Below are 72,089 nucleotides of genomic sequence, written 5' to 3'. Positions count from 1 at the left end.
TTATTTCTGTCAAATGCTGTACACAAATGTGTTTACATCCCTGTTCGTGAGCATTTCTCCTTGGCCAAGATAATCCATTCACCTGACAGGTGTGGTATATCAAGAAGCTGATTAAACAGCATGATAATTACACAGGTGCACCTTGTGCTGGGGACCATAACATGCCACTATAAAATTTGCAGTTTTGTCACATAACACAACATACATGTGACAGTGTTGATGCTAATTCTGTGTTATTTTTTTCTCACTTTTTTTCTCCCTCTCAAGTTTTGAGGGAGTGTGCAATTGGCATGCTGACTGCAGGAATGTCCACCAGAGCTGTTGCCAGAGAACTGAATGATAATTTCTCTACCATAAGCCACCTCCAACGTCGTTTCAGAGCATTTGAATGCACAGAAATATAGTGACGAGAGCCTGGGGCCTATTGTGAGGCCAACAGATGCATATCTGTATTCCCAGGCATGTGAAATTCATAGACAAAGGGCCTCAGGATTCAATTGACTGATTTCCTTATATAAACTGTAACTCAGTAAAATCTTTGAAATTGTTGCATGTTGCATTTATATTATTGTTCAGTATAAAATGGTTAATTTCAGCTATTTTATTTTTCATCAAGCCTCACACTTACATGTGGACCACACCGGCTGTGTTGCATGCATGAGTGTTGCAAAATAAGTGTGGCACTTCATTCTTTTTTACACGCGTGAGGTGCTGCAAGTCTTGCCTCTCCTGTCTCCTCATTGGTTTTTAGGAGCATATACCCTGGGTAATTGAAAGATGGAGGTCTCCAGGCCAGTTGGATGCAGTAAGTCATCTAAAAGTTGGTTGCTAACTCCATATAAAATCCACAGAAAAAGAAGACAACTAGGAGAATCCTAGAAACTAACTAGGTTTCTCCTTTTATCTGTTGGATTAATTGTCAGAGTAGAGACCACACGACTTTGTGTGACTCAAAATGGGTTGATATTCTTGTACATTTCAGGTACAATAACACCTGAATGTTTATACTATAGGACAAATTATCTAGAAACAGAAGGATGTTTCATATGTAAATGTTTCATATTTGCCTCTCTCAACTTTTTAAGTGGGAGAAATTGCACAATTGGAGGCTGACTAAATACTTTTTTGCCCCACTGTAATTTGTAATATTGGGATGCAAACTCAAAATTGAATACATTCCAACTCTATTTATGACATGGTACAGGTGTCTTCTATTTTAAGCCCTTAACCATTTGTGTGAGGTGTATACCTTTGTTTCAAAGTAGATTTGTTTAAGAATACCAAGAAACACTATGACCCTGATTTAGCCCACTGCAGTAAAAGGTCACGTTAGATGGAGAGCAACGGTGAACAGCAATCTTCAAGTATTTCCACAGATTTTCAATGGGATTCAAGTCTGGGATTTGGCTGGACCGCTCAAGGACTTCACATTCTTGTTCTGAATTAATTCTAGCGTTGCTTTGGCTGTGGCCTCAGACCCTATGGTGCTAACCTTGGAAAAGTAATTCCAAATTCTACTCCTTCCTCTATTACTAAGGGATAGACCAAATGGTGCAGTTCTTTGCAATCTTATAGCCATGCCAACTATATCAATATCAATCATCAGACAGGGCCTGCAACTGCCTATGGAACGTAGCTTGTTTGAGTTGGACACTCCAATGTGACTAAAAGAATCGTAAAGGTTGATGCATCTGAATATTACGAGCTTACTTCCGAAACCGGATAACATCAAGATCTGGGCTATGCAGATGAATCTGGACATTCTGGTATTGACTGAAACTTGGATCTCTGGGGCCATTCTGGATATTGAGGGTTATATTGTGTTCAGAGCTAACATACAGGTTAGAGGTGGTGGAGGGCCCATTCTTCATTACAAATTGGGGCCAACCAATTGGATTCTGGTCTGCTTAAGTGTACAGGGACCATCATTGTTGGCTGAATAATCCACTTTTTTAACATTGTTATCAGGAAATATTCCAAAAGTATGAAAATCAGCTCTGCTGCCACTTCATAAAGGTGATGATAGTAGTGATCTTAGTAATTATCGCCCCATTTCAAGGCCTCCTTGTCAAGCTAAGATTATTGAATGCTTGGTAAATGTACAACTTTGCTCTTTTTTATCTGAAGAATGTATGCTGAATGAAAATATAAACGTAACATGCAACAATTTCAAAGAGTTTATTGAGTTACAGTTCATATAAGAAAATCAGTCAATTGAAATGAATTCATTATTCCCTAATCTATGGATTTCACATGACTGGAAATATAGGTATGCATCTGTTGTTCACAGATACCTTTAAAAAAGGAAAGGGCATGGATCAGAAAACCAGTCAGTATCTGGTGTGACCACCATATGCCTAATGCAGTTATGTCCATCACAGGTCTCCAAGGGTACAGTAAGGGTATATCATTAACATAACTTGTGATGTTTTAAATGTTCATATTGGGCATGACGGATCAATTAACTAATGATATCAACATTGATATTTCCATTATTCCTTACACTACCTTTTCATGTTGACAGTGTTTAGGAAAAACTTAATAGGCATTGAACTAAGATGTATCTTTAAAAGTATTGACTCAGGCAACACATTTATTGTTCAAACAAATATGATGTAAACAGTACTGGAGGGGCGGAGAAAGCAGGTGGGCTTCCTTCATCTTTGGGGGTACACTGAGGGTGGAATCCCCGGCCTGGCCGGGGTGAAGCCAAAGATGGTGGACAAATGAAGATAGATCACTCAGGCCGTTTACCATTGTCTACTTAAGGAGGTGGCTCTCCCATAGACACCCAATGCGATAGCAGCTGGGTCTGGTCTACCTAGTTCATTGACTTCAATTGAAACCCCAAAATATAGGGGGTGGGATGTCTCGCTTACTCTTCCGTCTCTGTTGAAGCTTCACCTGGCTAGACCAAGATGTTATGTGGTAGGGTCCAGCTGAGGCCAGTACTAAGGAGATGGGAGACGACTTGCACCTAGGGTGGAGAAAGGGAGATGAATGGGATGAAAATGGAGAAGGGGGGACCTATACCTACAAGCGCTGTCAATATAACGTCAAGTCAAAATGTGAGTGAGTGTGTGTGTGTGTCTCTGCCTGCCTGATTGACTCTCAGTCATTTGCGACTCAAAGCATAGTCTACCTCGATCAGTATAGTGTTGCATGGCGAAGATCACGGCTCCTACTTTGGTTGGCGGACTTCTTCCTGGCCTCAGCGATGGTCAGCAGACTGCACAGAGGGGTGAAGGACAGCAGGGGGATCTGATAGGTGCTCACCTCACCTGCAATAGAAGTGTTGAATGCAGAATAAAACATATGTCATGGTGATTGGATGTCAAATAAATCATTGCCAATAGTTGAGAAAATCTGCTGCTGCTAGGCTAGTCCCAGATCTGTATGTCCACTCACCCACATCTACTAATCATAGACCAGGGGCTCAATCTGAAGTTATAGAAAGGGTGAGTAAGAGAGAGAATTCACCATCAGCGTAAGAGCGCGGATCAAGGATCAGGTCCACTCTGTCCATATAATACTTTCAATTGATGTTCAAGATGGCACCGACAGAGATGGTTGCCTCGCATCTAGTCCTTAGGAAACAATGTAGTATTTTTTTTAAAGTATTATTTCTTACATTGTTAGCCCAGAAAATCTTAATTGTTATTACATACAGCCGGGAAGAACTATTGAATATCAGAACAACGTCAACTTACCAACATTACGACCAGGAACGACTTTCCCGAAGCGGATCCTTTGTTCGCACCACCACCCAGGACACCGGATCTGATTCCAGAGGCCGCCTCAAAACAACGTCGCCACAGAAGAGGTAGACGGAGCGGCCTCCTGGTCAGACTTCGAATGCGTTCACACCACCCAACACTTCCGACTATCTTACTCGCCAATTTCCAGTCTCTGGGTAACAAGGTAGATGAAATAATGGCAAGGGATTGCAACATTCTCTGTTTCACAGAAACATGCTCTCTCGGGATATGTTGTCGAAGTCGGTACAGCCACCGAGATTCTTTATGCGTCGCGCCGACAGAAATAAACATCTATTGGGGAAGAAGAGCAGCAGCAGCTCTTCTCAACTATTGGCAATGCTTCATGATTAACGACTCACAGTGTAATCATAACAACATACAGGAAACTCAAGTCATTTTGTTCACCTGAACTAGAATTCCTAACAATCAAATGCCATATTATCTCCCAAGATAATTCTTGTCGATTATTATCACAGCCGTGTATATCCCTCCTCAAGCCGATACCATGACGACCCTCAAGAAACTTCACTGGACAATGCAAACTGGAAACCATATATCCAAAGGCTGCATTTATTGTAGCCGGGGTTTTTAACAAAGCAAATTTGAGAACAAGACTTCCTAAATTCTATCAGCATATTGATTGTAGCACTCGTGAGGTCCATACACTGGACCACTACTACTCTAACTTACGCGATGCATACAAGGCCGTCCCCCCACCCTCCCTTCGTCAAATCCGACCATGACTCCATTTTGCTCTTACCGTCCTGTAGGCAGAAACACAAACTGGAAGTACCCGTGACTAGAACTATTCAACACTGGTCTGACCAATTGAAATTGACGCTTCAAAATTCCGGGCAGCCTCAGAGAATTACATCAATTTATACGTTGACTCGGTGAGTGAGTTTTTATAAGGAAGTGCATTAGAGATGTTATACCCACTGTGACTATTAAAACCTACCCGAACCAGAAACCGTGGATAGATGGCGGCAGTATAGGAAAAAATTGGAGTCGCATTTCAACGGCTCAGAAACAAGACGTATGTGGTAGGTTCTACAGGCAATTAAGGACTACAAAACGAAAACCAGCCACATCACGGACACAGACGTCTTGCTTCCAGACAAACTAAACACATTCTTTGCCCACTTTGAGGATAATGCGGTGCCACGAAGTGCCACCAAGGACTGCGGCCCCCACCCCTCCCATTCTCCATGGCCAATGTGAGTAAAACATTTAAAAGTGTTAAATTATTGGTGACAGGGGGCAGTATTTTCACATCCGGATGAAATGCATACCCAAATTAAACTGCCTGCTACTCATCGCCAGAAGATAAGATATGGCTCAGAAGCCAGAAGATGCATAATATTAGTAGATTTGGATACAAAACACTCTGAAGTTTCTAAAACTGTTTGAATCATGTCTGTGAGTATAACAGAACTTATGTAGCAGAGGAAACCCCGAGGACAAACCATTCAGATTTTTTTTTGAGGTCACTCTCTTTTCAATGATATTTCATTGGGAATCCAGATTTCTAAGGGACCTTCTTGCAGTTCCTATCGCTTCCACTGGATGTCACCAGTCTTTAGAAATTGGTTGAGGTTTTTCCTTTGTGTAATGAAGAAGTAGCCCTGTTCAAAACGAGGGTCACATCAAGTGTACTGTTAGATAGAGGCGCGTGACCAGAAAGGTAATGTCAGTTTGTTTTATTCCTGTATTGAACACAGATCATTGAGTCTTCAATTCTATCGATTATTTACTTTACAAAATACCTAAAGTCGTATTACAAAAGTGGTTTGAAATGTTTTGGCAAAGTTTACAGGTAACTTTTGAGGTATTTTGTAGTCACGTTGCGCAAGATGGAACCAGTGTTTTTCTGGATCAAATGCGCCAAATAAATAGACATTTTGAATATATATCGACGGAATTAATCAAACAAAAGGACCATTTGTGATGTTTATGGGACATATTGGAGTGCCAACAGAAGAAGCTCATCAAAGGTAAGACATGATTTATATTTTTATTTCTGTGTTTTGTGTCGCGCCTGCAGTGTTGAAATATGTTTTCTCTCTTTGTTTACGGAGGTGCTACCCTCAGATAATAGCATCATTTGCTTTCGCCGAAAAGCCTTTTTTGAAATCTGACATGTTGGCTGGATTCACAACACGTGTAGCTTTAATCTGGTATTGTACATGTGTGGTTTCATGAAGGTTTGATTTTTATAGTAATTTATTTTAATGAGGTGCTCTGCATTTTCACTGGCTTTTGGCCACGCTAGCGTCCCACATATCCAAGAGAGGTTATTAAAGGCATCCCTAGCCACGTCCTCTGAGCATGCGCAGACCGGCTGGCTGGGGTGTTTACGGACATAGTCAATCTCTCCCTATCCCAGTCTGCTGTCCCCACATGCTTCAAGATGGTGGGTGATGTGGAGGTGAACCCAGGTAAACCCAGGCCCTGCATGTCCCCAGGCACCCTCATTTGTTGACTGCTGTGATTGAAAAAGCCTTGGTTTCATGCATGTCAACATTAGAAGCCTACTCCCTAAGTTTGTTTTACTCACTGCTTTAGCGCACTCTGCTAACCCTGATGTCCTTGCCGTGTCTGAATCCTGGCTCAGGAAGGCCACCAAAAATTCAGAGATTTCCATACCCAACTATAACATTTTCCGTCAAGATAGAACTGCCAAAGGGGGGGGGGGAGTTGCAGTCTACTGCAGAGATAGCCTGCAAAGTAATGTCATACTTTCCAGGTCCATACCCAAACAGTTCGAACTACTAATTTAAAAAATTTCTCTCTAAGGAAATAAGTCTCTCACTGTTGCCGCCTGCTTACCAACCCCCCTCAGCTCCCAGCTGTGCCCTGGACACCATTTGTGAATTGATTGCCCCCCATCTAGCGTCAGAGTTGGTTCTGTTAGGTGACCTAAACTGGGATATGCTTAACACCCCAGTAGTCCTACAATCTAAGCTAGATGCCCTCAATCTCACACAAATCATCAAGGAACCCACCAGGTACAACCCTAAATCTGTAAACAAGGGCACCCTCATAGACGTCATCCTGACCAACTGGCCCTCCAAATACACCTCCGCTGTCTTCAACCAGGATCTCAGCGATCACTGCCTCATTGCCTGTATCCGCTACAGACCCGCAGTCAAACGACCACCCCTCATCACTGTCAAACGCTCCCTAAAACACTTCTGTGAGCAGGCCTTTCTAATCGACCTGGCCCGGGTATCCTGGAAGGACATTGACCTCATCCCGTCAGTTGAGGATGCCTGGTCATTCTTTAAAAGTAACTTCCTCACCATTTTAGATAAGCATGCTCCGTTCAAAAAATGCAGAACTAAGAACAGATATAGCCCTTGGTTCACTCCAGACCTGACTGCCCTCGACCAGCACAAAAACATCCTGTGGCGGACTGCAATAGCATAGAATAGTCCCCGCGATATGCAACTGTTCAGGGAAGGCAGGAACCAATACACGCAGTCAGTCAGGAAAGCAAAGGCCAGCTTCTTCAGGCAGAAATTTGCATCCTGTAGCTCTAACTCCAAAAAGTTCTGGGACACTGTGAAGTCCATGGAGAACAAGAGCACCTCCTCCCAGCTGCCCGCTGCACTGAGGCTAGGTAACACGGTCACCACTGATAAATCCATGATTATCGAAAACTTCAACAAGCATTTCTCAACGGCTGGCCATGCATTCCTCCTGGCTACTCCAACCTTGGCCAACAGCTCCGCCCCACCCCCCACCCCCACCACCCCCGCAGCTACGAAGCCTCTCCAGGTTCTCCTTTACCCAAATCCAGATAGCAGATGTTCTGAAAGAGCTGCAAAACCTGGACCCGTACAAATCAGCTGGGCTTGACAATCTGGACCCTCTATTTCTGAAACTATCCGCCGCCATTGTCGCAACCCCTATTACCAGCCTGTTCAACCTCTCTTTCATATCGTCTGAGATCCCCAAGGATTGGAAAGCTGCCGCAGTCATCCCCCTCTTCAAAGGGGGAGACACCCTGGACCCAAACTGTTACAGACCTATATCCATCCTGCCCTGCCTATCTAAGGTCTTCGAAAGCCAAGTCAACAAACAGGTCACTGACCATCTCGAATCCCACCGTACCTTCTCCGCTGTGCAATCTGGTTTCCGAGCCGGTCACGCTCAAGGTCCTAAATGATATCATAACCACCATCGATAAAAGACAGTACTGTGCAGCCGTCTTAATCGACCTTGCCAAGGCTTTCGACTCTGTCAATCACCATATTCTTATCGGCAGACTCAGTAGCCTCGGTTTTTCTGATGACTGCCTTGCCTGGTTCACCAACTACTTTGCAGACAGAGTTCAGTGTGTCAAATAGGAGGGCATGCTGTCCGGTCCTCTGGCAGTCTCTATGGGGGTGCCACAGGGTTCAATTCTCGGGCCGACTCTTTTCTCTGTATATATCAATGATGTTGCTCTTGCTGTGGGCGATTCCCTGATCCACCTCTACGCAGACGACACCATTCTGTATACTTCCGGCCCGTCCTTGGACACTGTGCTATCTAACCTCCAAACGAGCTTCAATGCCATTCAGCACTCCTTCCGTGGCCTCCAACTGCTCTTAAACGCTAGTAAAACCAAATGCATGCTTTTCAACCGTTCGCTGCCTGCACCCGCACGCCCGACAAGCATCACCACCCTGGATGGTTCCGACCTAGAATATGTGGACATCTATAAGTACCTAGGTGTCTGGCTAGACTGTAAACTCTCTTTCCAGACTCATGTCAAACATCTCTAATCTAAAAACAAATCTAGAGTTTTATTCCGCAACAAAGCCTCCTTCACTCACGCCGCCAAACTTACCCTAGTAAAACTGACTATCCTACCGATCCTCGACTTCGACAATGTCATCTACAAAATAGCTTCCAACAATCTACTCAGCAAACTGGAGGCAGTTTATCACAGTGCCATCCGTTTTGTTACTAAAGCACCTCATACCACCCACCACTGCGACCTGTATGCTCTCGTCAGCTGGCCCTCGCTACATATTCGTCCCAGACCCACTGGCTCCAGGTCATCTACAAGTCCATGCTAGGTAAAGCTCCGCCTTATCTCAGTTCACTGGTCACGATGGCAACACCCACCCGTAGCACGTGCTCCAGCAGGTGTATCTCACTGATCATCCCTGAAGCCAACACCTCATTTGGCCGCCTTTCGTTCCAGTTCTCTGCTGCCTGTGACTGAAACGAATTGCAAAAAGTTGGAGACTTTTATCTCCCTCACCAACTTCAAACATCTGCTATCTGAGCAGCTAACCGATCGCTGCAGCTGTACATAGTCTATCGGTAAATAGCCCACCCAATTTTACCTACCTCATCCCCATACTGTTTATATTTATTTACTTTTCTGCTTTTTTGCACACCAATATCTCTACCTGTACATGACCATCTGATCATTTATCACTCCAGTGTTAATCTGCAAAATTGTAATTATTCGCCTACCTCCTCATGCCTTTTGCACACAATGTATATAGACTCTTTTTTCTACTGTGTTATTGACTTGTTAATTGTTTACTCCATGTGTAACTCTGTGTTGTCTGTTCACACTGCTATGCTTTATCTTGGCCAGGTCGCAGTTGCAAATGAGAACTTGTTCTCAACTAGCCTACCTGGTTAAATAAAGGTGAAATAAAAAAAACAAATAATAATAAAATGGCCACCGTTGTTCCTGCACCCAGGAAGGAGAAGATAACTGAACTAAATGACGATTGCCCCGTAGCACTTACTTCTGTCATCATGAAGTGCTTTGAGAGACTAGTCAAGGATCATATCACCTCCACCTTACCTGCCACCCTAGACCCACTTCAATTTGCATACCGCACCAATAGATCCACAGACGATGCAATCGTCATCACACTGCACACATTGCCCTATCTGGGCAAGATGAATACCTTTGTAAGAATGCAGTTCATTACCTTCAGCTCAGCATTCAACACCATAATACACTCAAATCTCATCATTAAGCTTGAGGCCCTGAGTCTCAACCCCGCCCTGTGCAATTGGGTCCTGGACTTTCTGACGTGCCGCCCCCAGGTGGTGAGGGTCTCCACTTCGCTGATTCTCAACACTGGGGCCCCACAAGGGTGCGTGCTCAGCCCCTTCCTGTACTCCCTGTTCACCCATGACTGCATGGCTATGCACGCCTCCAACTCAATCAACAAGTTAGCATATGACACAACAGTAGTGGGCTGAATTACCACCAATGACAAGACAGCCTACAGGGAGGAGGTGAGGGCTCAAACTGAAATGGTCCACCCACACAGACAGTGTGGTGAAGAAACTGTCTCTCTGTGCCAGTTCGTCTTGTTTACCAAGTCAAAAATAGTTTTTCCTTGCTCCTATATTTCCCGGTCTCTGTTTGTTTCTAGTCCTCCTGTCCTGACTCCGAACCCGCCTGCCTGACCACTCTGACTGTTCTGACTACCAGCCTGCCTATCCCTTTGTACTGATTTTGGACTCGGTTCTGGTTTCTGACTCCTGCCTGGCCTGACCTCGAGACTGGCTATCGTCTGGTACTGTTTGGACCTGGTTTATGAACTCTCGCCAACCCCGACCTGCCTTTGCCAACTCCCCTTGTTATAATAAATATCGGAGCTCTACCATCTGCCTCCTGTGTCTGCATTTGGGTCTCGCCTTGTGCCCTTATACAGCGCTCATCCATATATGTATATTTATATGTACATATTCTTATTCCATCCCTTTAGATTTGTGTGTATTAGGTAGTTATTATGGAATTGTTATATTACTTGTTAGATATTACAGCACTGTCAGAACTAGAAGCACAAGCATTTCGATACACTTGCATTTGATTTGACACACACACCCACACACACACACACACAGTCAGAGCTGGGCAAAATAGACAAATACAAAACAAATGTTACTATTTATTTTTTATTTTACCTTTATTCAACTAGGCAAGTCAGTTAAGAACAAATTCTTATTTTCAATGACGGCCTAGGAACAGTGGGTTAACTGCCTGTTCAGGGGCAGAATGACAGATTTGTACCTTGTCAGCCAGCAACCTTTCGGTTACTAGTCCAACGCTCTAACCACAAGGCTACCCTGCACCTCCATCACTGGGTCGCGTCATGCGATTGGTGGAGTTTGTTTTGCATGGCCCGGCGCCCCACGTGACTGGAGATTTCACACCAATGAAATGGAATCAAATTCACAAACTTCGCCTACCCGGGACACCTGGCCATGCAATACGAACTCCACCATTGTTATGAACATTCTCAAGCCGCCCTCTGGTGGTGCCCAAAAATCATCATAGATGGAGGCTAACGACTGTTTCGTCTAAATAGCACAGTGGCCTGGAATTATGACATTGCTAAAGTAGGAAAATGTTTTAGCAGAAAACAACTTTGCATCATTATCATGTTGTTAAACGGATGGCAAAGTTGTTATTAGCTAACATAGTTTGTCAAAAATAGCTAGCAATGCTACCGGTAGCTAGATAAAATCTGAGTTGGTCTCCCATCAATCTTAGCTAGCTAAAGTCAATCTGCGAACATTAAAATACTGACCGAAGGTTTTCCTACAAATTATTTGACCCCCTTTGCAATGTAGTTGTATTTCCAAGCCATTGTAATACACTTTTGATGAAATCAGTGCTCATTGAATATGCTCGATCTGTCAGATATATTTCTCAGATAGGGGCTTGCTTGTTTGAGAATAACCATAGCTATCTTAGTGATCCCCTTGAGAATAACTAATTTCAGTCCACAATTCAGATATAGTTTGCTAGCTAACTAGTTGGTTGGGCTAGAAATTATACCATACTTGCAAATAATTTTTATGCATTTTTCAAATGTAAAATTAAAAGACAGGAATAGCTTAGGTAAGTGTCATTTTTATGTCCTCTTGGTTGTGAAGGTAAGGTAGCTAGCTAGCTAATCTCCTTTCCAGAGACTTCTGTCCAAATGTGCAGTCCATGGAGTCTAGAATATGAAGTAAATGCCTGACTATGTTTTGGGTCACCACAGAAATGGTTTGGATGTACAGTATACATGAAGCTTTCCATGTCTGCCCTGTTGATCAAGAAGGAATAACTCTGTCAAGGAGTTCCGATAGTTTTTTCCATCTTCTGTAGAGCCATAGAGAATTCAGGTTTCTCCTCAATGTAGGTCAACTAATGACAACACCATCTATATTGCTCGATGACACCAATATCTCCCAATGCCTCAAACCGAGGAGAAAGAAAGTAGATAACCTCAAGCAAACCTGTCATAATGTCAACCTGTACATGAATTGAAGACAAGCTTGGTAAGAAGCCAATGCTTACATTTCAGCTTAGTAAAGGCTATTTTTCATAATAATGTGCAACTAGATTATTTTGTTATAATGTAATCTTTCTCATTATAGCTAGATATTTTGTGTTGTAACTGTAATGAATACTCAGGGAGAAAAAGGTTTAGATTCACGCGCAGAGGGCAACGGATGTTTATTAATCCTTCGCAGAAGGAAGGAATCGTGGTCACAGGCAGGCAATGGTCAAACACAGGTAGGCAGTCAAAAACAAACAATACAAACAGAAGGAACGGAACTAATAGGGAGCTGATGAGACCAGGTGAGAAATGAACACAGGTGAAATCAATGAACAAAAATGAAAAACAGGGCTATGTTCCAGAAAACAAAGAAAAATAACACAAGGTTGACTAAGAACAGAAAAGCAGAACCTTAACGTTATCTTTCTCATAATAACGAGATAATTGATTATTTCGTTATAACGAGTTATCGAATTATTTCAGAATAACATTATCTTATCTCGTAATAATTATAGAAAAAATAAAAACAATTCTGAGTGACAGCAGTATGCCTCCGTAGTAACACAAGAAAATGTGGAATAAGTCAAGGGGTTTGAATACTTTACACGGAGCTAATGCTGCGTCCAGCACTGCTGACCAGACCACCACTTATCAATTCCAATGTCCTATTGACTCTTTCAGTTTAATTAAGTTGTTCATCTGCAATCAATGCTGACCTTCAAAATGTTTATATCAACAAAGCATTAATGTATACATGTTAGAGTAATACATGCTAACACATGTTTATTAATCGCAAAGGCTTTCATAGATACGAGCAATTTTCTCACAATACAAACAGCCCTGTTTGGAAACACATTTCAGAGTGTGGTTTGCACTCGATACACTGTATTCACTATTAAGTGTAGTACGAAGGCCCTAGCTTGGAAGTCAAAAAAGATACTTTTGTGGTAGGATTTTGTATGCCAAGCCATTATCGCATCTATTTAGATCAGGCCAACAGTGTGTTCAATTATAGCATTGAATTGGACATGAAATTAAATGAAAATAACATTGAATACGCCAAGTCATTTTGTCATTGAGGTACCACTGTGTCAAACAGGAGACTATCGCAGAAAAGTTATTAGGGATCAATTACAGCTGTATCCCAGTGGAATCCCCAAAGTGCCAAACATTGCATGCAGCACTAAGGTATCTAAAACACTTTGAAGGGTTTTGTCTCCTTTGAATCAGGTACACAATTATTTACAATCCTGTCAAACATTTCCTGATCAATCCAAATATGTAAGTGATTAATCAAAGGACTTGGCAATATATCACATTTTCACTATCCCAGAGGGGCCCAATGCCCTCCTTTCGGTCCGTTCTGAAAACTCTCAGCACTAAACTCCTAGCTCTGTGGCTGCTTATCAGTCTTTTAGGTGCCCGCTTCAGAGCCAGCGTTGATGTTGAAGAATGTGCAAAGGGGGTCTGCTAGGTGGTCTTCTCTCACCTACCACACTGATATCAATAGACACAGAGGAAACACTACCTGCTTTGGCGGAACATACACTACAGCAGATGCCAGTGGTGCAAAATTTGGCCAAATTGCTCTGAAGACAAATTTACCACAGATAGCTATGTTGTATGATCGATCGGTTACTATGGTAGCCTGGACAGGTAATATTAACACGTAATAACATTCTAAAAGCCTACATTGTATATATCCTTATAAAGAAGACTTATGACTTGCAAGCTGAAAGATGAAAAAATCATAATGAAAAAATGTACCCCTTAGCTTGTCATTGATTGCCCCCCATCTATCTTCTGAGCTCGTACTACTTGGTGACCTAAACTGGGACATGCTTAACACCCCGGCCATCCTACATTCTAAGCTTGATGCCCTCAATCTCACACAAATTATCAATGAACCTACCAGGTACAACGCCAAATCAGTAAACACGGGTACCCTCATAGATGTCATCATAACTAACTCGCCCTCCAAATACACCTCTGCTGTTTTCAATCAAGATCTCAGTGATCACTGCCTCATTGCCTGCATCCGTAATGGGTCTGCGACCAAACGACCACCCCTCATCACTGTCAAACGCTCCCTGAAACACCTCCCTTTCTAATCGACCTGGCCGGGGTATCCTGGAAAGACATTGACTGTCACACCCTGGCCTTAGTTATTTTTGCTTTCTTTATTATTTAGGTTAGGTCAGGGTGTGACATGGGGGATTTATGTATTTTGCTTGTCTAGGGGTTTTGTATGTTTATGGGGCTGTTTCCTTTCTATGTAGTTTTGTATGTTTATGGGGCTGTGTCCTGTCTAGGTAATTGTATGTCTATGGTTACCTAGATTGGTTCTCAATTAGAGGCAGCTGTCTATCGTTGTCTCTAATTGGGAACCATATTTAGGCAGCCATGTTCTTTGGGTATTTTGTGGGTGATTGTTTCCCGTGTCAGTGTTTGTGCCACACGGGACTGTTTCGGTTAGTTCACGGTTATTGTTTTTTTGTTGTATTTGTGTTCATGTGGAGTTTTTCTTATTAAAAAACCATGGACACCTACCACGCTGCATTTTGGTCCTCCTCTCCTTCGACGGAAGAATCCCGTTACATAATCACCCACCACAATAGGACCAAGCGGCGTGGTGACAGGCAGCGGCAGCAGGAGCAGCGAAATCAGGGCTCCTGGACTTGGGAGGAGATCCTAGACGGAAAAGGACCCTGGGCACAGCCAGGAGAATATCGCCGTCCCAAAGAAGAGCTGGAGGCAGCGAAGGCGGAGAGGCGCTGGTATGAAGAGGCAGCGCGGTGACGCGGATGGAAGCCCGAGAGTCAGCCACTAAAATGTATTGGGGGGGGCACACAGGAAGTGTAGCGAAGCCAGGTAGGAGACCTGTGCCATCTAACTGTGCTTACCGGAGAGCGAGAGAGACCGGGCAGGCACCGTGTTATGCTGTGGAGCGCACGATGTCCCCAGTGCGGGTGCATAGCCCGGTGCGGTACATACCAGCTCCTCGTATCGGCTCCTCGTAAGTGCCATGAAGCCGGCTCTACGCATCTGGTCTCCAGTGCATCTCCTTGGGCCGGCGTACATGGCACCAGCCTTACACATGGTATCCCCAGTTCGCCTGCACAGCCCAGTGCGGGCTATTCCACCTCGCCGCACTGGCAGGGCAACCGGGAGCATTCAACCAGGTAAGGTTGGGCAGGCTCTGTGCTCAAGAGCTTCAGCTCGCCTGCACTGTCCGGTCTATCCAGTGCCACCTCCACACACCAGCCCTCCGGTGGCAGCTCCCCGCACCAGGCTTCCTGTGCGTGTCCAGAGCCCTGTTCCTCCTCCCCGCACTCTCCCTGAGGCGCGTGTCCTCGGCCAAGTACTCCCTGTTCCTCCTCCCCGCACTCTCCCTGAGGTGCGTGTCCTCGGCCCAGGACCACCAGTGCCGGCACCACGCACCAGGCCTACAGTGTGCCTCGCCTGTCCAGCGCTGCTAGAGCCTTCCTTCTCTCCAGCGCCGCTAGAGTCTCCCGCCTGTCCAGAGCCGCTAGAGTCTCCCGCCTATCCAGAGCCGCTAGAGTCTCCCGCCTGTCCAGAGCCGCTAGAGTCTCCCGCCTGTCCAGAGCCGCTAGAGTCTCCCGCCTGTCCAGAGCCGCTAGAGTCTCCCGCCTGTCCAGAGCCGCTAGAGTCTCCCGCCTGTCCAGAGCCGCTAGAGTCTCCCGCCTGTCCAGAGCCGCTAGAGTCTCCCGCCTGTCCAGAGCCGCTAGAGTCTCCCGCCTGTCCAGAGCTGCTGGAGTCTCCCGCCTGTCCAGAGCTTCTAGAGTCTCCCGCCTGTCCAGTCTGCAAGGAGCCGCCAGTCTGCAAGGAGCCGCCAGTCTGCAAGGAGCCGCCAGAGCCGCCAGTCTGCCAGGTTCCGCCAGGTTCCGCCAGAGCCGCCAGTCTGCCAGGTTCCGCCAGAGCCGCCAGTCTGCCAGGATCCGCCAGAGTTGCCAGTCAGCCAGGATCCGCCAGAGACGCCAGTCAGCCAGGAGCCGCCAGAGCCGTCAGTCAGCCTGAGCTACCTCTCAGTCCTGAGCTACCCCTCAGGCCTGAGCTACCTCCAGACGAGCTTCAATGCCATACAACTCTCCTTCCGTGGACTCCAACTGCTCTTAAATGCAAGTAAAACTAAATGCATGCTATTCCATCGATCACTGCCTGCACCTGCTCGCCCGTCCAGCATCACTACTCTGGATGGCTCTGACTTAGAATACGTGGACAACTACAAATACCTGGGTGTCTGGTTAGACTGTAAACTCTCCTTCCAGACTCACATTAAGCATCTCCAATCCAAAATTAAATCTAAATCCTATATCGCAACAAAGCATCCTTCACTCATGCTGCAAACATACCCTCGTAAAACTGACCATCCTACCGATCCTCGACTTCGGTGATGTCATCTATAAAATAACCTCCAACACTACTCAACAAACTGGATGCAGTCTATCACAGTGCCATCCGTTTTGTCACCAAAGCCCCATACACTACCCACCATTGCGACCTGCTTCATACTCGTCGCTAAACCCCCTGGCTACAGGTTATCTACAAGTCTCTGCTAGGTAAAGCCCCGTCTTATCTCAGCTCACTGGTCACCATAGCAGCACCCACTCGTAGCACGCGCTCCAGCCGGTATATCCCACTGGTCACCCCCAAGCCAATTCCTCCTTTGGTCGTCTTTCCTTCCAGTTCTCTGCTGCCCATCACTGGAACAAATTGCAAAAATCTCTGAAGCTGGAGACTCAAATCTCCCTCACTAGCTTTAAGCACCAGCTGTCAGATTAGTTTACAGATTACTGCACCTGTACATAGCCCATCTGTAAACAGCCCATCTATCTACCTACCCATCCCCATACTGGTATTTATTTATTTATTTTTCTCCTTTGCACCACACTATCTCTACTTGCACATTCATCTTCTGCCGATCTACCTTTCCAGTGTTTAATAGCTATATTGTAATTACTTCGCCACCATGGCCTATTTATTTCCTAAACTTACCTAATTTGCACTCACTGTATATAGACATTTTGTTTCTTTTGTTTTACTGTATTATTGACTGTATGTTTTGTTTATTCAAAGTGTAACTCTGTGTTGTATGTGTCACTTTTGCTATGCTTTACCTTGGCCAGGTCGCAGTTGCAAATGAGAACTTGCTCTCAACTAGCCTACCTGGTTAAATAAAGGTGAAATAAATAAAATAATAAAATAAATAATAATTCCCTTCATTCATTTTACAAATATAATAAGAGGCCACAAAAAATTTGATATTTTTACTCACAATGTTAATCAAGTATTCAATATATAATGGTTAAAGCTGCTTAACTAACCAAGGTATGGAAGACTGTTTCTTAGTAAACACTTCTAGAGTGACTCACCAAAGGAAAATGACAACCGTAAAGGTTATTCTATTTCAAGCTACATTTTGCTGATGTAAGAGCTGAGCATTCTCATAATGCTATGGAAAAACTATTGTCTCATCAATTGATGTACTACTCCAAAAGTTACTGTCAAAACAGGCCATCAGCTTAGATGCAGCTCTCTCTCCTTTACTCAAGCAAAATTGGCTTTAAAAAACAAATAAAACATCTCACAATGCCTCTCCCATATCTGACCTAGTTAAGGCATATTTACATGTAATAATATATGTACAGTGGGGAGAACAAGTATTTGATACACTGCCGATTTTGCAGGTTTTCCTACTTACAAAGCATGTAGAGGTCTGTAATTTTTAACATAGGTACACTTCAACTGTGAGAGATGGAATCTAAAAGAAAAATCAGTAAATCACATTGTATGATTTTAAAGTAATTAATTTGCATTTTATTGCATGACATAAGTATTTGATCACCTACCAACCAGTAAGAATTCCTGCTCTCACAGACCTGTTAGTTTTTCTATAAGAATCCCTCCTGTTCTCCACTCATTACCTGTATTAACTGCACCTGTTTGAACTCGTTACCTGTATAAAAGACACCTGTCCACACAGTCAATCAAACAGACTCCAACCTCAAAATTGTAGACCTGCACAAGGCTGGGATGGGCTACAGGACAATGGTCAAGCAGCTTGGTGAGAAGGCAACAACTGTTGGCGCAATTATTAGAAAATGGAAGAAGTTCAAGATGACGGTCAATCACCCTTGGTCTGGGGCTCCATGCAAGATCTCACCTCGTGGGGCATCAATGATCATGAGGAAGGTGAGTGATCAGCCCAGAACTACACGGCAGGACCTGGTCAATGACCTGAAGAGAGCTGGGACCACAGTCTCAAAGAAAACCATTAGTAACACACTACGCCGTCATGGATTAAAATCCTGCAGCGCACGCAAGGTCCCCCTGCTCAAGCCAGCGCATGTCCAGGCCCATCTGAAGTTTGCCAATTACCATTTGGATGATCCAGAGGAGGAATGGGAGAAGGTCATGTGGTATGATGAGACAAAAATAGAGCTTTTTTGTAAAGTATTTTTGTGTTCACTGTCTTTTCATTATGTGTTGGACCCCAGGAAGGCTAGCTGTCATTAAATTTTCTCAACTGTTCTGTGTCGCTCAACCGCAAAAATCGTGTCACCTATGGCCACATTACTCACATCGCCTAAAATTGCTCTGCTTCCATTGAAAATGAATTCCTCCCAGCACTTCATTGCCTTCTATCACTTTTAGGGAAAACGAAGGGGATGATACATGCTCCCGAGTGGCGCAGTCTAAGGCACTGCAATTCAGTGCAAGAGGCGTCACTACAGTACTTGGTTCGAATCCAGGCTGTATCACATCCGGCCAGTGTCTTGTCTCTGACTGATTAAATTATAAGACATGCTATTTTATCAAATCGATTACCTAATGTTTAATTGATTACGTGATTGAATAAAACCATGCATCAATTACACCATTAATAACCTTGTGCACCACGGAAGCATTCATTTATATAGAGCAGTTATCTAAAGATTTTTTTTAAAGTTGGAAAATCCAGAAAATGATGTCATGGCTTTAGAAGCATCTGATAGGCTAATTGACATAATTTGAGTCAATTGGAGGTGTACGTGTGGATGTATTTCAAGGCCTACATTCAAACTCAGTGCCTCTTTGCTTGACATCATGGGAAAATCAAAAGAAATCAGCCAAGACCTCAGAAAACAATTGTCGACTTCCACAAGTCTGGTTCATCCTTGGAAGCAATTTCCAAATGCCTGAAGGTACCATGTTCATCTGTACAAACAATATCACGCAAGTATAAACACCATGGGACCACACAACCGTCATACCGCTCAGGAAGGAGAGGCATTCTGTCTCTTATAGATAAACGTACTTTGGTGCAAAAAGTGCAAATCAATCCCAGAAAAACAGCAAAGGGCCTTGTTAAGATGCTGGAGGAAACAGGTATAAAAGTATCTATATCCACAGTTAAACGAGTCCTATATCGACATAACCTGGAAGGCCGACCAGCAAGAAAGAAGCCACTGCTCCAAAACTGCCATAAAAAAGCCAGACTACGGTTTGAAACTGCACATGGGGACAAAGATCGTACTTTTGGAGAAATATCCTCTGGTCTGATGAAACAAAAATAGAACTTTGGCCATAGTGACCATCGTTATGTTTGGAGGAAAATGGGGGAGACTTGCATATGTGAATCATGGGGGTGGCAGCATTATTTTGTGGGGGTGCTTTGTTGCAGGAGGGACTGGTGCACTTCACAAAATAGATGGCATCCTAAGGTAGGAAAATTATGTGGATATATTGAAGCAACATCTCAAGATATCAATCAGGAAGTTAAAACTTGGTTGCAAATGGGTCTTCCAAATGGACAATGAACCCAAGCATACTTCCAAAGTCCAAATGGCTTAAGGACAACAGTCAAGGTATTGGAGTAGCCATCACAAAGCCCTGACCTCAATACCATAGAAAATGTGTGGACAGAACTGAAAAAGTGTGTGCGAGCAAGGAGGCCTACAAACCTGACTCAGCTACACCAGCTCTGTCAGGAGGAATGGGCCAGAATTCATCCAATTCATTGTGGGAAGCTTGTGGGAGGCTATCTGAAACGTTTGACCCAAGATAAACCATTTACAGGCAACGCTACCAAATACAAATTGAGTGTATGTAAACTTCTGACCCACTGGGAATGTGATGAAAGAAATAAAAGCTGAAATAAATCATTCTCTCTCTAAGACAGGGATTTTTTTTTACTAGGATTACATGTCAGGATTTGTGAAACTGTGTTTAAATGTATTTGGCTAAGGTGTATGTAAACTTGACTTCAACTGTATATACACAGGATAGATCACACATCGATTAATAATCATGTCATGAAAAGCCCCAAGTGGGCTAAGCCAATATGCTGGTTACACAAAGGAAGGGGGATGGGTGGTGTGAAAGAGCGGGAAGACTGAGGGACAAAGGGATGGTCTCTATCATGAAGCTATGCTACCATAAATACAGAATCTTATGCATTCTAATAACTGCCAATTCGGAAAAGGAAAATATATACTGTATATTTACTCAGAGTTGCGCTTCGATAGATGGATCGAAGATGGAAGACTGGTTTACCCAGCAGAGATCGCCATTAACCTGTTGAAACTCCCCATCCCGGATCCGGGATCGTGACTAAAGCCTCAGGCTCATTAGCATAACGCAACGTTAACGATTTCTGAAAATCGCAAATAAAATGAAAATAATGCACCTGCTCTCAAGCTTAGCCTTTTCTTAACAACACTGTCATCTCAGATTTTCAGAATATGCTTTTGAACCATAGAAATTGACTAATTTGTGTAAGAGTATTCTAAGCTAGCTTAGCATTTTGAGTAGCATTTAGCACGCAATATTTTCACAAAAACCAGATAACCAAATAAATAAAATCATTTACCTTTGAAGAGCTTCGGATGTTTTCAATGAGGAGACTCTCGGTTACATACCAAATGCGCAGTTTTTCCTGAAAGCATCTGTGTGTAGGAGAAATCGTTCCGTTTTGTACATCGCATTTGGCTACCGAAACGAACCAAAAATTCAGTCACCTACAACGTCAAACTTTTTCCGAATTAACTCCATAATATCGACTGGCAAACGTTGTTTGGAATCAATCCTCAAGGTGTTTTTTCACATATCTCTTCATTGATATATCGTTCGTGGAAGCCTGCATTCTCCTCTGAATTCTGTGGAAAAATACTTGCAGCTGACTTTTGCGCACCAATTTCGGCGCAGGACACCAGGCGGACACCTGGTAAATGTGGTCTCTTATGGTCAATCTTCCAATGATGTGCCTACAAATACGTCACAATGCTGCAGACTCCTTGGGGAAACGACAGAAAGGGCAGACTTACTCCTCTCGCATTCACAGCCATATAAGGAGACAATGGAAAACAGAGCCTCAAAAATCCTGCTCATTTCCTGGATGCCGTCTCATCTTGGTTTTGCCTGAAGCTCACGTTCTAGGGCACGCACAGAAAATATCTTTGCAGTTCTGGACACGTCAGAGTGTTTTCTTTCAAAAAGCTATCAATTATATGCATAGTCGAGCATCTTTTTGTGACAAAATATCTTGTTTAAAACGGGAACGTTTTTCATCCAAAAATGATATAGCGCCCCTAGAGTTTCAAGAGGTTAATGAATCTTTCTGGTTGTAGAGTGGATACTTTAACGAACCCTGTCATTCTTCGTTCAAAGTTCATACCAAGTTGCCATAATCAGTTAGTGCTGTATTCTGGCTGGTCTATTCGGAATTCACTATTTCAGCGTGGTGATCTTTACCTCCACGTTGAAATTCACCCTTTTAAACGTATGGACAGCAGTCCTCATGTCGTCGTGAACTAAGGTTTACATCCATCAAAGGACTTTGTACTGTGCGAGAGAAGGGCATGTTTCATAATTCTTAACCAATGTCTGTTCGCTTGGGCGTGGCCACTGAGTGAGCATAGTTTACTCGTGAAAACAATTGTCTTTTAGAAGCTAAAATTACATTTAATATTTTCACAAATAGTTTCATATTTAAACATTTAAATTGCACAACAATTCCATGTGTGTCTGATAACTAAAATGTATAAACTTTCCAAGATACAATTTATCTTGTCCTATCATCAGATATAATGTCCCAGACACCAACTGATCTGAAATCATATTCTTTAAGTACCAATGGACACTTTCAACTGGTTGAAAATTGTTCCATTCCCCAACCTTTTGATGTTACCATACTCTTCTATGTTAACAAAGAAGATTCCATTCTGTAATTTATCATAAACCTCACCCAACAGAGCAGCGTCACGACAACGTAATTGGGAGTACCATAGGGCGACTGACAATTGGCCCAGCTTCGTCCGGGTTTGGCCAGGGCAGGCCGTTATTGTATATAATAATTTGTATAAGAACTGACTTGCCTAGTTAAATTAAGGTTAAATTTAAAAATATATTTTAAAAAAAATGCCAGATTAACATGGACAGTGATCCGTTTCAAATGGCACCCTACTGATTTTTATTATCAGCAATTTAAATTTAAATTAAATTTCAAACACAAAAAACGTAATGCAGTATGTTACATCTGTCTCAGCAGCGCATCTCCTTGCCATTACTGATACAGTGACAGAGATTAGGAAAAGGCTAAATGCACAGTAGTTATATCACAACTGCCGACTCTAAGAGCAGACATTGGGAATGCAGATAGTGTTGTCTTTGCAATGTATCAAGGACTGTCCGGTAATATATTACTTGGTTATTTTACTTTTAGTTTGTCAGGGGAAACACATTGACACCAGGATCTCATTTGTAAAGGTGCCTTGAGCACAGCAATACAACAGCACAAAAGTATCACTCTCCTGTCCACTTTAATCACACCCTCTTATTATATTCTTTCCTTACTCACAAATTGCAATGCTGGGGGAGGTGAAGTAAATATGCTAATTAATCTACACACTATCTTCTCTTTCTCTTGAATGGGGTAAGCCTTGTGAAACAGAATGTGAAATGCTAGGGAGGAGTGTATATTCCTGTTGCATGACATTTACATGGAGATGAGCTCCAGGGTTCCTTCTCAGACATCTCCTTCCAGACCGCACCACATCTCACCTTTTCTCCCTGATTTCCCTTAAAGACATGAGTGATTGGTTAAAGATTAAGGCTGAACAAAAGTCTATGTCAGAAATTTTGAAGCCGAATCTGATTACCTCATAATCCTCCCAAAATGAGTTGTTCATGACGGAGGGTGTTACATCGTTAATCTTCCCCTAAATCCATCACCCCAGTGTCTCCTCACTTTAATCCGCGTCAACACTCACTATTCCCCCCAGCCCCAAACATCCCTTATCTTTACCTGGACACTTGTCACCTTTCGTTGTGACTCATATCCCCCACAATGCACCAAATAATGCGGCACTCAGAGGCAAGAGTCTGTTTGTTGGAGAGAGAAGAGAAAAAAACAAAGTGCAATTCCAGCTATTCTTACCGAGCAGCCACCCACGTTATAGAGCCCAGAGGATCAAATCTAATTCAGCAGAGATACACATTAAGCCCTGTCACTCAACGCTGGCTGCCCTTGAAGGAGAAGAATGGGGATGAGAGCAAGGGGTCTCTCAGGACTAAGGATGAAGCCTTTTCTACCAAATCACTCAGGACCACAACCATCCCCCTCTTCTCGCAACAGGATAATTATGCCAACAATGGGAGTACACAATGCAGAAAATGAATGACACAGACAGCCAAGTGTAATGTAAATATACATCCACATACTCATGAAATTTGTTCAAACAGGCGTGTACAGACAAGCATGCATGTGTGACTTCCACATGCAGTCCATTCGGAAAGCATTCAGACCCCTTCACTTTTCCACATTTTGTTACGTAACAAGCATTATTCTAAAATGGATTAAATATATTTTACCCCTCATCAACCTACACACAATACCCCATAATGACAAAGTGAAAACAGGAATTTAGAATTTTTGCAAATGTATTTACAATAAATAAGTATTCAGACCTTTTGCTATGAGCCTCAAAATTGAGTGCGGGTCCATCCTGTTTCCATTGATTATCCTTTAAATGTTTCTACAACTTTATTAGAGTCCACTTGTGATAAATTCAGTTTTTTGGACATGATTTGGAAAGGCACACACCTGTCTATATAAGGTCCCATGGATGATAGAGCATGTCATAGCAAAATCCAAGACATGAGGTTGAAGGAATTGACCAAATAGCTCAGAGACATGATTGTGTCGAGGCACAGATCTGGGGGAGGGTTAAAGACAAAAAAACTGCAGCATTTAATGTTCCCAAAAACACAGTGGCCTCCATCCTTTTAAAAATTGAAGATGTTTGGAACCACCAAGACTCTTCCAAAAGCCGGCCGCCCGGCCAAACTGAGCTGAGATGGGCCTTGGTCAAGGAAGTGACCAAGTACTGTCAGAGCTCCAGAGTTCCTCTGTGGAGATAGAACCTTCCAGAAGGACAACCATTTCTGCAGCACCCCACCAACCAGGCCTTTATCATAGAGTGGCCAGAGGGAAGCCAGTCCTCAGTAAAAGGCACATGACAGCCCACTTGGAGTTTGCCAAAAGGCACCTAAAGGACTCTCAGACCATGAGAAACAAGATTCTCTTGTTTGATGAAGCCAAGATGTAACCCTTTCCCCTGAATGCCAAGTGTCAAGTCTGGAGGAAACCTGGCACCATCCCTACAGTGAAGTGTGGTGGTGGCAGCATCATGCTGTGTGGATGTTTTTCAGTGGCAGGCTGAGGGAAAGATGAACAGAGCAATGTACAGGGAGATCCTTGATGAAAACCTGCTCCATAGCGCTCAGGACCTCAGACTGGGGCGAAGGTTCACCTTCCAACAGGACAACGACCCTAAGCACACAGCCAAGAAAATGCAGGACAGGCTTCGGGACAAGTCTCTGAATGCCCTTGAGAGGCCCAGCCAGAGCCAGGACTTGAACCCAATCAAACATCGCTGGAGAGACCTGAAAAATTGCTGTGCAGCGACGCTCCCCATCCAACCTGACAGAGCTTGAGAGGATCTGCAGAGAAGCATGGGAGAAACTCCCCAAATAAAGGTGTGCCAAGCTTGTAGCTTCATACCCAAGAAAACTTGAAGCTGTAATCACTGCCAAAGGTGCTTCAATAAAGTACTGAGTGAAGGATCTGAATACTTAAGTAAATGTGATATTTCGTTTTCTTTATTTTAAGTACATTTGCAAAGAAAATCTGTTTTTGCTTTGTTATTATAGGGTATTAGTGTGTGTCGATTGATGTATTTAAAAAAAAAAAATCTGTTTTAGAATAAGGCTGTAAATTAGCAAAATACAGAAATAGTGAACGGGTTGGAATACTTACCAAATGCCTACTTTCCAAAAGTGTTTATACCCCTTGACTTATTCCACATGTTGTTGTGTTACAGCCTAAATTCTAACTGGATGAAATGAATAAAAAAAGTCTTACCCATCTACACACAATACCCCACAACGACAAAGTGAAAACATGTTTATTGGAAGTTTAGCAAATGTATTGAAAATGAGATATCTAATTTACATGAGTATTCAAACCCTTTTCCTATGACACTCCAAATTGAGCTCATGCGCATCCAATTTCCTTTGATCAGCCTTGAAACATCACTGCAACTTCCCTGACGTCCACCTGTGGACAAATCAATTGTTTGAACATGATTTAGAAAGAAACACACCTGTCTATATAAGGTCCCACAGTTGACAGTACATGTCAGAGCGGAAACTATACCATGAAGTCAAAGGAACTTTCCCTAGATCTCTGAGATCACTCTGACAAAATGACAGAGTTCCTTGGCTGAGATGGGAAAACCTGCCAGAAGGACAAAAGTCTTTACATCAAATAAAATATTAATTGTCACATGCTTCGTAAACAACAGGTGTGGACTAACACTGAAATGCTTACGGACCCTTCCCAACAATGCAGAATAAAACATTTAAATAATAATAATACAAAATAAAGTAGTAACACCAGGACTAAATACACAATGATAGCTTTTATCAATATATACAGTACCAATCAAAAGTTTGGACACACCTACTCATTCAAGTTTTGTTTTTTTTGTAATATTTTTTACATTGTAGAATAAATGTGAAGACATCAAAACTATGAAATAACAAACAGACTGGCCCAGCACTCTTACCGACTAGGCAACCTGCCGCACTATAAGTTGAGATAAAGTGACTAGGCAACAGGATAAATAATAGACATGAGCTGCATTGTGTGTGTGTGTGTGTGTGTGTGTGTGTGCGTTTGTGTGTGTGTGTGTGTGTGTGTGTGCGTTTGTGTGTGTGTGTGTGTGTGTGTGTTGGAGTGTCAGTGTAAGTACGTGTGAGGGTGTGGGGAGAGTCAAGTGTGTATGCATAGAGTCAAAAATAGTTAATTCAAAAAGGGTCCAAGCAGATAGTCCGGGCAGCTATTTGGTTAACTAGCAGTCTCATGGCTTGTGGGTGGAAGCTGTTCAGGAGCCTTTCGGTCCCAGACTTTGTGCTCCGGTACCATTTGCCGTGTGGTAGCAGAGAGAACAGCCTATGACTTGGTTGGCTGGGTCTTTGATAATTTGTAGCTCCTTCCTCTGACACCACCTGCTATAAATGTCCTGAATGGCAGGGAGTTCGACACCAGTGAAGAACTGGGCTGTACACACTACCCTCTGTAAAGGATGCCGTGCAGTTTCCAAACCAAGTGACCTCCAACCTATAAGCTGTCTCATCGTCGTTGTTGATCAGGCCCATCACCGTCATGTCATCGGCAAACTTGATGATGGTATTGGAGTCGTGCGTGGCCATGCAGTCGTGGGTGAACAGGGAATATGGGAGGGGACTAAATACGCACCCCTGATGGGCCCCCGTGTTGAGGATCAGCCTGTCGGATGTGTTATTGCCTACCCTCACCACCTCGGGATGTGCCATCAGGAAGTCCATGATCCAGTTGCAGAGGGAGATACTCAGTCCCAGGTAATTTAGGGTTAGTGATTAGCTTGGAGTTCATTATGGTGTTGAACCCTGAGATGTATATGAACAGCATTCTCACACAGGTGTTCCCTTTGTTCAGTTGGGAAAAGACAGTGTGGAGAGCAATGGAGATTGCATTATCTGTGAATCAGTTTGGGTGGTATTCAAATTGGAGTGGGTCCAGGGTTTCTGAGATTATGGAGTTGATGTAAGTTATGACCAGCCTTTCAAAGCTTTTTATGGCTCCAGATGTGTGTGCTATGGGGTGGTAGTCATTTAGACAGGTTACCTTGGCGTTCTTGGGCACAGGGATTATTGTGATCTGCTTGAAACATGTAGGTATTACAGATTGGGTGAGGGAAAGTTTGAAAATGTCAGTGAAGATACTTGCCAGCTGTTCAGCACATGCACTTGGTACGCATCCTGGTAATCAGTGAATGTTAACCTGTTTAAAGGTCTTACTGACATCAGCTACAGAGAATGGTGCTCTCACGCATGGTTCAATGTTGTTTGCCTCGAAGCAGGTATAGAAGATATTTAGCTCATCTGGTAGGCTTGCATCACTGGGTAACTCTCGGCTGGGTTTCCCTTTGTAATCCGTGATATTTTGCAAGCCATGTCACATCCAATGAGCGTCAGAGCCAGTGTAGTAGGATTCGATCTTAGTCCTGTATTGATGCTTTGCCTGTTTGATGATTTGTTGGAGGTCTAGTGGGATTTCTTATAAGCATCCGGATTAGTATCCCGCTCCTTGGAAGCGGCAACTCTAGCCTTTAGCTCAGTACGGATGTTGCCTGTAATCCATGGCTTCTGGTTGGGATATGTACGTCTGTCACTGTGGGGATGACGTCGTCAATGCACTTAATAAGGAAGCCAGTGACTGATGTGGTAAACTCTTCAATGCCATTGGAATAGTCTCGGAACATATTCCAGTCTGTGCTAGCGAAACAGTCCTGTAGTTTAGCATCCGCTTCATCAGACCACAGGTACTTCCTGTTTTAAATTTTGCTTCTAAGCAGGAATCAGGAGGATAGAGTTTGCGGGCAGGAAAGGGAGAGCTTTGTACGCATCTCTGTGTGTGGTTTAAAGGCGATCAATAGTTTTCCCCCTCTAGTTGCACAGGTAACATGTTGTTAGAAATTAGGTAAAACAGATTTGAGGTTTCCTGCATTAAAATCCACAGCCACTAGGAGCACCGCCTCTGGATGAGAATTTTCTTGTTTAAATATGGCCCTATACAGCTAGTTGAGTGCGGTCTTAGTGCCAGCATCATTTTGTGTTGGCAAATAGACTGCTACAACAAATGTAGATGAAAACGAAATAGTACAGTCGATAGCTTATCATGAGGTACTCTAACTCAGGCAAGCAAAACCTCTGATGAGACAAAAAAATACATATTTAGCTTGAATGCAATGTGCTATGTCTGGAGAAAACCAGGTACAGCTCATCACCCATCTAACATCATCCCTACCGGGAAGCATGTTGGTGGAAGCATCATGCTGTGGGGATGCTTTTATGCGGCAGGGATTGGGAGACTGGTAAAGAGAGGAACAATTAATGGAGCCAAATACAGGCAAATCCTTGATGAGAACTTCTTTCAGAGTGCAAACAACCTTAGAATGGGTGAAGATTTACGTTCCAACAGGACAATGAACCCAAGCATACAGAAAAAGCAATGCTGGAATGGTTTCAGAACCAAAATGTGAAAGTCCTTTAGTGGCCCAGCTAAAGCCCATACTTGAATCCCATTGAACATTTGTGGAAAGACTTGAAGATTACTGTTGAAGACGATTGTTGTTGGGGAAGAATGGGAGAAAATCCCCAAATCCAGATGGGCAAATCTGATATAGACATACCCAAGACAACTCAAAGCTGCAATCTCCTCCAAAGGTGCTTTTGCAAAGTATCGACTCAGGGGTGTGAATATTTATGTAAATTTGATATTTATGTATTTCATTGTGAATACATTTGCAAAAATGTCAAAAAATATGTTTTCACTTTGTCATTATAGGACAATGGGTGAGTGAAAAAATATTTACTCCATTTTGATTTCATGCTGTAACACAACAATAAAAAAAAAATGGAATAAGTCGAAAAGTATGAATACTTTCTGAATGCACTGTAAATGTATTCAAACACATGCACACATGCACACAAACTAGATGGAAGTCTACCCTCTGTTGGCATTTAGACTTCTCTATGTGTTTTCGCATGAGCACAGTTCTGTGCTTTGCTTTTCAGTTGACTAGTTACTCCAGAGGCATCAGAGGCAAAATTGTGTGCAATGAAAATAGTGTTTATTTATGAGACGGACATTGCTAATTATCTTCATTACATAACTAATGGTTTCTTACACACACACACACACACACACACACACACACACACACACACACACACACACACACACACACACACACACACACACACACACACACACACACACACACACACACACACACACACACAATCATAATAAGAAATACAAACATTTTAATCAGGGTTGGGGTCAATTCAAATTTTCCTCATTGTTGAATTAAAATAAATAGATCTAATTCATGCCGTGGTCATGGAAAAAGAACATCAATAACATTGAAGCAGTTGTCAATCAACTCATAGACACATGAATCACACTTAAAAGATAAATATGTGGCGTGGTTATGGCATTGAACTGAGCGGACATGTTTTTAGTGCTTTCCTGCCAACTTCAGCTAAAATTCTTTTAATATATTATTTTAAATCCTCGTAACACGACAGCAATTTTCTTGGACAATTTTGGGCAATTCTACATCCATTATAAAACAAAAATATCATCTCGCATCGACAATGTGGTCCAGGCTAGGCCAGTTAGCTCTACTAATTCAGCTGGCACTACTAACACAATTAGATCTGCCAGCTCAGCTAGCCTCTCGCATCATGAGTCCGACATGGCAACCAACAATGTGGATGACCTAAACCAGTACCAGAGCAAAGTAGTTTTAGAAGCAATCTCTGCCATGAGGGCAGACTTTTCCACCAAACTCGAAGGTGTCTTAACAGCGATCTAGTGAGGTTAAACGTGACCTTCAAGCTTACTACACTTGCTTGAACAAAGCAGAAGAACGCATTAGGAAGATACTGTCGTCACTGTCAAAACAACTACTGAAAAGTTAGAAAAACATTTGGCGGACCTTACTTCAAAACTATGCTTGCTAGAGAACCACTACAGAAGGTATCATTTGAGACTGGTAATCTACCCAAAAATGTTTTAAATGGTGATGAGAGAGATGGCTGTCTGAGGCATTGGGGCCGGAAAACCTTCCGGACCCCCTACGCATTGAAAGAGACCATCGGCTTCCAGCTTATACAGGCCCGAGAAGGCCACCTCTCTTACAACGTGAATCTTCTTCCTAGTCATGTGGCCGCTAGGAAGTTTACCACCACTCTGTTTTATGAAAAATTAAACCACCTCCTTGGATTATATGACTGTTGGCAAGATAATGAACATTAGCCAATTTATTAGCTGCTACTGTAGCTAGCATGACAGTTATGTGAATAATATAGCGAGTTAGTCCACTTAAAGTTTAACTTATATTATTTGTGGCCTTTATGTGCTGTTGGGTACTAACTTCTAAACTTGAAATATTAAATATCCTTATTCATGTTACCATAAAGGAACTGAGGGTATGGAAATCTACTGAGTGAGAAAGGGGAGTGCAGAAAGTTTGCATTCTGTCAGAACATGTTATTGTTAAATCTCACGTACCCTATGGAGAGGAGAAGGGCCACAGTCTGGTTTCAGTCAACAGATAAGGTAGGACAGCCGTGAGTTAGGGAGGAAAGAGGGCCGAGGTCAGGTCAGATGAAGTGAAGAGGAACAGTCCTATGACATACACACATAGGAGGCAGGGCCATGACTACACCAATGAGAGGAACCACTTAACTTCTTTGCGATAGGTGGCAGTTTTTTCACGTTCGGATGAAAAGTATGCCCAGAGTAAACAGCCAGCTACAAAGCCATTAAAGCTAGAATATGCATAATATTAGTATATTTGGATAGAAAACACTCTGAAGTTTCTAAAACTGTTTGAATGGTGTCTGAGTATAACAGAACTCATATGGCAGGCGAAAATCTGAGAAAAAATCCAACCAGGAAGTGGGAAATCTGAGGTTGGTGGGTTTTCAACTCAGCTCCTATTGAAGTAGGATATTGGTAATGTTGCACTTCCCAAGGCTTCCACTAGATGTCCACAGTCTTTAGAACTTTGTCTGATGCCTCTACTGTGAAGTGGGAGCGAAGGAGACGGGAATGAGTCAGAGTTACATTTACATTTACATTTAAGTCATTTAGCAGACGCTCTTATCCAGAGCGACTTACAAATTGGTGAATTCACCTTCTGACATCCAGTGGAACAGCCACTTTACAATAGTGCATCTAAATCATTAAGGGGGGGGGGTGAGAAGGATTACTTATCCTATCCTAGGTATTCCTTGAAGAGGTGGGGTTTCAGGTGTCTCCGGAAGGTGGTGATTGACTCCGCTGTCCTGGCGTCGTGAGGGAGTTTGTTCCACCATTGGGGGGCCAGAGCAGCGAACAGTTTTGACTGGGCTGAGCGGGAACTGTACTTCCTCAATGGTAGGGAGGCGAGCAGGCCAGAGGTGGATGAACGCAGTGCCCTTGCTTGGGTGTAGGGACTGATCAGAGCCTGGAGGTACTGCGGTGCCGTTCCCCTCACAGCTCCGTAGGCAAGCACCATGGTCTTGTAGCGGATGCGAGCTTCAACTGGAAGCCAGTGGAGAGAGCGGAGGAGCGGGGTGACGTGAGAGAACTTGGGAAGGTTGAACACCAGACGGGCTGCGGCATTCTGGATGAGGTAGGGGTTTAATGGCACAGGCAGGGAGCCCAGCCAACAGCGAGTTGCAGTAATCCAGACGGGAGATGACAAGTGCCTGGATTAGGACCTGCGCCGCTTCCTGTGTGAGGCAGGGTCGTACTCTGCGGATGTTGTAGAGCATGAACCTACAGGAACGGGCCACCGCCATGATGTTGGTTGAGAACGACAGGGTGTTGTCCAGGATCACGCCAAGGTTCTTAGCGCTCTGGGAGGAGGACACAATGGAGTTGTCAACCGTGATGGCGAGATCATGGAACGGGCAGTCCTTCCCCGGGAGGAAGAGCAGCTCCGTCTTGCCGAGGTTCAGCTTGAGGTGGTGATCCGTCATCCACACTGATATGTCTGCCAGACATGCAGAGATGCGATTCGCCACCTGGTCATCAGAAGGGGGAAAGGAGAAGATTAATTGTGTGTCGTCTGCATAGCAATGATAGGAGAGACCATGTGAGGTTATGACAGAGCCAAGTGACTTGGTGTATAGCGAGAATAGGAGAGGGCCTAGAACAGAGCCCTGGGGGACACCAGTGGTGAGAGCGCGTGGCGGGAGACAGATTCTCGCCACGCCACCTGGTAGGAGCGACCTGTCAGGTAGGACGCAATCCAAGCGTGGGCCGCGCCGGAGATGCCCAACTCGGAGAGGGTGGAGAGGAGGATCTGATGGTTCACAGTATCGAAGGCAGCCGATAGGTCTAGAAGGATGAGAGCAGAGGAGAGAGAGTTAGCTTTAGCAGTGCGGAGCGCCTCCGTGATACAGAGAAGAGCAGTCTCAGTTGAATGACTAGTCTTGAAACCTGACTGATTTGGATCAAGAAGGTCATTCTGAGAGAGATAGCGGGAGAGCTGGCCAAGGACGGCACGTTCAAGAGTTTTGGAGAGAAAAGAAAGAAGGGATACTGGTCTGTAGTTGTTGACATCGGAGGGATCGAGTGTAGGTTTTTTCAGAAGGGGTGCAACTCTCGCTCTCTTGAAGACGGAAGGGACGTAGCCAGCGGTCAGGGATGAGTTGATGAGCGAGGTGAGGTAAGGGAGAAGGTCTCCGGAAATGGTCTGGAGAAGAGAGGAGGGGATAGGGTCAAGCGGGCAGGTTGTTGGGCGGCCGGCCGTCACAAGAAGCGAGATTTCATCTGGAGAGAGAGGGAGAAAGAGGTCAGAGCACAGGGTAGGGCAGTGTGAGCAGAACCAGCGGTGTCGTTTGACTTAGCAAACGAGGATCGGATGTCGTCGACCTTCTTTTCAAAATGGTTGACGAAGTCATCTGCAGAGAGGGAGGAGGGGGGGGAGGGGGAGGAGGATTCAGGAGGGAGGAGAAGGTGGCAAAGAGCTTCCTAGGGTTAGAGGCAGATGCTTGGAATTTAGAGTGGTAGAAAGTGGCTTTAGCAGCAGAGACAGAGGAGGAAAATGTAGAGAGGAGGGAGTGAAAGGATGCCAGGTCCGCAGGGAGGCGAGTTTTCCTCCATTTCCGCTCGGCTGCCCGGAGCTCTGTTCTGTGAGCTCGCAATGAGTCATCGAGCCACGGAGCGGGAGGGGAGGACCGAGCCGGCCTGGAGGATAGGGGACATAGAGAGTCAAAGGATGCAGAAAGGGAAGAGAGGAGGGTTGAGGAGGCAGAATCAGGAGAAAGGTTGGAGAAGGTATGAGCAGAGGGAAGAGATGATAGGATGGAAGAGGAGAGAGTAGCGGGGGAGAGAGAGCGAAGGTTGGGACGGCGCGATACCATCCGAGTAGGGGCAGTGTGGGAAGTGTTGGATGAGAGCGAGAGGGAAAAGGATACAAGGTAGTGGTCGGAGACTTGGAGGGGAGTTGCAATGAGGTTAGTGGAAGAACAGCATCTAGTAAAGATGAGGTCGAGCGTATTGCCTGCCTTGTGAGTAGAGGGGGAAGGTGAGAGGGTGAGGTCAAAAGAGGAGAGGAGTGGAAAGAAGGAGGCAGAGAGGAATGAGTCAAAGGTAGACGTGGGGAGGTTAAAGTCGCCCAGGACTGTGAGAGGTGAGCCGTCCTCAGGAAAGGAGCTTATCAAGGCATCAAGCTCATTGATGAACTCTCCGAGGGAACCTGGAGGGCGATAAATGATAAGGATGTTAAGCTTGAAAGGGCTGGTAACTGTGACAGCATGGAATTCAAAGGAGGCGATAGATAGATGGGTAAGGGGAGAGAGAGAGAATGACCACTTGGGAGAGATGAGGATCCCGGTGCCACCACCCCGCTGACCAGAAGCTCTCGGGGTGTGCGAGAACACGTGGGCGGACGAAGAGAGAGCAGTAGGAGTAGCAGTGTTATCTGTGGTGATCCATGTTTCCGTCAGTGCCAGGAAGACGAGGGACTGGAGGGAGGCATAGGCTGAGATGAACTCTGCCTTGTTGGCCGCAGATCGGCAGTTCCAGAGGCTACCGGAGACCAGGAACTCCACGTGGGTCGTGCGCGCTGGGACCACCAGATTAGGGTGGCCGCGGCCACGCGGTGTGGAGCGTTTGTATGGTCTGTCATCTTGTATCCGCTCGCTGCCAGCTGTCCAGCCATGTATTCTCCATCTGAGTTGTTGTGGGAGCAGCCCCACGTCCTCATCCAGATCTTCTGCATGCCCGGGATCACGCTCTGTCGTCTGCTGGGTGTTTCTCTTCCTGGCTCTGGGGACGATGCTCTTCCTGGCATACTGCCTCTCATGTGGAGTCGGGTCGTCAGCTGACACCATGTCCTCAATGTCATCGATCGGGGAGTCACAAGCAGAAGGCATAATGACGATCTGTGTTTATGTCCGGTTATTACTTCAGTCGTTAACACGGCACTAATAAATGTTCACTCTCAAATGGAAGACAAACTCAAAGCTGCTAGCTGGAAGGTTGTTATGATCAGCTCTGACACAAAGATTGTCTATTCTGCCAGCAGCCACGAGCTGACCATGCGCGTTCACATGAGAGTTTGCTCCCGTTCCATTTGCTTTTCTGTATCACTGTACCAATTCGGCCACTTGGGTACATTTGGTTACATTTGTGTGGGACACCTGGGTGACTTCACGCTCAATGTCATGTAGCTCACTCATTTTTGAAGTTATCTGTCAAACTTTGCTCAGCTATTGTTTCCATCTTATGTTCTTCATTAAAATCATCCCCAGCATCATTATCTGTATGTTTGTCTGTTCTTGGCCATTTGAAAGATGATGCAGCAACAATAAAAAAACAGGGAACATATGTTTATTTCCAGATCTATTGTGTTATATTCTCCTACATTCAATTCACATTTCCACAAAATTCAGAGTGTTTCCTTTCAAATGATACCAAGAATATGCATATCCTTGCTTCTGGGCCTGAGCTACAGACAGTTAAATTAGGGTATGTCTTTAGGCGGAATTTGTTTATAAGTCATTTCCAAGTATATATGATGTTGAACAGTATGGAGTTACTGTTTAAAAGAGGAGACTATGGGTACTGGACATGAAGTTTAAGTTTATTTTTTGTTATGTTGATCATTCTCTTCCATTGGACTACATGAGACACTGTAAAAATGCCAGCGAATATGTATTGCTCCGGTCTCGAAATGGTTAACATTACCTTATTTAGGCAGTGAGCCAGCCATAACGTAGTGGGATCTTATTCATTCATTCTACACACCCTATCCACATACACCCCTCTATCCACTCCCCTATCAACACTGACAGTAGTAGAGAAGGTGGAAAGTTTTAAGTTCCTTGGCGTACACATCACGGACAAACTGAAATGGTCCACCCAAACAGACAGCGTGGTGAAGAAGGCGCAACAGCACCTCTTCAACCTCAGGAGGCTGAAGAAATTTGGCTTGTCACCGAAAACACTCACAAACTTTTACAGATTATCAATCACGAGCATCCTTTTGGGCTGTATCACAGCATGGTACGACAACAGCTCCGCCCACAACTGTAAGGCTCTCCAGAGGGTAGTGAGGTCTGCACAATGCATCACCGGGGGCAAACAACCTGCCCTCCAGGACACCTACATCACCCGATGTCAAAGGAAGGCCAAAAAGATCATCAAGGACAACAACCACCAGAGCCACTGCCTGTTCATCCCGCTATCATCCAGAAGGCGAGGTCAGTACAGGTGCATCAAATCTGGGACCGAGAGACTGCAAAACAGCTTCAATCTCAAGGCCAATAGACAGTTAAACAGCCATCACTAACATTGAGTAGCTGCTGCCAACATTCAGACTCAAATCTCTAGCCACTTTAATAATTAATAATTGGATGTAATAAATGTATCACTAGTCATTTTAAACAATGCCACTTTATAGAATGTTTACATACCCTACATTACTCATCTCATATGTAAACACTGTACTCTATACCATCTACTGCATCTTGCTTATATCGCACGGCCATCACTCATCCATATATTTACATGTACATATTCTCATTCATCTCTTTACACTTGTGTGTAAAAGGTAGTTGTTGTGAAATTGTTAGATTACTTGTTAGATATTACTGCACTGTTGGAATGAGAAGCACAAGCATTTCGCGAACACTCGCATTAACATCTGCTAACCATGTGTATGTGACCAATACAATTTGATTTGATGTGATTTACAGCACGAGAAGCATCGGGACTACTTTATATAGCTAAAGACTTAAGTTTCGATCATATCCTTGGACTAAAATGATTTACACTCATGTGCAAGCCTGATATTATCGTGTGCAAAGGGCCTTTGGGTAACGCAGCACATATTAAATGGTACCTCATTTTCTCACGCAGCCTGAATATTTTTGATCTTTGATATTTTTTGGGGTTCATAAACGTACGATGTTAACGCCATATGTATGGGCTATTTTGTTACGTGGTACTTACTGGCAACAGACCCTGTGTTGCAGATCACAACTTTTTTGGACTGTCTAAACTGTAATGTTAATGTTAGTCTCAGGCTTCACTAACTAACGTTACGGTTTTAGGTGGAGTTAGTCTTTGCTACATTTCAAACGAAGACTACGTGATAATTCACATAACATGTTGCGAGATGTTGTAACGACGTTCTTCGTTTGTCGCAAGAAAGTCGGACCGAAATGCAGCGTGTTGGTTACTCATGTTTATTAGTGAAACAAACAACGGAACTATACATGAAATAACTAATAAATACAAAACAACAAAACGGAACGTGAAACCTATTACAGTCTATCTGGTGAACACTACACAGAGACAGGAACAATCACCCACGAAATACAAAGTGAAAACCAGGCTACCTAAATACGGTTCCCAATCAGAGACAACGAGAATCACCTGACTCTGATTGAGAACCGCCTCAGGCAGCCAAACCTATACAACACCCCTACTCAGCCGCAATCCCAAATACTACAAACCCCAATACGAAAATACAATACATAAACCCATGTCACACCCTGGCCTAACCAAATATATAACGAAAATACAATGACCAAGGCGTGACAGATATGCCTTGTGTTTTGTTTGTGAGGAGTAATAACCGAGAGAAGGCATGAGACACTTTGTTTTGTTTAGCGGCCTTAGGTTAGACTGCTCCCTTTAATAGATCAGTCATCCACCAGGCTACACTTTACTTTTAGGGGAGGTGGGAGGGGAAGCAATGAGTGTCTTGGTTAGGGAGACAGGGAAATGGGGTTCAGAGTTTTAGTGTGAGAATAGATTTATGTTTGTTTTAACAGATCTTTACATATTTTCCTCACTACAAAATACTAATGAAGTCCTTGTGATTACTAAACATATTTTAGATATGCCTTTATGCTATAGCTTATTCCATGTTTACATCTATGGTTAAAGGACTTCAAATGCAATTTGAAATTTACTGAAATTTACTTTGTGGAATGTCTGTGTGTCACGTTCTGACCTTTATTTCCATCATTTTGTCTTTATTTAGTATGGTCAGGGCGTGAGTTGGGGTGGGCAGTCTATGTTTGTTTTTCTATGTTTCGGCCTAGTATGGTTCTCAATCAGAGGCAGGTGTCATTAGTTGTCTCTGATTGAGAATCATACTTAGGTAGCCTGGGTTTCACTGTGTGTTTGTGGGTGATTGTTCCTGTCTCAGTGTTTGCACCAGATAGGGCTGGTTTGGTTTTTCACATTTATTGTTTTGTTAATCTATTCATGTTTAGTCTCTTTATTAAAGAACAATGAATAAGAACCACACTGCGTTTTGGTCCGCCTCTCCTTTGACTCAAGAAAACCGTTACACCGTGGAGTTGGTTAACCAATCAGACATCATTTTTGGATGGCCTTGATTTTCCCTCAATTTCAGAAGATACAAAATTGGATCTGGAAAAGGAATTGGATGGTGTTGAAATAATGTATGCTATTTTCAATATAAAGAGATGTAAAGCTGCAGGTCCAGATGGGCTCCCAATAGATATTTACAGTATAAGATATTTAAATTGTAAGGATTTCCTCCTCTTCTTCCGAAGAGGAGAGACAAAAAGGATCGGAGGACCAATATGCGGCGTGGTGAGTGTCCATGGTTCTTTTAATATGAAATAGTACACATGAACAACTGAATACAAAAAAACGTGGAATGAACGAAACCCAAAACAGTACTGTGTGGTGAAAAACACAGACACGGAAACAAACACACAGTGAAATCCAGGCTACCTAAGTATGATTCTCAATCAGAGACAACTAATGACACCTGCCTCTGATTAAGAACCATACTAGGCCGAAACATAGAAATCCCCAAATCATAGAAAAACAGACTGCCCACCCCACCTCACGCCCTGACCATACTAAATAATGACAAAACAAAGGAAATAAAGGTCAGAACGTGACAAATACAAACTTCTAGGTCCACTTTTGGATATGTATGCTGAATCCTTTGAACAAGGTTGTTTCTCCTCCTCTCTAAGGAGTGCTTTAATCACTCTTATTCTGAAGCCTGATAAATCTTCACCAAAATGTGAAAGTTACAGACCCTCTTTCTCTTCTGAACTCGGACTAAAAAATCATTGCTAAAGCCTTAGCCAGGAGAATGGATTGAGTGCTCTCATATCTAATACACGAAGACCAAAATGGCTTCATGAAAAAGCGTTAAGGTTTTCACAATGTGAAGAGAGTACTAAAAATAGTGCACATGTGTGGAGGGTCCCCTGATACAGGCATCTCACTTGATGCATAGAAGGCATTCGATAAAGTTGAGTGGTCTTATTTATTTGAAGTGTTTAAAAGAGATTTGGGTTTGGTAACTACTTCTGTAAATGGATTGAGATATTATATACCGACCTCACTGCAGAAGTTGCCATTTAGAACTTGATTTCACAATCTTTAAAGCTTTTTTTCTGGGTATGATACAAGGATGTCTGGCCAGTCCAGGACTCTTTATTTTAGCTACAGAACCCTTTGCCATTGCAGTAAGGGCCTGTCATGATAAATAATGTCCCCCGGCCAAAAAGTGTCCCCTCTGCATCACAATGGGATTTGATTATCTATTAGCATTGCTATGTAAACTGTGTGATGTCCTAATGATTAGAATTTTGGAGATCATTACAGCCTAAATGACATTCTTATCATCATCGCTATGCAAACAAGGCTGATTTCTGTGACAATTTGCTGTTTAAACAAGAAAATCTGCAGCATACCACCCTACATCCTGATGCTGCCTTTCTTCTGAAGCTAAGCAGGGTTGGTCCTGTTTGGTTCCTGGATGGGACACAAGATGCTGCTGGAAGTTTTGTTGGGGGGCCAGTAGGAGGCACGACTTCCTCTGGTCTAAAATAATATCCCAATGCACCAGTGCAATGTTTGGGGACATTGCCATGTGTAGGGTTCCATCTTTTGGATTGGATGTTAAACAGGTGTCCTGACTCTCTGTGGTCACTAAAGATCCTACAGCACGTATTGTAAGAGTAGGGGTGATAACCCTGTGGCCCTGGCCAAATTCCCAATCTGGCCCTCATACCATAATGGCCACCTAATCAACCCCAGTTTCCAATTGGCTCATGAGTTCCCCAGGTCGTTGCTGTAAATGAGAATGTGTTCTCAGTCAACTTACCTGGTAAAATAAGGGTTAAGAAAAAACATTTAATCCATGTATTAAATGTAGCGAAAATGGCAAACCAAAAGTGTAATCTGCTTGACACATTAAAGTTACTTACCTTACAGATCATGAAGTCAGCTAATTTCTGCTCTATTCATAAGCAAATCTGTTTGATTCATACACCGGCTGTCATGTTCTTATTTTAACGTACCCTTTCCTTATCTACACTGAAATAATATAAACTCAGCAAAAAAGAAACGTCCCTTTTTCAGGACCATGTCTTTCAAAGATAATTCGTAAAAATCCAAATAACTTCACAGATCTTCATTGTAAAGGGTTTAAAACACTGTTTCCCATGCCTGTTCAATGAACCGTAAACAATTTTAATGAACATGCACATGTGGAACGGTCATTAAGACAATAACAGCTTACAGATGTTAGGCAATTAAGGTCACAGTTATGAAAACTTAGGACACCAAAGAGGTCTTTCTACTGACTGTGAATAACACCGAAAGAAAGATCCCCAGGGTCCCTGCTCATCTGCGTGAACGTGCCTTAGGCATGCTGCAAGGAGGCATGAGGACTGCAGATGTGGACAGGGCAATAAATTGCAATGTCCGTACTGTGAGACGCCTAAGACAGGACTACAGGGAGACAGGACGGACAGCCTCCAGTCCAGGCTGAGAGGGGCTGGACTGAGGGTTTGTAGGCCTGTTGTAAGGCAGGACCTCACCAGACATCATTGGAACAGGACCAGACAGGACTGGCAGAAAGTGCTCTTCACTGACAAGTCGCGGTTTTGTCTCACCAGGGGTGATGGTTGAATTTGCGTTTATTGTCGAAGGAATGCACAAGACACACAGGCCTGTACTCTGGAGTGGATCAATTTGGAGGTGGAGGGTCGGTCATGGTCTGGGGCTGTGTGTCACAACATCATCGAACTGAGCTTGTTGTCATTGCAGGAAATCTCAATGCTGTGCGTTACAGGGAAGACATCCTCCTCCCTCATGTGGTATCCTTCCTGCAGGCTCATCCCTACATGACCATCCAGCATGACAATGCCACCAGCCATACTGCTTGGTCTGTGCGTGATTTCTTGCAGACAGGAATGTCAGTGTTCTGCCATGGCCTGTGAAGAGCCCGGATCTCATGCCTGGGACCTGTTGGATCGGAGGGTGAGGGCTAGGATCATTCCCTCCAGAAATGTCCAGGAACTTGCAGGTGCCTTGGTAGAAGAGTTGAGTAACTTCTCACAGCAAGAACTAGCAAATCTGGTGCAGTCCATGAGGAGGAGATACACTGAGGTATTTAATGCAGCTGGTGGCCACACCAGCTCCTGACTGTTGCTGTTACATTTTGACACCCCCCCCCCGCCTTTGTTTTGGGACACATTATTACATTCCTGCTAGTCACATGTCTGTGGAACTTGTTCAGTTTATGTCTCAGTTGTTGAATCTTGATATGATTGTACAAATATTTACACATGTTAGGTTTTCTGAATATAAACGCAGTTGACAGTGAGAGGATGTTTCTTATCATATAATTTTCTTCTATCTCGCATACCTCATTAGTGCAACCTCATGGTTGAATATATATGTATCTATTGTAGGTCCTAGGATACAACAATGAATAATGTAGAACAAATAAATACCATCAAAGGATACCTTACAAATTACAATAATGAACACCTTGTGAAACAGCTGTGAAAACCAACCTGGCAATATTTAATATTACATAAACGTTAATATGTTTTGGTGAAGTTGTGTCGTCAATTTATTTTCACAGATTATATTTTTTTACACTCACTAGTTATTTTCTGAGATTATTTATATTCACCTTAATAGATTGTGACCCCAGATAGGAGCAAAAGAGCAGTGAGGTTTCATCCTTCTTCCAAACCAAATAATTTGCCCCGATGTAGTTGCACTAGGTCCCGTTCCTGATTATGATTCTGTTTCTCCTGCCCCTTGTTGATGTTCAGTCTCACCTTGATTGATAACAGGAATAAATGCAATTATATTTCATATTACAAATACATTGCTTACATATCTCTTGGAGGGCCAGAAAATAAATTAACAGCAGACAATTATTTTTACCTGGTCAAAAACCTCACTTTCACCACAATACAGATGCACAATTGAGAGCATCCTGTCAGGCTGTATGGCAACTGCACAGGAGTGATGGTTGCTGATAATAGGCCGCTGTACTCCTATGTAGATATTCCATTAGAAATCTGCCGTTTCCAGCTACAATAGTCATTTACAACATCAACAATGTCTACACTGTATTTCTGATCAAATTGAAAATATTTTAAGTTACCATTTTTTTGGCTTTTCTTCAAAAACAAGGACATTTCTAATTGACCCAAAACTTTTGAACGGTAGTGTATTTCCTGTATTCTATTCTATCTTAGTCTGTGCTGCGCTGACATTGCTCTTAAAAATATTCATACATATTAATTCCTTTCCTCTACTTCGATTTTTGTGTATTGAGTGTATTGTTGTGAAATTGTTAGATATTACTTGTAAGATATTACTGAACTGTTGGAGCTAGAAACACAAGCATTTCGCTAAACTTACAATAACATCTGCTAAACACGTGTACGTGACCAATACAATTTGATCTGATTTGATCAGCTGGGGTTTCAGTGATCTGAAAGTACATTATACAAAAATAGCAATAGACAAACAACAACACTAGGTCAATCACAAATTTGAAAGACTACACTATATGCAAAAACTGTATATACAATTGCATTGTTTACCTCAGTCAACAGCTGCGGCTCCCGTCCAGAATGGTGGAGGCCTGGATGCGGTTGGTGCGTGCAAAGAGAATTACCTCCAGGTTTTTCTCCCACCCTTCCTGGTACCAATCAAGGGACTTGCCCATGGCAGTCCTGAGGGTCTGGTTGGTCCATTCACTAAACTTAGAGGAGGGGGTAGGAAAGTGATATCTATTGACAATGTAAGATATTGAAATATGTCTGATTATGTACCATGGAAAAAACAAAAACAAATTGTAACAAATAAATAAAACACACCAGAAAATAACTTATAACATCCGTACCTTGTTCCGGCGTTCATGACCTCAGTCACTCAAGATAACCTCAGGAGAACCGTGGGTGTTAAAGATGTCCATTATCGCCTTGGAAGTGGCCTCTCCAGTCTCGTCCTTGATTGGTATCATACAAAATGAAAATCTATTTTTGTTCCAATCACCCTGTTTAATGGGTTACAGAAGGGAATTTAGAGTTAAGCACGCACTCTTCATTTACTGACATTAATGCGTATTGTCTCCACCCACTTGGTAAAGTGATCGGTCATAGTCAGACTCCAGCTGTTGCCTTACCTGGAGTCCGATGAGGTTCACCCCTAACATTTAAATCGGTCAGATGAGGTTCACCCCTAACATTTAAACCGGTCAGATGAGGTTCACCCCTAACATTTAAACCTGTCAGATGAGGTTCACTCCTAACATTTAAAGTGTTAGAGAGAACATTTATTTTTTTCTACCCCTTATTTGTTTCATACAGTATGCAGATTTTCATATAAGGTTTTTGCCAGACACACACACATTCTATAATATTGAACCCTGCTGAGGTCAAATCAAACAACCATTACAAAACAATTTATCTGGACAAAATTTGAATTGGGACACTTACCGTTCATGTGCCATGGTGAAACAACTTTGATGGGCTTCATCTCCGGTGCCACAGTCTTTGCCCTCTCAAACTTCTGTCAGGCTAGACAGTGTACTACTTTAAGAAAAAAAGATAAACAAAAGGTTATTTCACTTGCCCAGCTGTCCATCTCCTTGACAATTCCCTGTCGCGTAGGTTGATTTTGGCAATCATGCTCTTCACTCCAAAATGGCCAGCATGCATCTCGGTCAGCACGGCCTCCTCCTTAGTAAAAATCACCCTCCTGTGTGGCTGGCCATCCTTCCCCCGTAGGTACATATGATTGCCTAACAAGTTGAAAGATAAGAGTTGCTGAAATACTCTAGTCTAAGTACATTTGCACTGCTGTCTTTCTCTCTCTGTTTCTTTCTCTCCATCTCTGTCTGTCTTCCACTCTCTTCCCACCTCTCTCTCCCTCTCTCACTTTTATCCTTTCTCTGAATGTTGCGCCTCTTGTCAAGATCAGTGGTGCCTTCATAGTACTCCGCCTCGTTGGAAAGATAAAATAAAATCTCCTCGAGGGATGCCGTTGAAGTGCAAGCTACAACAACAGTTACAGTAGCTAGCTAGCTAACATTAGATAAATAAAACTATCTGGCTAGCTGACTAGGCAGGCTGAGATAAATAAGTACAATAGCTAGCAATGTCAATCTAAAAACAGCTTAAATTATTTCTTCCTATTTAACAATATTTTCTTATATGAAGACAAATATATGATAAATAAAGAGTGTTCTCTTTCCAGTCTTTTCGGGTATTCTGAACAGCAGGTAGTCAGCAGGTTGTCACTGTCAAAAATACCATCCTTGGAGACAAATTCTGAGGTAATTATTTTGCGCAGACTGCGCGAGCGTTTTTGAGGTGAAATAGAACTACAACTGCCGTGTCCTCCCTCCATCCTTCACAACCTCTACGCGGTAAAAAGAGAGCCAAGCAACCAGCACAACAATGGACGCTCATTATGTAATCCAGTCAAAATTTTGCAGGTTTTAGCAACAGCCCTAGCAACAAAAGGTAGAATTCGAATCCAATTGTGACTTTTTGGAATGAAAGGCCCACCTGTCAATTAGTGGAATTAAAACATCATATTTTGAACATCAAGTGGCCCTGTATTTGTATTTGTATTTATTATGGATCCTCATTAGCTGCTGCCAAAGCAGCAGCTACTCTTCCTGCGGTCCAGCAAAATGAAGGCAGTTTATACCATTTTAAAAACATTGCAATACATTCACAGATTTCACAACACACTGTGTGCCCTCAGGCCCCTACTCCACCATTACCACATATCTACAGTACTAAATCCATGTACAGTGGGGAGAACAAGTATTTGATACACTGCCAATTTTGCAGGTTTTCCTACTTACAAAGCATGTAGAGGTCTGTAATTTGTATCATAGGTACACTTCAACTCTGAGAGACGGAATCTAAAGCAAAAATCCAGAAAATCACATTGTATGATTTGTAAGTAATTAATTTGTATTTAATTGCATGACAGTAAGTATTTGATCACCTACCAACCAGTAAGAATTCCGGCTCTCACAGACCTGTTAGTTTTTCTTTAAGAAGCCCTCCTGTTCTCCACTCACTACCTGTATTAACTGCACCTGTTTGAACTCGTTACCTGTATAAAAGACACCTGTCCACACACTCAATCAAACAGACTCCAACCTCTCCACAATGGCCAAGACCAGAGAGCTGTGTAAGGACATCAGGGATAAACAAATTGTAGACCGGCACAAGGCTGGGATGGGCTACAGGACAATAGGCAAGCGGCTTGGTGAGAAGGCAACAACTGTTGGCGCAATTATTAGAAAATGGAAGAAGTTCAATATGACGGTCAATCACCCTCAGCCTGGGGCTCCATGCAAGATCTCACCTCGTGGGGCATCAATGATCATGAGGAAGGTGAGGGATCAGCCCAGAACTACACGGCAGGACCTGAAGAGAGCTGGGACCACAGACTCAAAGAAAACAATTAGTAACACACTACGCCGTCATGGATTAAAATCCTGCAGCGCACGCAAGGTCCCCCTGCTCAAGCCAGCGCATGTCCAGGCCCGTCTGAAGTTTGCCAATGACCATGACTCTATGTAGTACTGTGTGCCTCCCATAGTCTGTTCTGGGGGACTGTGAAGAGGGTACTGTGAAGAGAATTCTTGTGGGGTATGCATGGGTAGTATGTCAGTAGTTTAGACAGACAGCTCGTTGCATTCAACATGTCAATACCTCTCAGCAAAAAAAGTAGCGATGAAGTCTATCTCTGCTCCTCTTTCAGCCAGGAGAGATTGACATGCATATTATTAATATTAGCTCTCTGTGTACATCTAAGGGCCAGCCATCCTGCCCTGTTCTGAGCCAATTGCAATTTTCCTAAGTACTTTTTTGTGGCACCTGAGAACACAACTGAACAGTAGTCAAAGTGCGACAAAATTAGGGCCTGTAGGACCTGCCTTGTTGATAAGAAGGCAGAGCATCGCTTTATTATAGACAGACTTCTCCCCATCTTAGCTACTACTGCATCAACATGTTTTGACCATGACAGTTTACATTCCAGGGTTACTCCAAGCAGTTTAGTCATCTCAACTTGCTCAATTGTCACATAATTTCTTACAATATTTAGTTGAGGTTAAGGGTTTAGTGAGTGTTTTGTTCCAAATACAATGCTTTTAGTTTTAGAAATATTTAGGGCTAACTTTTCCTTTCCACCCACTCTGAAACTAACTGCAGCTCTTTGTTGAGTGTTGCAGTCATTTCAGTCACTGTAGTAGCTGCCTAAACAGCTACCCTGGGGAATTCCTGATTTTAACTGGATTATATTTGAGAGGCTTCCATTAAAGAACACCCTCTGTGTTTTGTTAGACAAGTAACTCTTTATCCACATTATATCAGGGGGTGTAAAGCCATAACATACGTTTTTCCAGCAGTAGACTATGATCGATAATGTCAAAAGCTGCACTGAAGTCTAAGACAGCTCCCACAATCTTTTTATCATCAATTTCTCTCAGCCAATCATCAGTCATTTGTGTAAGTGCTGTGCTTGTTGTGTGTCCTTCCCTATAAGCGTGCTGAGATCTAAATATTTCTATCTCTTCCATCTCCAATTTAATTAATAACTTTGGTCAGTTTTCTGGGTTTAAAGTGAATACAACCAAATATCTTCAACAAGCAAGAGAGACTGAATCATGTTGTACAGCAAACATTTGTGAATACAGAACAAGGTTTCACATGTCTTGCTCTTAAAATCACACCAGAAATGATCTCCTTAAATTCAACAAATGATGAACCCATGGTAATGAGTAACAGAATCCATCAACAGATGGACATCATTGCCTATATCTATTATTGGTAGAATAAATATTATTAGGATGAATATTCTGCCCAAATTACTCTATTTTAATCAATTCCTCTGACTCCACCACCTTTATTTTCCCCAAAGATCAGAAATATACTCTCAGATTTGATATGGGGCAACAGAAAACCAAGGCTTAGACTTTCTCTTCTTTATTTATCCTATGACAAAGGGGGTTGCAACTTCCAAACCTACAGTGATATTGCTGGACTGTTCTCCAAGAAATCATACTTACCTTGGCTGCAGACTGAAATGTTGTCCACAAAAGGCTTAATTGGATGGATATGTGTACTCTGCTCCCTTAAAGAAACAAAAGAAGAATACTACTAATCCCTTTGTTAACACCCTATCTTCACGCACCACATTTCCGTTTTTTAAACAACTTTTTTTTTTTCATTTCAATTCACCAATTTGGAATTACAGGTTGTAAATGCAACAAAATAGGAAAAACGTCAGGAGGGATAAATACTTTTGCAAGGAACTGTACAAGCAAGATGTTGAATGGCTCTCTCTGGATGTCAATTCCCCCTCACTTGGTCATTGTTTAAAATAATTAACCTCTGTCACGTTCTGACCTTAGTTCTTTTGTTATGTCTTTGTTTAAGTATGGTCAGGGCGTGAGTTGGGTGGGTTGTCTATGTTCCTTTTTCCATGTTTTGGGATTTCTGTGTTTGGCCTGGTATGGTTCTCAATCAGAGGCAGCTGTCAATCGTTGTCCCTGATTGAGAACCATACTTAGGTAGCCTGGTTTCACTTTTGAGTTGTGGGTGATTGTTTCCTGTGTCTGTCCTATACAGGACTGTTTCGATTTTCGTTTGTGAATTCACAGTGTTATTTTTGTAGTGGTCAGTTTTATATATTAAAATGGACACTTACCACGCTGCACATTGGTCCGACATCTCTTACTCCTCGTCAGAAGAAGAGGAGAGTTGTTACAACGTCAAGCCTGGCTCTTGAAAAATGTACTTATATAGTGAGAAAGAAAGCTCCATGATATTTGGGATATGTTTTTTTATTTATACAAACAGTTAATATTGTAGAAGCATTGGAACTGTAAATCTGTGTATTCTCAATTTTTGTATGTTAATATTGGTTATAGTTGAATCGTAATCTGTATTATCTGCAATTGCATATTATAATTCTTATTTATTTTTAATATTTGGAATGTGAGGGCTTTTTTGTTGTTGTTGTTAATGTTTGACCACCTTTACTCCACACATACAGACGTGTACAAAGTTCTCCCTTGCCCTCCATTTGGCAAATCTGACCATAATTCTAACTTCCTGATTCCTTATTATAGGCAATAACTCAAGGAGGAAGTACCAGTGACTCGCTCAATGCAGAAGTGTTCTGATGACGTGGATGCTAAGCTACAGGACTGTTTTGCTTGCACAGACTGGAATATGTTCCGTGATTTATCCCTTAGCATTGAGGTGTATACCACATCAGTCAACGGCTTCATCAATAAGTGCATCAACGACTTCGTCCCTACAGTGACTGTCTGACATATCCCAACCAGAAGGCATGGATTACAGGCAAATTCCACACTGAGCTAAAGGCTAGAGCAGCCACTTTCAAGGAGCAGGACACTAATCCTGCTCTGCTTTCCGATGAACCATTAAACAGGCAAAGCGTCAATACATGAATAAGACTGAATCTTACTACACCGGCTCTGACTCTCGTTGGATGTGGCAGGGCTTGCAAACTATTATGGATTACAAAAGGGAAAACCCAGCCGCGAGCTTCCCAGTGATGCGAGCCTACCCGATGAGCTAAATGCCTTTTATGCTCGCTTCAAGGCAAGCAACACTGATTCATTCATGAGAGCACCAGGTGTTCCGGATGACTGTGTGATCACGCTACCCGAAGCTGATGTGAGTAAGATCTTTAAACATTCAACATTCACAAAGTCGCAGGGTCAGAAGGATTACCAAGATGCTTACTCAGAGCATGCGCTAACCAACTGGCAAGTGTCATCACTGACATTTTCAACTACTCCCTGACCGAGTCTGTAATTCCTACATGTTTCAAGCATACCACCATATTCCATGTGCCCAAGAACACCAAGGTAACCTGCCTAAATGACTACTGCCCAGTAGAACTCACGTCTGTAGCCATGAAGTGCTTTGAAAGGCTGGTCATAGCTCACAGCAATACCATCATCCCAGAAACCCTAGAACCATGACAACTCGCATACCACCAGATTCACAGATTCACAGATGACGCAATCTCCATTGCACTCCACACCGCCCTTTCCCACCTGGACAAAAGGAACATCTATGTGAGAATGCTGTTCGTTGACTACCATTCAGTGTTCAACACCATAGTGCCCTCACATCTCTTCACTAAGCTAAGGATCCTGGGACTAAACACCTCCCTCTGCAACTGGATCCTGGACTTCCTGACGGCCACCGCTAGGTGGTAAGGGTAGGCAACAACACATCTGAAATGCTGATCCTCACCACTGGGGCCCCCTCAGGGGTGCGTGCTTAGCTTCAAGTTCCTTGGTGTCCACATCATTATCAAACTATCATAGTCCAAACACAGCAAGACAGTCATGTAAAGGGTACGACAATGCCTATTCCCCCTCAGGGGACTGAAAAGATTTGACATGGGTCCTCAGATCAACAAAAGTTCTACAGCTGCACCATCGAGAGCATCCTGACTGGTTGCATCACCACTTGGTATGGCAACTGCTCGGCAACCAACTGCGATGCGCTACAGAGGGTAGTACGTATGGCCCAGTACATCACTGTGGCCAAGCTTCCTGTCATCCACGACCTCTATACCAGGCAGTGTCAGAGGAAGGCCCTAAAAATTGTCAAAAACTCCAGCCACCCTAGTCATAGACTGTTTTCTCTGCTACCGCACAGGAAGCATTACCAGAGCACCAAATCTAGGTCCCAAAGGCTCCTTAACTGCTTATACCCCCAAGCCATGCTAAACAGTTAACCTGGATTTACATTGACCCCCTTTTTTACGCTGCTGCTACTCTCTGTTTATTATCTATGCATAGTAACTTTACCCCTACCTACATGTACATATTACCTTAACCACCTCGACTAACCTGTACCACCACACATTGACTCGGCACCGGTACCTTCTGTGTATAGCCTCATTATTGTTATTTTATTGTGTGAATTTTTTTCTAACTTTTTTACAATTCTAGATTGTTGGTCAAGGGTTTGTAAGTAAGCATTTCACATTATGGTCTACACCTGTTGTGACAAATATGTCTCTGTGCATGTACTCCAACCATTGGCATCTGCGCTTGGCTACATTTCCTTGGGTAATACTGCCCCTAAGCTGCCATTCAGAGAAACCGCATGTTAAATTCCTGCCAATAGTTTTCGAAAGTCTTTTGACAGAGACTAACCAATTCAAGAATGGGTTACAGTCAGAATCCAGTTGTAAGGGGTGGGTTTCATCATCACCTGAAACAGAATCATGTCTCTGCCCAAACAACCTTGGGTCTCTGACCTTGGCTTGGGGCTTTAATGAATCAGTAAAATAGGAGTCGCTAATCAGCCCAAATTGCTTCTCATATTAACTGTGTTTACCAGTTAGCTATACCTACCTGAAGAAAAGCACATAGCGGTTCTCCACTGACTCTAGGCCTAGACCACAGGAGGTTGGTGGCACCTTAATTGGGGAGAACGGGCTCGTGGTAATGACTGTAGTGGAATCAGTGGAATCGTATCAGCTTCATCAAACACATGGTTTCCAGGTGCTCCGCTCCGGACATTATTATGAGCCCCTCAGCAGCCTCCTGTGGCCTAGACATTACATTCCATTGACTCATTTAGCAGTAGCCGGGTTAAAGGTCGGTTAGGGCCCTGTTGTATTGTTTTGTTTGGTGTTTGAAACATCAGTCATTAAATATGATGCCTGATCAACTCAAAAATAGGAATAACTTTTTTAAATATATTTGTTTACATTGTCTGACATTACCATTAATTAACTTGCATCTTGTCTGTGTGTTTTTGAGTTCTCCAGGACAGCGTGGTTGACTAACGTGCAGCAAGTAGCCTACTGGTGCGTTCCTGCCTTTGAGAATGCTCGCACCTGATTGAGCGCCTGTTCATTTTTTAAATATATTTTTTATTTTACCTTTATTTAAATAGGCAAGTCAGTTAAGAACAAATTCTTATTTTCAATAACAGCCTAGGAACAGTGGGTTAACTACCTGTTCAGGGGCAGAACGACGGATTTGTACCTTGCAGAGGCGCTACTCTATTTGGAGAGGGCGTGGTATAGAGAGAAATAGAAATAGTAGTAACTCTGCCATTGTTTGCGAGCTCTATATGCCTATTTTTGTTTTGCCAGTGATACAAGTAATGTGTTCAGCATTTATATATTGAATAATTAATATAATATGTATATTTAAACTGTAAAATTGAAAATGAATTATATACTGTGGAAATGTTCTTGTTTAAAATGTATTCATGTGGCTAATTACCTGCCTTGTTAACTTCAAGGTATGGGCGGGGCTATATAAGCAGCTGTCTGGCAAGTTTATGGAAATCTCCGATTCAGAATCAGATTGGGGTTGGATGGCTGCACCTAGCCCACAGGCCAGTGTTAACTTCCCAATATCAGGTAACCTTTCTGGACTTTATTCTGCATGAGTTTTGCAGGGTTAGTTGTCATTCTTTAAATCAGCAGGTAAGCAGGAAGCCTCAATGTTAGAGCGTTGGGCCAGTAACCGAAAGGTCGCAGGTTCGTATAGTGTAGCCGACAAGGTGAAACATCTGCTGCTGTTCCTTGAGCAATGCACTTCACCCAAATTGCTCCAGGGGTGCTGTACAATGGTGACCCTGGCTGTGACCCCACTCCCTGGGGGCGCCTCAGGGGCAGTTGGGATATGCAAGAAAAACATTTCAATTACACACTTGTGTGTATAAGGACAAATATCAGCACCACCAAATGATTATTATAGCTGTCTTTTTGCTTTTCCCTCTTTGGAGCCTTGTTACAATTTTTACTTTTATTTATTTCACCTTTATTTAACCAGGTAGGCTAGTTGAGAACAAGTTCTCATTTGCAACTGCGACCTGGCCAAGATAAAGCATAGCAGTGTGAACAGGCAACAACACAGAGTTACACATGGAGTAAACAATAAACAAGTCAATAACATAGTAGAAAAAATATATACATTGTGTGCAAAAGGCATGAGGTAGGCAATAAATAGGCCATAGGAGTGAATAATTACAATTTAGCAGATTAACACTGGTGTGATAAATGATCAGATGAACATGTGCAGGTAGAGATACTGGTGTGCAAAAGAGCAGAAAAGTAAATAAAATAAAAACAGTATGGGGATGAGGTAGGTAAAATGGGTGGGCTATATACCGATGGACTATGTTCAGCTGCAGCGATCGGTTAGCTGCTCAGATAGCAGATGTTTAAAGTTGGTGAGGGAGATAAAATACAACCTGGACTCAGTAGTAGACGTTACATAGTAAATGTAAATCTTTCTCATTCAATTTAAATCAAATCAAATGTGATTTGTCACATGCTTTGTAAACAACAGATGTAGACTAACAGTGAAATGCATAATTACGGGCCCTTCCAAACAATTTCAGAGAGAAAAAAAGGGAAATAATAGAAAAATAATAACACAAGGAATAAATAATCAATGAGTAACGCTAACTTGGCTATATACAAGGGTTACCAGTACCAAGTTTATGTGTAGGGTCAGGGGGTAATTGAGGTAGATTATGTATGTACCTAAAAGTAGGGATAAAGGCAATAGGATAAATAATAAACATTAATAGCAGCGTATGTGATGAGCCGAAAGAGTTCAAAAAGGGTCAAAGCAGATAATCCGGGTAGTTATTGGTGAACTATTTAACTAACTATTTGGCAATTTTATGGCTTGGGGGGTAGAAGCTGTTCAGGGTCCTGTTGTTTCCAGAATTGGTGCATTGATGCCACTTGCGATGTGGTAGCAGAGATGTCTATGACTTGGGTGGCTGGAGGCCATTTAGTCTGATATGTTATGTTTCGTATGGTATGTATTAATTTGTGTATGTCCATCATCCATTTCTTATATGTTACGAATTGCAATTCATACAATATGTTATACATTTGCAAAATATTTGATATGTTACGAATTCCAATTTGTTGTGGCTAACTTTAGCTAGGGATTAGGAGTTAGGTTAAAGGGTTAAAGTTAGGGGAAGGGTTAGCTAATATGCTAAGTAGTTGCAAAGTAGCTAAACAGTAATAAGTAGTTGCAAATTAGCTCTTTTTAAATATAAAAACACTTGGATTCCTTTGCCATGACTGTACCAATACCTTTAGTCTCTTCACTAGTATCCAACCTTCGCATATCTACACTATTTAATGTTACATTTGCAGTCTTTGAGAAAAAAAAGTGATGGGTCTCTGAAGAACTGACATCTTTGACCAAGACTCAGGGGTCATGACCTACACTGCCACTGAATTGAATCCCGTTACAGCTTTTTCAGCATTAAATTATCATACTCTCCCTCTGCAGGTGTCGCCTTCCTTCCCCAAGTATGTTGACTGAGACATGGCATGCATAAATAATGAATTCTCAAATACCCGGTTGTCACAGAGACTCACATGCTGGGGTTTCAGATAATTTTACAGCCCACCCCACACACACGAGAGGGGCTGCCGCTGAGCTAGCGGATTAGAAAATGCAGCTCAGTCAAAAGTTCTCTGATGAGGTTGATGCTGGGAGATTGATCTTCATGGTTGGTTGACTTTCTCCGGCTCATGCTGCTGCAGCCTTCCTCCCCGAACAATTAGCATCTGATTGAGGGGAGATGTGGGCGCTGTGAAGCCCACTGCATGGACTATGTGATGCCTGGCATACAATTCTGAAGAAAAGTCACATTTTTTGCTAGATTGACATTTTAACAAAAGAAACGTAATGACAGATCAATGTCAAAGGCTTTTAAGAGATTTAAGGAATTAAATGTTTTTAAAAGGGGCAATTAGGCTACTTTATGACAGCAACTTTTTATCATGATTGTACCATCATGTATTGATGAAGGTGATCTTGTGATTTGACCTGGACCATGATTAAAAATAATTTAAATGAATTGCACTCCAAACAAATGGTGGCACAGCTCCTTCTTGTGGTCGTCTATGTAATTGTCTTAATTTCATTGAACACAAAAATCCATACCACACAGAAAATCAGTGATTCAATACCATTTTTATTTTATTTTCAGTGTTTTTATATAAAAACATACTGGACTTTGCCAGCATCCACTCCCACTGGCTATAATGTGGTTTTCCCAGAGAATAAGACCAGGATCAAGTCTATTTACAGAACATCCATACAAAAATGGATTTTGAAAAAAAAATCTACCCACTGCTACCCCAGATCCTCCAAACTGAATAAAACATAATGGATTCTATCACCCCACCTTTAAGATTAATGCCTCTGATTAAAACAAACAATATGCAAAAATGGCCTTTACACAGTTGGCTCCTAGTGAGACAATAGTATCTCTTACAATTCTTTCTATATAAAGTAATGCATATACATTTCTCCTTTACAATAAATTAGTACAGGCACATTCACCTATGGTCATGGTATAGGTCCCTGTAACACAGTCAAAACCATTGTGAACGAAGACAACGTTTTTACAGGTTATTCACAGATCTCTCTCACACACACACACACACACACACACACACACACACACACACACACAACAAAAAACTGTAAAAAATAAAAATAAAATGAATCAAATCTGGGCAGCAAATTTTTGGTTTTGTGTGAATGATGCACTTTCTGGTTTTAAACATTGAAAGCATCTTATGTATACAATTATATAGATTTATATAAATATGTACAAACAAAACACACTAATTCCCATAAAAACATTATTGTATTTAAAAACCACAATAATGCAGAGAGAAGCTTGTCCATAAACTTCAATAACTTAAGAAACCATAAAAAGTAGCCGAAATAAAAACAAACGTTCAATCGATACAGTATATATTTTGCCCTGGATTAGTCTCAGTTGTAGCCAAGACTTGCACAGGTTGTAGCACCAGCAAATATTTAATAAGCACCATAGTGCTGACATGAATCACCCCTACAGCATAAATAGCAAGAAAGTGAACACGCAGTACCAATAACTGAAAACAGAATAAATTAGTGTCACGCCTTGTACAGGTATTTACAGGGTTAAATACAGGGCAACTGCAGAGAGGAAATGAGGGTGAGAATCATGATGGAAGTGAAAGTTGCAGCAGTGAAAGGTGCAGCATATTACAGGACAGAAATTCAACATTCGTCAGGTTAGGCCAGTGATTTTCGTGAGTCAGTTCTAGGACTCTGTATTAAGGTTTTTTGCACACGCCAACCCAAATCGCTTGAGTTCAGTTGCATAGCTCATTGATTCATGTGGATATTACATGTTGCCAGCTACAGTTTTTAGAATGGGATAGATTAAAAGGGAGCATGCGTGTAGTGGTGTCATACACACACCATTTACCCATGAGCAGCTCAGTTGATATAATCAAGACGAGGTGGAATGGAAACCTGCACCAAGAGACCGTAGGGCTACTTACTTGAGGGCTTTAGATTCTACCCCAGTACACAGTAAACACGAAGAGAGGGTGTGTGTGTTAGAGGAATACTGGGACTGCTGTGGAATATCAAGTAAACTAAGGAGAGTTGAAGAAGGGCTCCACCTAGAGGTGAGGGGATGCATGAGCAGGTTTAGTCCACATTGCAGGGCTTGCTGCTAGGCTTGTCCTTGACCTGGCTCAGGTGGCTCACAGCGCGATGAAAGGCGGTCTGCACTGCTTTACGGATGCCAGAGGAGCAGCCCTCCATCAGTTTGATCTTGTCCACAGTCTTATTGATACCAAAGGGAACCATCTTGGCTCTAGGAAGCCATTGCCTGTCAAAGCCAGTGACATATCATTAGGATGATGCTAGAATTATGCTACATCATATTACCTCTGACTGCCATTGCAACTCAAGATAACCTCAGCACGGACTATTTGATTAAAAATAAACTGTCGGCCACATTTGAAGTTTATTACAAGTGTAAAACTATAGAAGGGGAGTGTCGTCTCACCAGCTGCGCTTGTTGTCGAAGAAGTGGACGAGGAAGAGTTTCTCTTCGGACCTGTACTGCATCTGCTCGCCGACCCTGAGGACGTCCAGAGGGGGTAGAGGGAGAGAGACCCCGTTGTGGTGACACCCCGCCCTCGGCATCTTGTGGTCTATGATCTGCATGGGGGAGGGGGCGAGAGAAGTGATTGGTTGTAGTGACCTGAAAACAAGAGGATGCAGGGGAATCCTGGTTGTGGTGCAGCAAAGGTTCAAACTGGTGGACAGGAATGTACATTAACACAATCACACACTGACGACACACACTACCACACACAGATGCCATGCTACCTGAGTCACCCAGAAAGCTGTAAGCAATCTGTGTGACTACTAACACACTCAAACCACCCACAACACACTGAAGCTGAGCAGCTAGCTGCAGGGCGTGCACAAAAACGAGCTACACCACTTACGATGAGAGGAATGGATTGAAATGGGACATATATAGATGGGCATTGGCCAGTCTGGGACATGCACTCACTCAAACTCACCAAGGCGGGGTAGGAGGGATATCCACTACACTTTGCCCAAACTAGTTTAAGGGGTTCCAGTACATATGTTGCAGCACTAGCAGGCATCCAAATATTTCCGTTGCCAACTTCTACGGAAGCAGGAATAATGACAAGCAAGTTATGGGGGGGTTCACTGCAAACAGACAAGAGACTACTCTAAAAGCCATGCTCACACTGACAGGACACACAAAAACATGAACATACAGTACGTTCACTTACAGGGCATCAAAACACTGAAATACAGTTTTAGTTGTAGGAATTTTGAAACAATGTGAATTGTAGAGGGTAACCATTACTTTGTTTGCGACAGAGTAGAAGATGACTGAAAACTGCTGAATTATGTATAGGAAGTGGGATTTCTTAGTCTAGACTGGGTGACGAGGAGACCATTGGGGCCTTGGGGCATGTCAGCGCAAGCCACTAGGACAAGATGGTGACAGAATAAGGGTTGTTTAAAAAAAGAAAAAAAGTTTGCCCTGGCCCCAGTGTTAGAACGCAGAGTGCTGGGAGCCTCAGTTGTCCTTTGTCAAACAAGCTCATGTCACTTGTCACACTGTGCTCAGATGCATTCTTACCAAGGAACACACACATTCTGGCACACATATTCTTGTCTAAATCAAAATACATTGGTTCCCCTGACTATCTTGCATTGATTATATGCAGACTCACAAGACTATATACACTGAGTGTACAAAATAGGAATACCTGCTCTTTCCATGACAGACTGACCAGGTGAAAGCTATGATCCCTTATTGATGTTACTTGTTAAACCCACTTAAATCACTGTAGATGAAGGGGAGACAGGTTAAAGAAGGGGTGTGTATGTGTGCCACTCAGAGGGTGAACGGGCAAGCCATTGAACGGGGAATGGTAGTAGGTGCTAGACGCACTGGTTTGAAGTGTCAAAAACTGCAACGCTGCTGTGTTTTTCACGCTCAACAGTTTCCCGTGTGTATCAAGAATGGTCCACCACCTAAAGGATATTCAGCCAACTTGACAACCGTGGGGAGCATTGGAGTCAACATGGGCCAGCATCCCTGTGGAACGCTTTTGACACCTTGTAGAATCCATGCCCCAAAGAATTGAGGCTGTAACTCAATATTAGGAAGATGTTCCTAATGTTTTATACACTCAGTGTATATCTGCTATCAATCTCAGAACTTGCTTAACACTCATTCTATGAATATCAATAAAACACAATTCAGGACAAAAACAGCCCCTCTGCTAAGCCTGGGTACGAGTCAATTTGTGCTAACCTTCCACTCCTTGCCACTAGCAGGTCTGGATTTCAGGCTACCCTCTACTTTTCTAAGCTGAGACTTGTGGTCCAAGGGAAGCCAATTAATGTAAGAACAGCAGAATTCTGTGATGTCTACTGGCCGATGAGTTATTGAAAGTGGTAGAATTCCAAAGCTAAAAACAAACTACTATGAACAAGCCTTTGGGTAGCAGGCAATGACAAGAGAACTTAGCCAGCTATTCCAGATAGAAATGTTAGAAGGATACAAACAAATGTATACATTTATCATTCATAATATAAGTCCAGTCTTCGCATATGTTTACAGAAAGAACCAGTGTCTCACCTGCTGCAATCTTAGCGGCTTTGGTAAAGTCCCCATTTTCGATACAGGTGATGAGTGCGTTTTTGTCGTCCACTGTGCTCCTACGTGCCATGGATGGCCTCCCTTTTCCGTTTTTTGGCACTCTGACCGTGCTACAGTAAAAACAAAGGGAAACCGAGGAGGCTACTGTGAGCAAATGGCAAATGCGCTAATAATCGAGTGCAACATTTTGCCTGGTAAGTGATGATAGACTACAGACAGCTGCTGGAGGATCTAGATACTACATTAACGTGGCACTGTGATGTAGGCCCACTGCCAATCCTGTACCTGGTGCTACACAGCAGAGTGCTGCTGGCAGAGAGAGTGCATTATTGCCATTGTGCTGAGGAGTTAACAAGCATACCTTGTGCTACACAGCACGCTGCCGCTAGAGGAGATGCTGGACTCAGAGGCACAGCGTCGGCGAGGCTCCAGCGGCCTACTGGGGCTAGCCTCGCTCTCTGGCTCAACGACAAAGCCATTAGCTAGTCCTGGAGACAACGAAATGGTCAGAGCCTGCACACACACTTGCCTCTCCATTACTATGACATTTGCAAACCAAAAATATGAATTTTGTACATGAATGAGAAGAAAAGGGTGACATTTGCATATTAACACTGGGCTTTACCTGTGTCAAGGCGCTTGATGGGCGATTCCTCATCTTCGTCACAGTCTCCACTGGAGCTGTGGGTCCTCTTTCTGGGTAAAAGGAGGGTCTCAAGGCGAGGAATGACAACAGAGAGGAAGGTTTTGGCCCCCAGCGGCGGGGAGCCGGGCAAGTGCTCTGCTGTCCTTGGGGGCTTCTGCAGGCTAGCACTCTTGGACTTGCATAAGAGCACATTGGTCCGCCTGTTGCCCGTGCCAGAGGGCTCTGCGAGCATAGAGGTGGCCACGAAACTGAGGTCACTGACTGGGAACAGCGGGTTACAGATGTGCCCGTTGACGGGTTCCTGGGGTACAGAGGTAGCGGTCTTGACGCCGTTGCACTTGGAGGTCTTCTGGCTCTTGTCTGCATTGGATTTGATGGGCTTGAGCATGGGAGGTTCTGAATGACTGTCTGAGTTGACAAGCGGCGGCGAAGAGTTCAACGGCTCTAGTTTTGGTGGGGGCAAAGACTTGCCTCCTATACAACCAAAACAGAAGCACAGTAGAAAATGAAAATGATTTTGACATGTGGAACAAACAATCATTAGCTAATAGCCTACAGTTCATCAAGTAAGATATAAAGAAGGTTTATTGAACCAATTCATAGCTTTAGGACAGCCCGATATGTACCTTCTTCCTGTGTGCTGTGTCCAGTGGGAGGCAGCGGTTTATCCTCAGTATCTGCTGGTTTCGGTTCAGAGGAAGCGGCAGCGGGGTGCCTCGTCTTTAGGTATATCTCGCTGCGAACATCTGTGATGGTCTTTTTGAGCAGCTTCAGTCGCTTGCTGCGAGACGGACTGGACTTCATGGCACTGCTCAGGTCCAGCTTCTCCAGCAGCTCTTTAAGTTGCTCCTCCAAAGACATGTGCTGGCGGTTGGCTGGGTTTAGTATCCGGTCCACTGCAAGACATACACAGACAACAACTTAGTTGGCTGAGCTCAAAACATTTCCCCATTCCCCAAAACTACAGTAACATGAATCAATCGCTGTGTACAAGATAAATGGAGAGGTAAACATATATAGAATGTCCTTACCATCGTCCCAGGAGAAAGGGGGAAGAGCCTCCACCTTGGGCGGCTCAGGGAGGTGCATCCCGCTGACAAAGTCAAAGCCGATTCGCTCTGCATACCGACGAGTCTTCCTGAGGATGGCCTCGCCTTGGTCTTGTAGACGCAGACCGGCCTTGTGGAAGAACGTGTCCTTGGCGTTGTACTTCATGCAGTTGAATATGATCTGGTTGAAGTCGGCCTCAAACTCCTCCAGGCTCTTGTAGCCGTGGGCCTCAATGCGCTTCCTCATGGTGGAGAAGTCCATTGGGTTCTTGATGTGGTCCAAGTAGTCAGGCACCTGAGGATGGAGAGATAATAATAAATAAAATAAAAACACGATGCTAAGTGAAAGGTACCCAAATAACTAAATAGAACAATATACAATCTCTGTGAGGGTACCATTTGTTTGTCATTAGTGAAAGTAACATTCTATTGGGGGTATGGGGGACCATACCTCTTTAACGCTGACAGGCTGGGCAAAGATCTTGGCCTGGTCCTTCTCCTGAAGCTGGTCCAGGACAGCGCGTAGTAGAATGTTGAAGGGTGTGAGCTGTACCTCTAGAACGGACTGTTGGAGCTTCATCTGAATGGATACAGGACATAACACAAAGCTGTAGTATACTAACATTTACAAGGGGATCCAACAACCAATTCTAAAGCTCTTTTTACAATGCAGATTATATCTTTTGAAAGGAAATTAATTTGACCTCATTTTATTGCTACTACTAGCCATTGCTATGCTGTCACACAAACATTCTTATTTCACTACTGGGGTTATGAGAATGAAAAACCGAGACCAATTCTCTGTACCTCCTCTCTCTTTATCTTCTCCCTCTTCCTGATCATTTCGAGCAGTAGGCGAGCTCGCTCCAGGTCGTGGCGTAGGCGGTGCCATTCCTTTAGCTGCTCCTTCATCACTCGATTATCCTCCACCCTGCGATCCTGTAACATCAGTGTCCAAAAGGGCATTTTAATTAACATCCACAAGACCTTAATCTCAGGTAAGGCGGCAGAAAATGACAAAGAGCTACAGTGCCATCAGAAGATATTCACACTCCTCGACTTTTCCACATTTTGTTGTGTTGGAGCCTAAATTTAAAATGGTTAAATGGTTAAAATGATTAAATTGAGATGTCACTGGTCTACACCTAATACCTCAAAGTCAAAGTGGAATTGTGTTGTGAAATGTTTGCAAATTAATTACAAATTTAAAGCTGAAATGTCTTGAGTCAATAATTATTCTTCCCCTTTGTTATGGCAAGCCTAAAGTTGCATGGGCTCACTGTGTGCAATAATAGTGTTTTAAATTATCTCTGTACCCCACACTAAGGTCATTTAGGTGAGCAGTGAACTTCAAACACAGATTCAACCACAAAGACCAGGAGGGTTTTCCAATTCCTCACAAATAATGGCACCTATTGGTAGATGGGTAAAAATATCAAAAGCACACATTAAATATCCCTTTGAGCATGGTGAAGTTGTTAAATTACATTTTGGATGGTGTATCAATACACCCAGTCACTACAAAGACACAGGCGTCCTTCCTAACTCAGTTGCCGGAGAGGATGGAAACTGCTCAGGGATTTCACCGTGTTGACTTTAAAACAGAATTTAATGGCTGGGATAGGAGAAAACTGAGAATGGATCAACAACATTGTAGTTACTCCACAATACTAACCTAATTAACAGAGTGAAAAGAAGGGAGCCTGTACAGAATAAATACAAATATTCTAAAACATGCATTGTTTGCAACAAGGCACTAAAGTAATACTACAAACATTTTGGCAAAGCAATTCACTTTTTGTCCTGAATTCAAAGTGTTGTATTGGTTTTGCCTTAAAATATTACTGAGTACCACTCTCTATATTTTCAAGCATAGTGGTGGTTGCATCATGTTATGTGTATGTTTGTAATCGTTAAAGAACGGGGGGGGGGTTCCAAAAAATAAATATGGACCGAAGCACAGGCAAATCCTAGAGGAAAATCTGGTTGTCTGCTTTCCACCAGACACTGGGGGATGAACCACCTTTCAGCAGAATGATAACCTAAAACACAAGGCCAATCCACACCAAAGTTGTGACCAAGAAGACAGTGAATGCTCACGAGTCTCCGAGTTTGTTTTGACTTAAATCTGCTTGACCATCTATGGCAAGACCTGAAATGGTTGTGAAGCTGTGATCAACAACCACTTTGACAGCGCTAGAAGAATTTCTAAAATAATAATGGGCCAATGTTGCACAATCCAGGTGTAGAAAGCTCTAAGAGACTTAACCAGAAAGGTGCTTCTACAAAGTAATGCCTCCGGGGTGTGAACACTTATGTAAATTAGATGTTTCAGTATTTAAATTTTCAATAAATGTGAAAACATTTGTAAAAACATGTTTTCACTTTGTCATTATGGGGTATTGTGTGTAGATGGGCGAAGAAAATAATATACTTAATCAATATTGAATTCAGGTTGTAACAACAAAATGTTGAATAAGTAAAGGGGTATGAATACTTGCTGATGCACTGTACCTTCAATGGACATCGACTGTGATCTATTCGTTTTTGTTTATTTTACTCCACTGACCAACAAACTAGGTACATTTCTATTAAATGTCTTCTTTTATAGTCTATATTGAAATGGATAAATGGCCCATATCTCTAGCATCCAAAAACCTACATTTGAGAAAAAGGCCGAGACACAGGAAACTGTCTTTTTCTCAATTCAAGTATTAGTGTGCTTTATTTTGATTTCCAAGCACTGGAGAGCGGTTTAAAAACAACACAATTGTCTATTACAAGGAGTCGGGGACCATGAAACCTACTAAACAATTACACTAACCACTAGACTGACCGGCTGCTCTGGTTTGGGGGGTTGAGGGTTGGCCTGTAGCCGCCTGATCAGTGGCACGCCGTTCCTCGACTGTCTCTTCAGCATCCAGTAGCTCAGGACCCGCTCCACAAACGCCTTCTTCTTCTGGACAGACACTTGATTGAGGATCGTGTCGAAACTGAGAGGGGAGAATATGTTAGCATTGGTCAGACACAGGATCATTCTTTTTAATGCACATTTCACACATTCATTGGGAGATTTGTTGTTTAGGAAAATATTTAGTTATTGGTAGACAAAAGAAGTAAAAAAATAATATGCCAACCTGCTGGGGGTTATACTAGGCCCAGGCACAGCTGGAGCCTCTTCCTCAGGCACCACCACTATTCTCTTGCTCTTCTTCTTCTGCCACCCTTTTAACCTCGTCATCCCTCTTTTGTCGCCCCTCTTGTGACAGACACCGTTTTTAGCATGGCCTTCCTTGTAGATAGCAAGGGGTCTCCGGGTGCACCCTTTAGGAGTGTGAGCACAGCAGAAGGCTGTTTTCTTCACAGAGAAAGTGGGCGACCCCGTATCTGTGACTTCTTTGACAGGCTCCATTTTCATGTAGAGGCCGGCCTTTTGGGCACAGCTGACATGGAAGGCTGTGTAACAGTTAACTTTGTGACACTGGATGCAGGCCCCGGCGCCCTTCTCCTTGCAGAGGTAGCAGGTGAGTTTCCAGCGGGCGGGCGGAATATTGCTGACACCGTCGATGGGCTCGATAAAGACTGTGTCGGAGAAGCCCACTTCTGGCACCCACAGGGCACACACCACGTGGCCCCAGCGGTCATCATCAGTCTTCTTCAGGGCACCGCCTTTGTTGGGGCAGAACACACACTCAGCGGGCCGTGAGGGGCACTGGAGGCAGTGACGACACAGCCACTGGCCCTCAGGGATGTAGGGAACACCGTAGCACTCCTGGTGCACGGCAATGTTGCATGAGTCACAGAAGAGGATGACGTTGCTGTCCTGTCCGTCTCCATCCATGCAGATGCAGCACACTGCATCCTCATCGATGAGGGTCTGCGGGTCGCTCCGACCCTGGCTGGCAAAGAAGGACTCCTTCTCAAAGCGGTCCATAAGGAACTCAAAGAGGTTCTGGGACACCTGACTGACGCCCTCACTTTTCCTCTTCTCATTGAGAAGATCCAGCCAAGCGTAGTCCTCCTCATCCATATCGTACTCCACTTCCTCATCCAGCTCTTCGGCAGTCTTCTCAGAATACTTATAATATATGGAGGGCCGCCGAGGCACCGCGGGAAGGTTGTACTCCACTGCGCGGAACTTGGGTTCCAGGAGGGCGCTCCCTTGCGGGGCAGCCCCATGCGTGGTGGTGAGGGCGGCGCTCTTCTTCTGCTGGTTGTTTTTGAGCCTCACCGAGCGCACCAGCACTTGCTGGGGCTTCTCGTTGTTCTCCTTGTTGCTGTTGCACTCCATGATCTCTTGGGCCGTGGGATCATCGTCAGCGATGACATCCAGCTTGTCATAGATGCTGATCCTGTGCACGCGGCCATCTATCTCTAGATCCACCATGCGCTGGGCCTGGGCGTATGTCAGGGTCTCCTTGTTCGGTGAAGGTTTGATGGGAGAGGGGGCCCTCTGGGGCGTGGACATGCGATTATAATGCCGTACTTTTTTCTTCATCATGAAGACCTAAAAAAATGCTAAGAAAACACACTTTGATTGAGATTTTACTTAGGCCAATACCAACCAAGATTGTAATATATCAAGTCACAATTTCTCTTTCTTGGTTTCAGTTGTCTATTATTTTTTTGAGTGGACAGAACAGAAGGCTTTTCATTAACATGGCAAATATCATGGCTGATGAATACAATGTGTCATCACTTTTACTTCCTTATGGTGTGCAGACGGGAAAGAAATGTAAGTAGGTGTATGTAATAAATGCAATTTCTCCACAACATGGATAGGCCTATATTTGCTTGCTAGTAACCTAGGATGAGCCTAATAAACTTGTATATTCACCCAAAGTCCCAAACTAGCCTACTTGAAGTGTGGAGAGGCATACCTTTCTTGTTGTTCTGTGAAATCAGAAACTAAATATTTGTAACTACTCTAAATTATTTGGAAGGTAAACGGTATAAAATATTAGTGTTGCTAACTGTTAGCTGCATAATAAGTGAACAGATACTATTAATTTCGTAGTTGAGCATTCATTCAAAGTGCATGCTAAACAGAGGAGTAGCTAAATAGACAGTTTGCCTGAGCTGTCATCTCTTTTTCGAAGAGACACAGTCATTGAAATATTTGGCAGACTCTGGGCATGTACACACTACACAATGAAAGCCAAACAAAGCAGCTGATTTATGACTCCAAATGGTACCAGGCGACTGTTCTTGGGAAATTCCACTGACAACAAATATAGGTATCCTCAACTAACAGAACACATTGTAACGAAGGGGGTGAGACGGGAGAAACAAATGGGAAGTCCCTTGCGCACATCTTATTAAGTTGACATAATTGCTAAGCAACCATTTAGCTAGCCTAGCTAACGTTAGTCAACGTTCAGCAAAGAAATAGCTAACCAATTAGCTATTGTGGCAATGCTAAATTGTGCTACTTAAACAAAACTATCTAGATCTCTACCATAACGATAGCTTTGCCTTGATAGGTATATTAGGCTAGCTGGCTAACTGCTAGCGTAAAGCCAATTTATTGTGGCCACCTAACGTAGCTAGCTAGTAAGACGCATAACCTACATAGCTTTAGAAGTAACGTTAGTTGAAGGTTGAGCCAGACATACATAATATTTATATTGAGCTAGGAGAGGAGGATCCGGTAAAAGTAGCGCCAGCGGCCTCAAGTCAAGAGCTAGCTAGCTAACGTTCACAATAAACCAAGGAAGGAAATATGGCGTCCGACTAAACAAGAATCCGAGTCGATTCGGTCACGTTTAAGTTATCATTTTCTTCACTAGAATGTATAATCCATTTGTATAAATGCATTTAGGTTGTTCTGAAAAGCATACATATGTGCATAGACAGCAAATTCGGCTATAGCCATCTAACGTTACCTTTGTATTTTCAGTAATTCCGCTTTTGAAAACAGCAGCGCTTGCAAGCAATGGCGATGTGGCCTGCAGAGCAGCAGCAGTAAATCCACACACAATCCTTTCATCCAACGGGCACCGCTCGAGCAGCTTTGAATTATAAATTTAAACGACGACGGTCTAAATTCCAAAGTCGATTCTATTACAAACATAAATATTTCTGAAGAGCCACCAAATACTAATGTCCTTTTGCGACTTGCTAACGATCAGTAGCTAGCAGCCCCTGGTTTCTTTTCGCCAACAACAATGCGGTTGTGCGGCTCCCCAGTTACGGCATGACGTGATTACGTCCCAGCGAAAAGAAATCGCAAACATCAAGGTGGGGGGAGTTTTAGCTAGAAGGGATCAAGTTTTTGTTAAATTAACGTTTCGTAGCACAAAGTTTCCCACAAAGGTCCAGGGTGGCTGGTTGACCTATTCGAATCGCAAATACGATGGGACAATCTGGTGGTGGTAGGGTTGTTAATATTTGATTATAGCTTGGATTGAGATTTCCTATCATGAATGTCGTTTTCTCTACCCCAAATTGAGACAACATCCCCAGGACATTAAAAAAAGATAATTTCCTGCAATTCCACATATTTTTACATTGTTTAGGGCCATGACCAGGGTGAAATAAAAAAGGTTTGTTATTCAGGATTCTTTTCAAATTTAATTTGAAATTACTTGGTTTGAAGTTACTTTGAGATTATTTGGGAATGACATTGAGAGTATGCTAACTGGGGGACACTGAATTACATTGTTTTTTGGTTAGAAAATGTTCATATTAACAGTTGGTGGAAGTGGTCATTTACGGCATATTGTTTTGTAGTTGTACAGTGTAATTGTATAATCAACTTAAATTGAATGACATATATTTTGATTTGTTTAATACTTTTTTGGTTACTACATGATTCCATATGTGTTATTTCATAGTTTAGATGTCTTCACTATTATTCTACAATGTGGAAATAGTAAAAAATTAAGAAACACCATTGAATTAGAAGGTGTTCTAAAACTTTTGAATGGTAGTGTATATAAATCTCACACCCCCATACAAAAAAAATCTAATAAAGATGTGTATTTTCATTATGCAAAATGTACTCGGAACATTCGTTTTTTGTTCAATGCATTTGTTGCTTTGAAATGTATTTATATATTTAATGGTATACATATAAAAACCATACATAAATCTCACAAGTAGGGATTATTTATTTTCTAATTGCATTCAGTGTCTTATCACTACTTTGTTGTTTCTTGTAGCTCCTGTAGATTACATTTGCCATCTCATTTTGAGATTAGATTGAGATGGCATAGATAACTATTGTAGGTTTATAATTTGGGATGTAAAAGTTTTGAAAACGTATGACTTATGTTACTGTACTTGCAGTGCTTTCTAGTCTTTTACAGCATATGACTAAATTATTCATTTTTTGCAGATCGAAATTTACCCAGGTTTGAACTTTACAGTCCCAAAGAACGTCAGGAGGGCAGCCATGCAACAAGGCAACAGTTCAACTGTGATGGCAAGAGCACTGTTGGGTGCTTTAAGATGTTGACATGTTGCTGAAAAGCAACCTGAGAGCTTCTGTATGTACAGAGATTATTTTGACTGTAGAATTAGAATCGCAGAAGATCCAATCACATTTGGTCATTTTTGGGAGTGCTCCACCTTAGAATGCACATCAAAGGATAACAAACGAAATGTTGGAGATACATTGGCTGTGAAAAGAGGCTACTTGCTGTCCACCCCAACCAGCACTGTTTGAAATGGAATATCCATTCTACTCATTCCAATTATATCGACAATGGCAGTAGTGCAGTATGTACAGTCGAAGTCTGAAGTTTACATAGACCTTAGCCAATTACATTTAAACTCTGTTTTTCACAACTCCTGACATTTAATCCAAGTAAAAATTCCTTGTCTTAGGTTAGTTAGGATCACCACTTTATTTTAAGAATGTGAAATGTCAGAATAATAGTAGAGAGAATGATTTATTTCAGCTTTTCTTTCTTTCATCACATTTCCAGTGGGTCAGACGTTTACATACACTCAATAAGTATTTGGTAGCATTGCCTTTAAATTGTTTAACTTGGGTCAAACTTTTCGGGTAGCCTTCCACAAGCTTTCGACAATAAGTTGTGTGAATTTTTGCCCATTCCTCCTGACAGAGCTGGTGGAACTGAGTCAGGTTTGTAGGCCTCCTTGCTCGCACACGCTTTTTCCGTTCTGACCACACATTTTCTATAGGTTTGAGGTCAGGGCTTTGTGATGGCCACTCCAATACCTTAACTTTGTTGTCCTTAAACCATTTTGCCACAACTTTGGAAGTATACTTGGGGTCATTGTCCATTTTGAAGACCCAATTGCCACCAAGCTTCAAATTCTGGACTGATGTCTTGAGATTTTGCTTCAATACATCCACATAACTTTCCCACCTCATGATGCCATCTATTTTGTGAAGTGCACCAGCCCCTCCTGCAACAAAGGACCTCCACAACATGATGCTGCCATCCCCATGCTTCACGGTTGGAATGGTGTTCTTCGGCTTGCAAGCCTCCCCTGTTTAAAGGAAAAGGAAAGTTATGTGGATATATTGAAGCAAAATCTCAAGACATCAGTCCGGAATTTGAAGCTTGGTGGCAATTGGTCATTGTGGCAAAACAGTTCTATTTTTGTTTCATCCGACCAGAGGACATTTTTCCAAAAAGTACGATCTTTGTCCCCATGTGCAGTTGCAAACCGTAGTCTGGCTTTTTTTATGGCGGTTTTGGAGCAGTGGGTTATTCCTTGCTGAGCAGCCTTTCAGGTTATATTGATATAGGACTCATTTTACTGTGGATATAGATACTTTGTTTCCTCCAGCATCTTCACATGGTCCTTTGCTGTTGTTCTGGGATTGATTTGCACTTTTCTCACCAAAGTACGTTCACCTCTACGGGACAGAACACCTTTCCTTCCTGAGCAGTATGACGGCTGCGTGGTACCATGGTGTTTATACTTGCGTACTATTGTTTGTACAGAGGGATGTGGTACCTTCAGGCATTTGGAAATTGCTCCCAAGGATGAACCAGACTTGTGGAGGTCTACAATTTTTTTTCTGAGGTCTTGGCTTTCTTTTGATTTTCCCATGATGTCAAGCAAAGAGGCACTAAGTTTGAAGGTAGGCCTTGAAATACATCCACATGTACACCTCCAATTGACTCAAATGATGTCAATTAGCCTACAGAAGCTTCTAAAGCTGTGACATAATTTTCTGTAATTTTCCAAGCTGTTTAAAGGCACAGTCAACTTAGTGTATGTAAACTTCTGACCCACTGGAATTGTTATACAGTGAATTATATAAGTGAAATAATCTGTCTGTAAAAAATAGTTGGAGAAAATTACTTGTGTCATGCACAAAGTAGATGTCCTAACCAACTTTCCAAAACTATAGTTTGTTAACAAGAAATTTGCGGAGTGGTTGAAAAACAAGTTTTAATGACTCCAACCTAAGTGTATGTAAATTTCCAACTTCAACATTATATGTAAGTATTATTTGTAGTGTTGTACAGATAAGCCAGAGTCATTGTCTTCAGAACTAACTCAAATCTGTCTGTGTCATTATGACTTGGGGGAATTATGTATGACAGATAGGTGGCAAAGCTACACTGAACAAAAATGTAAATGCAACATGTAAAGTGTTGGTCTCATGTTTCATGGGCTGAAATAAAATATCCCATACATTTTCTATACGCACATAAAGCTTGTATTACATTTACTGCAGAAATTAGTTTACATCCCTGTTAGTGAGCATTTGTCCTTTGCCAAGATAATATCCATCCACCTGTCAAGTGTGCCATATCAAGAAGCTGATTAAACAGCGTGATAATTACACAGGTATACCTTGTACTGGGGACAATAAAAGCCCCCTCTAGAATGTGCAGCTTTGTCACACAACACAATGCCACAGTGGTCTCAAGTTTTGAGGAAGATTACAATTGGCATGCTGAATGCAGGAATGTCCACCAGAGCTGTTGCCATGCCAGAGAATTGAATGTTTCTTTCTCTACCATAAGCCGCCTCCAGCGTCGTTTTAGAGAATTTGGCAGTTCGTCCAACCAGCCTCACAAACGTAGACCACATGTAACCACGCAAACCCAGGACCTCCACATCCGGCTTCTTCGCCTGCGTCTGGGGCAAGCCACCCGGACAGCTGATGATACTGTAGGTTTGCACAACCAAAGAATTTCTGCACAAACTGTCAGAATCATATCGGAAGCTCATCTGCATGCTCGTCATCCTCACCAGGGTCTTAACCTGACTGTAGTTCGTCTTCGTAACCAACTTCAGTGGGCAAATGCTCACCTTCGATGGCCATTGGCACGCTGGAGAAGTGTGCTCTTCACTGATGAATCATAGTTTCAACTGTACCAGTCAGATGGCAAACAGCGTATATGGCGTTGTGTGGGTTATTGGTTTGCTGATGTCAACGTTGTGAACAGAGTGCCCCATGGTGGCAGAGGGGTTATAGCGTGTCCCAGTTCCCACCAATGTCTAGCAACTTCACACAGCCATTGGAGAGGAGTGGGACAACATGTCACAATCAACAGCCGGATCAACTCACACCAGATACTGACTGGTTTTCTGATCTATGCCCGTAACTTTTGTTTCAAGGTATTTGTGGCCAACAGATGCATGTCTGTATTCCCAGTGTGAAGTCCATAGATTAGGGCCTAATTAATTTATTTACATTGACTGATTTCCTTATTTGAACTGTAATTCAGTAAAATCTTTGAAATTGTTGCATGTTGCGTTTATATTTTTTGTTCAGTGTAAAAGGGGAGAAGATTGGATCCTGAACAAGTGACCACAATAACTGCTAAGTAGGTTTTTGTTAATCGATTACAAATGCGCATTTGACAGTGTGGGGATATCAACATATTTTCAAAAGAATATGACTTATAAATTACTCATGTCATGCTAACTTCAATAATCTCCAAACTGCATGCAGAGACTGAACAAGTTTTAAAAATGAATACCCCATTACAGTGTTGGGAAAAATGCAAATTAAATCAATTGAAGATGTTAAAAGGATAGCTCACTTTTTGACACCTTATAGTCAGAAGGCTAACAAAAAAACAATGGGGGTGATTTGGGAAATTAGACAAAGTTTAATGTTCCTGGCCAAATCCCCTCAATTTAATAGTGGCTATTTAAACAACTCTGAATCATGGATAACAATTTCCCCTGACCCATAGACTACTTTAGGGGTAAGGAGGCATCTTACTGACTATAAGGTGTAAAAAAAAGTTAACTATCCCTCAATTGAATTTACAAATCAATCATTGCAAATAAGACATTAATGGTCAGGGATTTCTTATTAAACTGAATCTTTAGTAATTCTATTTAAGACCCCAAAACCCAACCCCTAACTGAGTGCTCTTTATTTTATATTTGTTGCTTTCCCTCCACATATGCTGTCATGAAGCTTTTCCCGAATGCAACAAAGGGACAAGTGGGGACGGCTTAAAAGAGTTAAATGACTGAATTGAAAAGCGACGAGAGAAAAAAATGTGATGAATAGGATGAAATATTTTTTTTTGTTGTTTGTTCTAATGTTTTATTACCATGACTACAAGTATCACTGAAATAATGCTCCTATAACATATGTTAACACATCGTTGTGACATAAAGGACAAATACACTAAGTATACAAAACATGACATGACCAAGGTGAAAGCTATGATCCACTTCAATCAGTGGAAATGAAGGGAATGAGACAGTTTAAAGTAGGATTTTTAAGCCTTGAAACAATTAGGACATGGATTATTGGCCATATACCACAAACCCCAGAGGTGCCTTATTGCTATTATAAACTGGTTACCAAAGTCATTAGAGCAGTAAAAATAAACGTTTTGTCATACCCGTTGCATACGGCTGTCGGCCAATCAGCATTCAGGGCTCAAACCACCCAGTTTAAAAATGGGCTTATACTATGGCATTGTTGAATACTTGTTTCTGATTGGCATGAAGGGCATTCTAGAGTGTACATTATTTAAGAAATAAGGCCCGGGGGGGGGGGGGGTGGTACATGGCCAATATACCACGGCTAAGGGTTGTTCTTAAGCAAGATGCAATGCGTCTTGTCCTATCGCTACAAGGTCGAGAGCCATGCATCCTCCGAAACACAACCCTACCAAGCCGCACTGCTTTTTTGACACACTGCTCGCTTAACCCAGAAGCCAGCCGCACCAATGTGTCAGAGAAAACACTATCCAGCTGGTGACCAGAGTCTGCTTGCAGGACCCAGTCCTCCACAAGGAGTCTCTAGAGCATGATGGGACACAGCCTGTGATCAAACATGGGTCTGTAGTGACGCCTCAAGCACTGCGATGCAGTGCCTTAGACCACTGCGCCACTCAGGAGGCCC

The 72,089-nt window shown here is 42.8% G+C and overlaps 1 protein-coding gene across 3 annotated transcripts; it reads right to left on the bottom strand.

Moving 5' to 3' along the window:
• Window positions 1-54,026: 54,026 nt before the first annotated feature.
• Window positions 54,027-65,942, bottom strand: LOC135509570 (bromodomain-containing protein 1-like). 3 transcript variants are annotated; one of them, XM_064930335.1, is made up of 13 exons: window positions 65,662-65,942; window positions 62,914-64,294; window positions 62,613-62,769; window positions 60,584-60,715; window positions 60,228-60,356; window positions 59,759-60,071; window positions 59,354-59,623; window positions 58,707-59,201; window positions 58,443-58,569; window positions 58,061-58,191; window positions 56,457-56,566; window positions 55,931-56,085; window positions 54,027-55,750 (listed from the first exon to the last, which is right to left on the bottom strand). In XM_064930335.1, the coding sequence occupies exons 2-13, from the start codon at window positions 64,275-64,277 to the stop codon at window positions 55,567-55,569; spliced, it is 3,567 nt and encodes a 1,188-aa protein (XP_064786407.1). In that variant the 5' UTR covers window positions 64,278-64,294; window positions 65,662-65,942; the 3' UTR covers window positions 54,027-55,566. The 3 variants fall into 3 exon arrangements, with proteins under 3 accessions (XP_064786407.1, XP_064786405.1, XP_064786406.1); XM_064930333.1 differs by lacking the exon at window positions 56,457-56,566 and having other exon boundaries at window positions 55,614-55,750; window positions 62,601-62,769; XM_064930334.1 differs by lacking the exon at window positions 56,457-56,566 and having other exon boundaries at window positions 55,614-55,750.
• Between the last annotated feature and the right edge of the window lie 6,147 nt (window positions 65,943-72,089).

This window comes from Oncorhynchus masou, chromosome 22 (assembly GCF_036934945.1).
Source record: "Oncorhynchus masou masou isolate Uvic2021 chromosome 22, UVic_Omas_1.1, whole genome shotgun sequence".
Classification (NCBI taxonomy): domain Eukaryota; kingdom Metazoa; phylum Chordata; class Actinopteri; order Salmoniformes; family Salmonidae; genus Oncorhynchus; species Oncorhynchus masou.
The sequence above is the reverse complement of the archived record's forward strand: the minus strand, read 5'-3'. Positions and strand labels throughout refer to the sequence as shown.

Excerpts from the sequence above, each read along its gene's own strand:
- LOC135509570 (XM_064930335.1), bottom strand. The coding sequence starts at position 64,277 with ATGATGAAGAAAAAAGTACGGCATTATAATCGCATGTCCACGCCCCAG. Across the intron at positions 62,770-62,913 it reads CCTAGTATAACCCCCAGCAG|TTTCGACACGATCCTCAATC; the intron begins GTTGGCATATTA and ends CTCCCCTCTCAG. Across the intron at positions 58,192-58,442 it reads AGCGTGCTGTGTAGCACAAG|CACGGTCAGAGTGCCAAAAA; the intron begins GTATGCTTGTTA and ends TTTTTACTGTAG.